Source organism: Ictalurus furcatus, chromosome 1, assembly GCF_023375685.1.
Source record: "Ictalurus furcatus strain D&B chromosome 1, Billie_1.0, whole genome shotgun sequence".
In the NCBI taxonomy this organism is placed as follows: Eukaryota; Metazoa; Chordata; class Actinopteri; order Siluriformes; family Ictaluridae; genus Ictalurus; species Ictalurus furcatus.
In genome coordinates this window covers 14,288,210-14,360,298 of record NC_071255.1, presented here as the reverse complement: position 1 = coordinate 14,360,298, position 72,089 = coordinate 14,288,210, and the positions used below count along the sequence as shown (strand labels likewise).

Genomic DNA, 72,089 nt, shown 5'->3' with positions numbered 1-72,089 from the left:
CTGCCAGTTCTTATCCCGTGCATTCACATCAGCAGAATGCTTCAACAGCACCTGCACCGCCTCCTGCAAAGGGGGAACATGGAGAAACACACAGCAGTGTGTCTTAACTGCAGGAAATACCGTGTGCACTATATACAGTGAAATGTGTAGAAAGTGTATTTTTCAGGAGAAAGCATTACCTCACTGCATGAAGCTACTGCTCGATGCAGAGGAGTCAACCACTTATTGTCTTTGGCATTTACTCTCGCCCCTATGGAAAGACAAGACCAGCATTCATCACAACAAACTCAAAGCAAACTTTTCATAATAATTAATGAGATATTAAGAGATGCGTTCTTTTCCTTCATCAGAGCAAAAGTACTTACCTGATAAAATCAGGAGCTCTATGATTTCAGCATCTCCTAGGTACGCAGCAGCATGAAGTGGAGTTCTTTTCTCATTATCCTACAGTATAAAGGAAGACACTGTGTGAACGTACTTTTTAAAGGAAAAAAAAAGAAAAGCAGGAATGCCCTAAATTTTTAAGCCAACAAAAATGATTAGAGAAATACATTTTGACTGCAACAGTAAAAAAAAAAACAACCCCTGTAACAATGCTGTTTGCTCGGGTTTTATCTTTTATAGAATTGATTTTTCAGATTGGTTTTGTGAAGAAATGTCCTATTAAACGAATGCAAGTCTCAATACTAAAATGGACTGTTGTTATTTTGTAGCTTTACAATATTCAGGGTTTTCAAGGAGTTTAAAAAACAAAACAAACAAACAAAAAAAAAGATGCCCCTCTTGGTCATTACTTTTCAGAATATATTCCATAGATAGTTTTGCCCAGGGGTTAATTTCAGTGCATCGTTAAGAAAAAAAGGATGGTTGACTAAAACCTTACCTGCACATTTACATCCTCTTTCTTGAATATGAGGGATCGCACTTCATCAGGGTCAACGTTGAAAATAGCTTTTAGCAGGGGAGGCTGAAAGATGAGAGAGTAATTTGCTAGTTAATAAAAAAAATATATCTCCTTAACGCATTCGTGGAAAGAGTATCTTAGAACATGGAAATATTTACTGTAAACATTATGATGCTCTTCAAACAAAACAAAAAAAATTAACAGAAAACATAAATCATATTGCTCCTTGACATGACTGAGCATTTTTTCTAGATGTTCAGCTGGTGAAATGTGAGCAGATTAGTGGGGAATGATTTATCCACCACTATTTTTCCTATTTGTCTGAGCGTAATTAAAAAAAAACCCTGGAGACGTTTAGAGCTGGGAAAGCCATTGGATTTGGATGCAAGATTATGAGAAAAGAATTTTGTCCTTTACAGGCATACTCCCTTGCATTTCCTGTCAAGAGACTAATATTAATGAATTACAATATGACCAGAGATATGAACTCCCAAGTTCAACTTGAAGTCAAAAAGGCCCGACTAGATTTCCCTCTTTCACCATGTTCCTCATGAGCAATACCAGGAAAAAAAAACATTCAGAGAAATATAAATGTTTTAGTTAGAGATGCACAGATACTAAATTTCTCAGCCGATACGATAACCGATTATTCAGAGTGATATCGGCCGATACCGATAGTTCTGCCTTTTATACCTTCTTTTAAATGAATAATAATAACTAATTCCACAATTCTCTTAGAAATGCAAATAAAAACTTTATTCTCTCCATTTCAGCAAGTTGTTTCACAGTAACTGGTCTCATAAACAGAAAACACATTACTCTAACATTAACACATGAACTAAATTCTGAAGATTAAAGTAAGATTTCTTAACTTAATTGAATGTTATTAATTCATATTAACATTGACTGAATTCTAAAAAACCTCCTGTTAGTCTCACATTCACTCACCACAAACAAAAGCATTTCTACTTCATCATTAACATCAAACTGGTAATATATAATATCAACTTTTTTGATGATATTAACTCATTAACAGGATACGAAATGTACTACTCTACGAATATATTTTTTCTGTGCAATACAGACTTTTTTGTCAACTCATCTTCATTTAAATCTTTCATCAGTGTACTGCCGCTTTAATTCAGCTCGAGTAGCACGAGCAGCGCGGCAAAAAAAATTAAATTAGACTTGTAGACTTTGCTGCAGCGTGCGGTGTAAACTTTTAGCAATACAGAGCTTACAAACTGCAGTTTTGTCGCTATTGTCAGACCAATTCAAAGTAATTCCCCACAAGAGACATCATCTTTACAAACACCACGTATTCCAGGTGTTTTCCTGCACTCTTTTGATTGACAGGATATAATCAGCCCTGATCATCGGATGTTTTTAAACTATCGGCCGATAGCGTGAAAAATTACCTTTAGCGGCTGATACATCGGTGAATCTCTAGTTTTATTAATTAACTTGGCCCTCTATTACACATACAGCTTATCAGATCTTATGTTAACATGAGTGCGTATAGAGTCAAGGAGGAGCATATAGTTGTGCTGATAAATAAATGTTAATAATAAAATAAACAAATTTGAGGGATCATAAAACTATATTGTATTTTTTATTTTCATTTAGTTCTGCCCTGAATAAGCAATTTCACATACCAGATGTTGACATATAGTCCACAAGACACAATAATAACTGAATTTACACAATGGTCCTGAGCAGTTAATCTGCCCACTGTTCTTCAGAAAGTCCTGCATGCTCTTTGCTTTTCCAGCATCTTTTGCATATTTGACCCCTTTCCATCAGTGACTATATGATTTTGAGATCCATCTTTTCACACTGAGGACAACTGAGGGACTCGTACACAACTATTACAAAAAGTGCAAACATTCACTGATACTCAAGAAGGCAACACGATACGTTAAGAGCCAGGCGTGTAAACTTTTTAACAGGATACTCAGTGTAAATTGTGTAAATCAGAAGCTACACGGGATATTTACTGTACATGTTTCCCAAAAGACAGTATAAGAATTTACGCCGATCATCCGGTCCAAACGTATGTATGTAAATTTATGAGCACAACTGTACACGCAGGCCTGAGAAAGAGAATTTAACTGCATTTTGTTCTAAAATCATTCTGATTCAGGTCCTAATCACAGGTATTATCTGAACAGCCAAAATGACCTGTTTACTCCAGACGACCATACATAGCGTTTCCCCACACCTAGATGATAGCTGGGCAAAGTGTTCAGTAAGGATGGGCGATTCAGAATTTAAATCACATCACGATATTTCATTTCTTTTTCTTTTTTTTTTTTTTTTACAGTAATATGATAGGACAATAGTCACATTCAACACACTATTTTTGGGCCAGGAGTCACATCATCATACAGCCTTGAGGGCCAAGCAAACGCAAAAATTGATCCAAAAAAGCCATACTTCATCCTGACCATCAAACACTAAACTATACTAAGCGAGTAGGCTATGTGGTGACACTTGGTGCACTCTTTCGGCTGTCCCGGACTGTTTATAACCCGACATTGACTGATTAGTGAGGATAGGCTCAGGAGTACACTGCTCACTTGGGAGTGAAAACATCAATCTACAAATGTTCCTTTGCACTTCCTGCTCCTGCATGAGAGAGATTTCTGAAGGCAACATGAACTGTCTTAGATAATATCCTGTATGATTTCTACTTGCACCAGTGCAAACACCGCTCTGCCTCTGCTCTGCAGTCAGTGTGCGACATGAACCTTACGAAATCTTACAGAGACAACACTTATTCTTTTCTGGACAAATCTTCGAAGAAATCTGGATCAATCATCAATCATTATATGGCCAAAAGTATATGCACACCCGACCATCTCACCCAGATGTGTCCATGTGCAACAACACAAAGTTGGTCCATCCTTTAAAGTTAAATTAACTTTTCTGAGAAGGCTTTTCACTAGATTTTGGAGTGTGGCTGTGGGGATTTACCCATTCACACACAAGAGAATCAGACACTGATGTCGAGGGAGAAGGTCTGGTGCACAGTCAGTGTTCCAATTCATCCCAAAGGTGTTCAGTGCGGCTGATGTCAAGACTCGGAGCACTCAATTTCTCCTACACAAACCTTGGCAAACCATGTCTTTATAAACCTCGCTTTGTGTGTCATGCTGGAACATGTTTGGTCCCATTAGTTCCAGTGAAGAGAAACTGCAAGTCTACAGGACACAATTGTGTGCTTCCGATTTTGTGGCACAATTTGGGGAAGAACCACATATGGGTGTGATGGTCACGTGTCAGACTTCTGGCCATATAGTGTACAATCAGGAACTGTATGGAACATTATATACTTCATTTTAATGACAGCATTCCATGTCTTGATGAGAACTAAATGCAGAAGTAGTAACTCTGATACGGGGGCAGAATGGTGGTGCAGCAGCATTAGCACCTTAGAGCTCCAGGTTCAATCGTGAGATAGGGTTACTGTGTGAGGAGTTTCACATGTTCTTCCTGTCTGTGACAGATTCCTCTATGCTCTCCGGTTTCCTCCCAAAACATGCGGAAGATAAACTGTCCCTGGGTCTGTATGAGTGTGTGAATGTGTGCATGTGATGGCATGGAATCCCATCTGGGCTGTGTTTCTGCCTCACGCCCAGTGTTCCTTGGAAGGGCTCTGGATCCGCCGTGATCCTGATCAGGATTACAGCGGTTACCAAACCTGAGTAACTAATACAGTTATGGATGTTAGAAAGAGCTGAGCATGTGAGGATAAAAGAGAAAGAGAGGGTAGAGTGATAGGTAACAGACTATTACAGCTGAGGTAACACAGTCTAATGTGCTTAGTTCTAATATTGGTCATATTTTTAGAGGTCGACCGATAACAGATTTTATAGATGCCGATAACTAAGTTGGGCAGTACCTGCCAACACCCGATTAATTAACCGATAGTTTTTCAAAACACTCAAATTACTGTTTACAAAAATAAACAGTACTGACTGTACCATGAAAAATGTCCTGTACTTTTTCAAATGAAATAAATATATAAACATTCATATATTAACTATTAATAAATATTAAAGAACATAAAAAATACACAGCTAAACCAAATTAAAAAGTAACACTGTAAATAACAAATAAAAATAGAGACAGCCAAAAACACTTCAAATAACAACAAAATTTTTCAGTTTTTATTTCGCCTCTAGAGGCCGCTCTCGTACTGTATGACAGCGGACTCTTCTCAGCCGCTCTCTTGACGGACGCAATCGGGAAAAACTATCCTTGCGTATTTCTCCCAATAACCGATAGCTCCAGAAATCGTCCTCTGATATTTATTAGTCATATTTATCCCCAACCACCACTCAAGTAGATTTCAAATCCATGAGAAAATCTAGCACAAGTTATAACACTGCATGTCAGCAAGAACATCTGATACAGACCAGAAAAAAACACCAGAGTAATTATGAGGCACTAACCTAAGTGGTACTGGTAGAAAGGACAATAGCTGATCCTGCCAACAACTTCTTGCTTATCACGGAAGCAGATTGTACAGTCAGCCCACTTCTGCAAACACTGACGCAGCACACGGATCACTCGAGCGCATGGATTAGCACGCTACTACGCTGTGATAATGTCAGCAAACAGCCCTGCTTCTCTGAGCACGGAACAATAATACGGCTTTGGAATCTGCTTAGCACACTGAATGAGCAAAATAAGAAAAAAATCCATCTCAATCCAGAACGGAGGGATACGAACAATAATCACTAACTGCAACAACTAACTTTTTCCCCCTCGTAATATACAGCAGTTATGTACTTAGTCAGATTTTTGATAACAGTATTTTAGACAAGCTTCCCTGATTGTGGCTTTGCTCTTTGTTTAATGTACACCACCACATTAACCAGTTCAAACATGCAAAAACGAATGCATTTGGACGGACGGCTAATAATTACCTCCAGGGTTGACATGTGGGAAGAGAACGCCGGATAAAACCAACAAACTAACGCTAATATTTAACAATAAACAAGCCTGCTTGCTCCACTGCAAACATGCGCTATGACAGCACTTATGCAAGAGCCTTTTTTCCCCCAGAGCTTAAAGCACTGTACAATGGCATCACTGAAGCCACACAGTATCAAGCATGTGAAGCAACAAAACATGTGCTTAAGCTCCAGTTTTAACCCCTGTGACGTGCACTGATACAGCGATCCCTTCACTTCTGCTCAGCCGTCAAGTCTCCATGTCGGTCTGAACGCTTAAGTAAGGTCAGCTGTTATCAAAATGTAAAAATCACAACCCCGTGGTGCTTGTTCAGTACATTCAGAATATTTTTTTGAGGATATCAGCGTGTTGTGATAAAAGCAAATAAACGCGGCTGGGAACACAGCAGCTGAAGCATCAGCACCCTGTGACTCTGAAGAAGTGGAAATACCAAGCTTTCTTTCACACAAACAAAACATCTTTTTTCTTCTCACAAGACACTTTCTTCTAAAGCGGGCTATTTAAAGACCTCTGCTGAACAGGATTTCCGCACACACACTCTAGACGACTTTAAGCAAATAGCCATTTTATGGCAAAAAAAAGTGACTAAAGCTGAATGACTGGAGCTAATCTCTGAAGGCAGATGACACGCTGGTCACTAAGATTAAACCTACTGTGGCTTGCTCTCAGAAACCTTCACTACTGGTACAAAAAAATAAAATAAAAAAAGGATTTCCATCATTTCTATAATTCTGCTATCCACTCTTAAGTGTGCATAGCCCTGACTAAGATGTCACTACAGGATAGCAGATCTCTGGAGGTTATGGGAAATGTTCAGGTTATGAGTAAGAGGAACAGGAGGATTTGTCACATCATGTCTTGATGTACTATCCTTGTGGCCTTTCCGTGTGACATTCCCATGTAATTACTTTCAGTATAAATAATGTTGTCAACACCCATGTATACATTTATTTCTTACTCAAAAGGTATTTAAATAGCTTTTCACTTAAAATGGAATGGTTTCCCCAAAACATGATTTAGGAGCTCTGCCTATTTTGGAAGTTTAAGAAAAAAAAAAAAACCTGTATGAAGCTCAATCACGAAGCTGCTTGAAGTAGAAAGTATGCTTCTCGTTTTATGGGGAAGCTAGGAACAGCGCACAGTACGCATGACGTAAATTTCGTCATCAGCAGAGTAATATAGATTATTAATTTTGGACTGTACTTTAATTCGGTGCTTGTTGTGCAAAAAAAGCACGGAATTAAACTACAGTCCTAAATGAATTATATATTCTGATGTGTGTGTGTGTGTATTGGGTTCTTTTCAGTCGTATATAATTGGAGAAACAGTTGTGTAAAGTTTTAGTCTGAAGTTTATATTTGTAACACTCAGTTTGTGGGTTTTATTTTAAATATATACGAGAAAATGGTACAGAAAGTTTGCAACCCCCCCAATCCAATTAATCGAAAAGATAATCAGCCAACTAATCGATTATGAAAATAATGGTTAGTTGCAGCCCTAATACAGAGACCTTCCTTACTGGCGCGTTCAATTCCTTTCAGGGCCAGTTGTTGTTAGGATCGGGATGAAGGTGTAGCCAAACTCTCCAGCGGAGATCAGCACGTGTATGAAAAGACTCCATTAGTGCAGGCTGACAGAGATAAGCTGAAACAAAGCACCGATTTGTTGCACACAGCCCAAACCCTCTTACATGCAGAAGAGATTTTCACTGCCCCTTCAAAATGCTCTGATCACGTTTCTGTCTCCTCGGAAGAGCTCCACTAGCTATGACTATCACCATAGTGAAGGCACTTCGGTGACTCTTCAGGCTGTCATTATACTCTGTCTGGTGTAAACACATAAGCGTGTATACACAAACACACACACACACACAGCACCAAGCTTTGATGATTGGAAACACCTAGTCATCTAGCTAGTCCATGTTTCTATCACGGTTACTAATCTATGCAGCTAAAAGCAAAGGAACAACCACAGCAAGGTGTTTGTCAAGATCTGTGCAAGCAGAAGGGATGGGTAATGATAAATAATGCCATACACACATACCATCCATTGTATGTCATGTAGCAGATACAGGTTAAGAGCTTTAAGTTAATGTTCACATCAAACATCAGAATGGGGAAAGATGTGATCTCAGTGACGTTGACGGTCACATGGTTGTTGGTGCCAGTGGATACAGGCGACCGAAACTGGACGGCTAAAAAACATCACCTGGTCTTTTTCCAATAGCTGTTCAGTTTGGGTGAGCCTGAGCCCACCGAACCTCAGAGATGTGTTCATGACTGACAGAAGTGGAACCTGATGTGATCATCTGCTGTTGTAGCTCATCTACCTCAAGGTTTGATGTGTTGTTTATTCTGAGATGCTTTTCTGCTCACCATGCTTGTAAACAGTAGTTACTTTTACACTGTTACTGTAGCTTTCCAGTCAGCTCAAAACAACAGTCTGTCCACTCTATTCTGCCCTTTCCCATCAACACGCATTACTCACTGGATGTTGTACTTCAGAATCCCAGGAGTTCCTGAAATACTCAAACCAGCTTTTCTGGCACCATCAACCATGCCACGGTCACAGTCAATGACATCACATGTAGAGCTGCAACAACTAATCGATAATAATCGATTATGAAATTGTTGTCAACGAATCTCATTATGGATTAGTTGGTCTGCGCGCGGCACAGGGGAGATTTATTCATTACGTTGCTTCTCTTCCGAAAACATGCTTCGGAGACTAAATACTAAAGTTGTGTCCCAAATGAAGTACTGTACAATTTCACTAAGCCCTCTGCACTACCGTCTAATGTGTGGATCTTAGAAAGGTAATATCATCTCAAATATAACACTAGAGGTTTTTTTTTTTTTTTTTTTACTAACCGGAAGTATAAGCCACTTCTAGGTGACGGCGCATGATGTCATACGCACGCTAGCATTAGCAGACACCCAGGTTCACGGTGTATATACAATATAAACTAAAATAAATAAATTATATACATATATAAAATTTATTCATTTATTTTAGTTTATATTGTATATAAGTATTTATGCATTATTTTTATGGATGCACAAAAAGCACTGAATTAAACTACACTCCTAAAGTGTGTGTGTGTGTCTTAGTGGTTAGCACGTTCACCTCACACCTCCAGGGTTGGGGGTTCGATTCCCGCCGTGGCCCTGTGTGTGCGGAGTTTGCATGTTCTCCCCGTGCTGCGGGGGTTTCCTCCGGGTACTCCGGTTTCCTCCCCCAGTCCAAAGACATGCATGGTAGGCTGATTGGCATTTCCAGGGCGTATGAATCACTGCGTCCGGGGGCCATCTTCAGTCATCTTGACTCAGTCTTGCCACTGGATCATGGTGATCACTGGGAAGTGAGGCTGAGGCCGATGCTGCGCAAGTCTTCCTCACTTTAATCCAATTCACGCGCAAGTCGAATTCCAGTTTGTGTTCTCCATGATGGAGGCAGAAACCGAAATCGACGGACGAACTCCAGTGTATGTGTGTACTGGGATCTTTTCTGTTTTGGACAAACAGTTGTGTGAAGTTTTAGTCTGAAGTTTATATTTGTAACACTCAGTTTGTGGATTTTATTTTAAATAAACAACAACAACAAAGTGTACTGAAAGTTGGCCCCGCCCCATCCGATTAATAGAAAAATAATTATATATATATATTAAAATAATAATCGGCAAACTAATCAATTATGAAAATAATCGTTAGTTGCATCCCTAATCACATGTATCGCCAATTCTGATCTTTGATGTGAACGTCAGCTGAAGCTTTTGAACGATATCTGCATGATGTTATGCACCACTGTCCTAATAAAGTGGAAGGTGGATGTACACCTATAAATTAAACCTATAAGAGACACTATAACATTCTGCCAACACTGACCTTTTTGACTTGGAATCTATTTTGTTTAAAGCACACCTATTATGGTTTTGAAACGTGCCTAATTTTGTTTTAAAGGTCTCATACAATAGATTTACATGCATCCAAGATCAAAAAACACTTTAATGTGCTCATAATTTAAATTGCCCCCCCGTGTCACAAACGACTCGTTCGATGATCCGTTCTAAACTCCTCCTTTCAGAGAGTGTACTCTGCTCTGATTGGTCAGATGTCCCAGTCTGTTGTGATTGGTCTACCACTATCAGCGTGTTTCAAAAAGGAAACGCCCACTACCATAATGACTTTCAGCTCTGTCTGTACGCGAGCAGTCGATGAAGAACAGAGGCGGGGCTTTTTGTTATAAACCTATGTAGGTTAGTACAGGAAGTAAAGTCTGGAATTACTAACGACTCGTTTCAGCTGTTCAGAATTGCTTCCTTCTTTTGGGAGTCAATCACTCCGTTTGTCGTGCACTTTGATTTTTTAAACTTTGCAGACTTTTTACGTTCACAAACAGCTCTAACACACTGCATGAAATATTTGAAAAACCATAATAGGTGCACTTTAAGTGTCCAATGCTGGAGTTAGTAAAATGTGTGATCACATTAGTAACATTAATATGTCAAAATGTTTTCTATAATGTAGTTTAATACAACTTATAAAGTTGGCCATATATGTACACACACCAAGCTGCCAGTTTGAAGATACACTAAGCTGTACCTACACTCAATGACCATTTTATCCAGTACATCTACAGTTACTGACTATAGCCCCTCTGCTGTCATGAACAATCTGTCAGACCCCACTATAGCATCCATCAATGAAAACCATGATGGATAGATAGCCAGATAGACAGATATACAAATAGATTGATAAATAGATTGATAGACAGATAGATAGATAGATAGATAGATTGATATATAGAGATAGATAGATAGACAAATAGATGGATAGATTGATTGATATATAGATAGATAGATATATAGATAGACAGACAGACAGACAGACAGACAGATAGACTGATATATAGATAGACAGACAGATCGATATATAGATAGATAGACAAATTGATTGATAGAGATAGATAGACAGACAGATAGACTGATATATAGACAGAGAGATAGATCGATATATAGATCGATAGATAGACAGACAGATAGATAAATAGATCTATATATAGATAGACAGACAGATAGATCTATATATAGATAGATAGACAAATTGATTGATATATAGATAGACAGACAGACAAATAGATCGATATATAGATAGACAAATAGATCAATATATAGATAGATAGATAGCCAGCCAGATAGATCGATATATGGACATAGATAGACAAATAGATTGCTATATAGATTGATAAATAGATAGCCAGATAGACAACTTTTTTTTTTAAAAAAAACCTTCTAATCTTCTTGGTCTTTGTAGGCATTAAAGAAAAGTATCGTCAAACTCCATTTAACATTTTTTGTTTATTTTACTACTGTTTTGCGGACAGTTTGGCAGCTAAATTATATCTCATGATACCCATCATGTCTCGCAGAAATGTTCTCAAATACCGTGATATGATATTTTTGTCATATCGCTCAGCCCTAGATACACTTAATTAATCCCAGAAGGATATTCACAGAAGAACACCACTGAGACATAGTTTTGCTGCTGGATTACGAGTGCATCAGGTGTTATAATGTCACTGCTAAGTCGAACTGGAGCAGGAAAACGAGCAAACGTGTGCTGGACTGAAATAAACGACCCCTGAAGCGATAACCAGTTGCCCACGGAGTATATGCTGTTGGCTGGATATGTTACTTCTCAACCACTTCGAGTTGTTACAGTGTCAAGGTAAGTCACACTGTATGACAGGATGGTTTCATCACAGCTGACTTTTTCAGAATATTCCTAAACAAATGCGTTTCTATCGATTGTTGTTCATTTTTGTACTGTACCTGATCACATTCCTTACACCCAGGTGTTCTCATTTCTTCGCTGTCCAGCCGGAACTCCCCAGAAAATGTTCGTAAGCCCCAATACACTGGACCCCACTTAAATCATACTACAGCATGAAACCGTGATATTTTCGGACTAGGTACTCATAATGTAGTGTGACGTGATGTGATGTGATGTACAAACCATAACACCCGTACAAGCAAGCAATGACACTGGGATTTTAACCACTTTAACATCACTTCTATGCCTGATACACTCATACCAGGAAAACACACACACACTTTTCATGCTAGTTAGGGTAGAAAGGGGGTTGAGAAGTTGTGCATAGCAACAGATGGGCTACAGTCAATAACTACTTACCTACAAAGTGTGCCTAGATGTTACCCAAGTGCACTTGAAGCTACCACTGAGTAATTAGATGGCTACACTACAGGAAGCTGGAAGTGTATGATGAAAATCAAAGTTGGAAAAAGATCGGAGTTGAAGTTTTGAAAACTTAACATCAAAGATCCAAATCAAGCCCACATTTATTTCACTCCCTGAGCTTTAGGACATGTTATAGAGCTCAACAGAACACTCAGGATAATGTTACTCTGACAGATCAGACCTTCAATACCGAATGAACCATAGTGAACCAACCGATAAAGTCACTTATATATGTCAGTCAAAATTATTTCATGTCCTAACTACTAAGTTAAATCACTTACTATACTTTTGGTAATATCAAGTTACCATCGTGGCCTGCGTACAAATAACCGAGGTAGCTGGACAGCTAGCAGAGCTGATGACGACCCAGTTATCCATGGAGCACGCTAACCTAGCCACATTAGCTCCTGAGCTCCCTCCTGCTCAATCACATCATACCAGGTTCTACAGCTACACCCGTTCAATAAACTTCCCTCAGACACGCAGGTCCGAGAACTGACAGGTCAAACCTACAGAAATGCCTCGTTTAACCGCGGAAGGAGTTCAACGCTATGTTTTAGCTAGCGGTGGATTGTAGGTAGCTAGCATAGCTGGCTAAGTATTTCACTCATCACTCACCTGGTCTCTAATTTTGAGAACCACCATTTTCCGACGGTCTCTAAGGCTCTCGGGCAAATAATAGCTTCTTTGTCCAACTCCTCGACGCTGATAGTTGCTATCGATGTAACTTTAAAACTTCCAACAGGTCAGACATTTCCTTTAGTTAGCTACTAAAGCACAGGGGTAAGAAAACTCCATAACATTACCGCCACTACGGCGCTGCAAAAACAGGAGAGGTGATTGGCTAGACAGACACTAGAGCCGCAGTAAGAGAGGATTTCATTGGTTAGACACAGCTCTACTTAGAAACTCAGGGCAGTCAGTAATGTGGAGGCATTTACAATGTGGATTCATTTAGGAAACCGAGGACCTGAATCATGCTAACACACACACACACACACACACACACACACACACACACACACACACTACGGTGGGAAAATTAATTTAGGCTATTTTTTTTTAAAATTCAAATTAAATTTTTCATTACATTTTTTAAAAAGAGTTGAGAAGAGTTACTTAAAAATATTTCCATTACACATTAAATGCTTACAGTTTGAATCAATGTTATGATCTGACAAATTCTCATTATATATGCTTTTTTAAAGGAATGAATTTAAATTTGTGCTTATTTTCATAATTATCTTTAGTACATGTAGATAGTTATCTTTAGTCTTTCTTTTTACCACTCTCTTTGTGAATTGCATTCCAACCACCCCTGCTGAAAAACAAAAACAAAACAAACCTTCAGAGAATCTCTAACGATTTTAATGGCTATAATGGGAGTTGTATTGGTTTTAATGGAAACTGTAATGGTCCCTGTGGGTCTGTACTGGTAATTTGATGCCTTCCATTGGTGGTATGTTATGTCTAGTGGATACCATTAAGGACCAGTTATGATAATGGATTTAATGGTTAACTGATGGTTAGTAATGGTATTTGTAGTGGAAACTATTAGAATTTCTGTCATGTTTTCTATTGTTTATTTCAGGAAGGACCTCATTTCATCATCATCATCATCATCATCAACAACAACAACAACAACAAAAAGCAAATTCAGACACACAAACACACACTTATTCAACAACTACACATACCATCAAAAAAGTCTCATACATTTTCAGGGAGAAAAAGATACTAAGCTGTATCGTTCCTTGTGGTGGTACCCTCTTGTTTAGTATATCCTGTATATATGTTGTAACTAGAAATAAAGATAGAAATGTACCGTTAAAACTTTAGTCCAAATATAATTGTGGTCCAATGATATTTTTTATATTGTCTATTATATTTAATTATATCTTATATATTTTAATGGTACACTATTTCCATGTTTCCACGTCAATAATACATCTTAAAGGTACAAAAGATAAGGCTACCACCCCAGGACAGGAAAGATACACTTTAGTAAGCTTTTTTTTCCATTCTACTTTTGAGATTATAGAAGACACGAGGAATCTTCAGAGTAAAATACACACTAAACACCAGGTGGCGCTGAAAGATCATCAATAAGATTTTATTTTCGGCTGCTGCTGATTCAGTACTAAAACTGAGCACTCAAGGCAGTTTTCCGTTGTTGAGGAGTAGTTGGAAGTTTGACATAATTTGATACACCAATGATTTGGGATCAAGTCAGTATGAAATTGTAGTGGGAATAAAATCCAGTTTTTATTATTATCATTATTATCATTATTTATCATATACAATCATATCATATACATCATATCATATACCAATCTTTTCTAAAGTTCAGTGTGAATGGATTAAGTAAAAAACAAATGACTAAAATCCATTAATCTATCCATCTTCTCTACGGTTCATCCTACACAGGGTCGTGGGGAGCCTGGCGCCTATCCTAGGGGAGAGGCTAGGGGACACCCTGGACGGGGTGGCGACCCATCACAGGGCACAATCACACACTTTCACACACTACGGACAATTTTGACATGAGAAAATTTCTGCATACTAAGTACGGACAATTTAGAAATGCCAATCAGCTTTCAATGCATGTTTTTGGACAATGGGAGGAAACTGGGTGAAACCCAGTGGCACAGGTAGAAAATTTCTGCATACTAAGTAATAATTCTATATTTCCCAGCCTACCTTATTCCCCTGCTTTTTAAGATTTCATACAAAAACCAACATTTACTTCACATAAAATCCATCCATGCATCATTTCACCACAGTTATTGGTGGTTTCGTGAGTCCACTGTATTTCTTTCGTTTTCCTCACTCCACTTATTGCATATTTATACTGTCCCAATTGACCTGAACCATGCTTGACAATATTAAAAATGATGAAATTATAAACATATGTGCATGATTTGAACTAACATTTTGCTTATTTTCTTACATTAGTACATCTTATGCATAAATGCACAATAAATATTTGCAATATATTAGTCAAAAACAATTGTATAAACGTATGAGGAAAAAAAAAATAGCCATTGTATATTTAATTTTTCCTGCCTCAAGATTTTTGGGGTCAACTTCCAGTCTGATTCTGACCACATTCCCTTATATGATGGGCAAGTCCAATTTTTTTGTTTTTGCAATACACTGAAGACATTTGGGTTCGAGGTCAAAAGCTTAATATGAGACGATAGATCCGAATTTCAGATTTCATTTCCTGATATTGACATTTAGATGTGTTAAACAAGTTAGAACATGACACCTTTTCTTTGAACCACAATATCAGGAAATGAAAGCTGAAATTCTGATCCTATTGTCTCATATTTATCTTTTGATCTCAAATCCAAATATCTCCCGTGTATAGCAAAAACACAAGAACTGATCTTGCTGTTCCAAACCTTTCAGAGGAGACTGTGTCATGTTATTTCTAACAAGCAGTACCACTATAAAGGCTTAATCACATAAGCTTTGACAGGCCAGAAAATAAATGCTGGTAAACAGTTAAACCGTCATAATTTCCCTGATGTTGCCTGAATTCACCCAACAATTTATTAAATAAAATGTTAGACATCTGACAAAGAGGGCCAAATGACTAAAAACCTATTCAGCATTCTAGTTCTTGTTTTGTATTTGTGCTGATCATTATGGCAGAGCTAATGATGACTCAGACATGTGACTAGCACATCTTATTATTCACCTTCTGTCCAAGTGGTATATTACATTACCAGAATTCCACAAATGCTGATTAGTTTTTATCACTGATGCATCTTAGCAGGGAAAACATTGTTGCTGTGGAAACTACAGCAATAAAATCATGAGTGATATATTGTAGTTTTTATTAACACTCACAGATTGAGTCTGTTAAATCTAACTACTACTGTCATAGGAATATGACACTTTATATATGAAGTTAATAGTGAAGTTAATAGTGATCTAAAAGATCTATCCATCCATTTTCCATACAGCTTATCCTACACAGGGTTGCGGCAGAGCCTGGACCCTATCCCAGGGAACTCCGGACACAAGGTGGGGGACACTCTGGACAGGGTGCCAACCCATGCTAACCACTAAGCCAATACTAATACACAAACTGCAAATTTACACGAAACATAACATCCGTAATGGCTGTTTGATAGTGGGAAAGGATAGCGTTCTCTATTGCTCGGTAGAAGCAATCCTCGCTCCTGTGCCAGGGTTTAATGATTTATGTATGTATTCAATAACAGTTTGGATGCTAGGATGTGCTGGTTTCCTTCTGGTGTTGTTTTATTTTAACTAGAAACAACTATGAGATAGCCATATCTAAAAAAGGAAATGAGTTACGGTACTGATTGCCAGTCTGATTTCTCTCTCTCTCTCTCTCTCACACACACACACACACACACACACACACACACACACATACACACACACACACACACACACACACACACACACACACACACACACATAAACACACAAACACACAAATTGTCTTTCACTGGCAGAATTATTCATGCAGCCACTTAATACTATGCCTAAACCAATGTTAACCGAAAGAAAAAGTAGTTTTTCTCATGGAGAGGAAACCTGGTGTGTGCATTGGGACCGGGATCCCACAAGACAAAACATGCAAGTGAGAGGTTTTTACTTTCATGCTTGTATTGAAAAGCTCAAGTATGAAGCTCCAGTTGCCAGGTTTCAGTAAAGTTTCCCAGCACAGCTACAACTTGAAAATATTTGAAACTAGCCCAAAAAGTTAGCCGTTTTTCTTCTTTTTCTCAGTCTTTGTGTGAGAAACAAGTTAACAGTGGTGTGCATGCATTTCTGATTTATTTTTAGAGCTGCCCCTCCATATGTAGAACACATGCTATGCACAGATCATTATATCTGCATCAACATACTGCAGTGTTCAAGTATTATAAGTTTAATTCATTAAAAAAATATATGAACTTGTACATTCATCAAGTTAATTCATCAAGAAAATATTCCCAGAAAATCATACAGGCATTATAATGCAACTTAATGAACCAGCTTTATACCATGAAAACGAAAAATGATTCCTTTTTCCAATAGCCTTGTTTTATTTCAGTTATTTCCATTGTTTCTGGGGCATAGTGGTAAGTCACATAAAAAAACACAAAGGAAAAAAAAGAAACCCCCCCGCCCACACACACACAAAAACATAATAGTTGATCCACTCTGTAACCATTATCCTGTAATTACACAGATATAACACACTGTATCATTATTATCTATTGTTTTGCTTTTATTAGTCTACACATACACACTGAAAATGACTAAAATGTCCCATTGAGACTAAATACCTTTAATTATGACAAGTGTTTAGCCTTTTTTCAACTGGGATGTATTGTCAAATTGGAGCTGTATGATTTATTTAATGACTGAACACAAAAGAATAAGAAAAAAACCCCACTTAATTACTGGACACTCTTTCTGGATAAAAATCCTCACTGATAATTTCCAACTTGCATATTATGTTTTGTCTAATTATTCTTCATTCTTACAAAACGTTGCAAAAAAAACAAAAACAAAAAAAAACCTTGCAAAAACCTACCAACCCTTTCAAACAGGATTAGATTAGACTGGAATGTTGACTTCCTTTTCCCACTGATAAATCGGAATTTTAGTGGCAAAGTGTATCAACAAACCTTTATGCTTCAAGAAAACTGTGAGAAGAACTGAAATACTGAAAAAGTCATTTTTCTTTCAGCACTGTAAGCTTATACCTCAGAACTCTGGGAGTAAATATTTAAATCAATATAAAGTATGAAGATGAATACATTTTGCAATTGTAAAAAAAATAATCATATTTATTTTTTTGCTATATAAACTCTTAGAAAAATGCCTTCTCAGGTCTTTGGGTGGTTTCCAGTCCTAGATTTTAAAAGCTGGAAACCATTTCTGAAAGGGAAATCTGTGCTGAAGGATTCTACATAGAACCTTGAAGTCTTACCATATAGAAAACTTTTTTTTTCTAAGAATGTAATAATGATGTAATACCGTCTAATGTTGCTTTATAGAGTAACGCTCTAATTCCAAATTCATAATGTATTTCTTTAGGTAAGGCAAATGCATATATTGGGATGCATACAACAATCAGCCATAACATTAAAACCACCTGCTTAATGTTGTGTAGGTCCCCCTTGTGCAGCCAAAACAGCTCTGACACATCGAGGCATGGTCTTGTTTGTCCAGCACATCCAGCAAATGCTCGATCGGATTGAGATCTGGGGAATTTGGAGGCCGAGTCAAACTCTTGAACTCTTTGTCATGTTCCTGAAACCATTCCTGAACAATGTTTGCAGTGTGACAGGGCGCATTATTCTGCTGAAAGAGGCCACTGCCATTAAGGAATACCGTTGTCATGAAAGGGTGTACTTGGTCTTCCCATTCCCATTGTGCATCCTGGTGCCATCTCTTCCCCACGTAAGCAATGCACACACACCTGGCTGTCCACATGATGTAAAAGAAAACATGATTCATCAGACCAGGCTACCTTCATCCATTACTCCATGTTCCAGTTCTGATGCTCATGAGTCCATTGTAGGTGCTTTCGGCAGTGTATAGGCGTCAGCATGGGTTCTCTGACTGGTCTGCGGCTATGAAACCCAATACGCAGCAAGCTGTGATGCGCTGTGTGTTCTGACACGTTTCTATTATAGCCAGCATTTTTTTCAGCAATTTGTGCTACAGTAGCTCTTCTGTGGGATCAGACCAGACGGGTTAGCCTTCGCTTCCCACACGCATCAGTGAGCCTTGGGCACCAATGACCCTGTCACAGTTCACCAGTTGTTCTTCCTTGGACCACTTTTGGTAGGTAACCTACTAACGACTACATACCAGGAACACCCCACAAGACCTGCAGTTTTGAAGATGCTCAGACCCAGTCGTCTAGCCATCACAATTTGGCCCTTGTCAAAGTGGCTCAGATCCTTACACTTACACATTTTTCCTGCTTCCAACACATCAACTTCGAGAACTGACTGTACACTTGCTGCCTAATATATCTCACACCTTGACACGTGCCATTGTAATGAGGTGATCAGTGTTATTCCCCTCACCTGTAAGTGGTTTTAATGATACGGCTGATAGGTGTATACATTGAATAATGAAAGCAAAATATGTTTATTTTTGCTAGTTAAAGGCATTACTCACTATATCAGTAACTATTATCAGTAACATTACTCACTATTGCCAGGAAATGCACATAAATGAGGGGAGAACATGTGAAACTCTGCACAAACAGTAACCTGAGCTCAGATCTAATCAGTTAAGGACCTGGAGCTGTGACGCAGCAAAACTACCTTCTATGCCACCGTGCCTGCCTTACTACATCACATTTGCCAGAAATCAATAAGAGCATGTTTATTTGTCTATTTCTTTGATGCCAAGCAGTCAAACAAGGAAAAGTCTACTGAAAATGTATGGCCATGCTACACAATTATAGATAACAACAAACTAGAAACTTTTTTAAAAGACATTTTCCTGATATCATTTCATGTTGAAAACCCATGCAACAACACAAATGAAACTGTTCTGACATTTTTGGCTCCCCAGCTCATAACTCCCTATTTATCTCCTGATAAAGATCAGTTCAGACACTTAAACACAGGCCTGTTTTGAACTGTACTCGTGTTGGGTTGGGTGCTGTTAGACCCAGACACACAAGGGTCACCAAGGGTGTTGTACTGCCGTATATTTACACTGTACACACACACACTCGTTTAGGTAACTCTCCAGTAAATGGGTAGCTGTTCATCAAGGTGATTAATTCTTGTTCTCTTCTTCGACATGTCAGCACAAAATTTTGCCCTTTTCACAAATATGCGTTTAGCCAGTTTGTTCCAAGAATCTGTATTTTCAAGGATATTCGTGTTTACTATGAGATTTACCAGGTCAGTCAGGCCTGAGTGAAAGACGTGGGTGGGAACAAGGAACAATGCTGGGAAATGTTATATTGCACAAGTTTTCACTGAGCTATTGTGCTTAGTGATATGGTAACCTGTCTGATTTCACACACACACACACACACACACACACACACACACACACGAGCAGTGGCAGGTTATCAATAAGTTAGCATGTTTTATGTTTATGTTTATTTATGTATTATTGAGAACCATGCATATTGTACAAGAGAACATATAACCAATCATGACAGGTGTGTGTGTGTGTGTGTATATATATATATATATATATATATAGAGAGAGAGAGAGAGAGAGAGAAAGAGAGAGAAAGAGAGATTTGCATAGTTTCTACTGGTTTCAAGATTTTGTCCTTTTTATTTATTTATTTTTACTTTTAGATATTAAGTTTGTGTTGTGGGCGAACTTGTGATGAGAATTCCGGTTCTTTTCCTTGAGTCAGAGCACTCGGCTCAGCTCACCAGCCGACTCTTTCGACTCTCTAACGGCTCACTGCCATTTTCTTGTAAACCAGCCGAAGTTGTTGCCGATGGTTGTTTACCATCTAATTGACACAATAACATTACACTTTACATTGTGCTTGCTGTAAAACATATTGAATATGCACTACACTGCGAGGCGGTGCATATCTGCATTCACATATACAGTACAGTACATTGAGCGTCCTTTTGCTGCAGTGCTGTTTTGTCTGGACTAAACAATGTGTCATTTAAATTCCCAGTAAAAGGATTTAGACATGCCAGTCGGCTCCTCTAAAGAGTCGGATCAAAGAATCGACTCATTCGCGAGCGCCTGATGTCGCAGTCTCAAGACCGACAGGGGAATTATCTGCAGCGACTTCGTTACCAAAAGTTTGTTGGCAAGCAGCTTATAACTGCAGTAATATTTAACAATTACTTGGCTAATGTATAGATAGTCGTTTGTGATTAATTTCTGAAGCAAAAATGCTAGTGTGCGTTTCTCGGGTGCACTTACCTATCTAACTAAACGTTAGTTACAGCTGAGTAGTTAGCTAGTGCAGGGCTTGTGTAGTGTTAGCGAGCTAGGAAGGTGTTTCAGGCACTTTTGAGACGGCTGTTTGAAATCATGCAAAGCGATGTGTACGTGTAGAGCCAAACAAGTCTACGTGCAACGAGTGACATCGTGTTGTAGCCAGACTTACCCATGTGTCCTCAGCATATGAGTTAACTCTGTAATATGAGTTGTTTGGATGAACTGTTAGTCACTTGTATATGTAGCTAGCTAAGCGTAGCGACACTCCAGCTAACCAAAGCTGCTCTCAGCGCTGGGGGTTTGTTTTGAAACTACTGCAGGGCAAGAGTCCGTCAAGGACTAAAACAATGGAAACCACCAGCTCAAAAAACATTTATGCAAGTCGCAGACGGAGGAAACCCGTCCTGAAAAGGTAAACAAATACTTAACTCTTCTGAAGAAGTCAATGTAATAGCATGATATCATGGTTAGTGTGGTGCACTGACACACAATCTCACTCTGGTTAAGTTTCTAGCTTTCCTGTCAGCAGGACCGTATTAGTAATATTTACACACGCTATTATAATATTTAACAACGAATATTAATAGATATGAATTATAGAATATAAATTATACGTCGTTACGAGCTTATCACTACACTACAATATCAATAACGGATCCTCAACGCTTCTTTGTAAGCTACGTCTTGATAGCTAGCTGTTAATTAAGCAATTATATATATATATATATATATATATATATATATATATATATATATATATATATAACCAAGCATTAACGTTTTGCCATGTAGGAAAATAACCAAACTTTTAGTAGCCATCAGGCTTAACAATAAAATATTTTTTTAGCTTTGACCGTGCATTTAATAACATTGACTAGTAATTAAAGTAAGAAAGTATTATTTTCAGCTGTGTTGCATCCCTCTTAACCACCGGACTGACTGTGTGACACAGTATTTGATATAATTGGCGTTATCATATGGCCATTGTCGCCTGTCTTCTTCTCGCCTCAGGTCCAGTTTGGAGCTGTGGGTGTAAAGGAGAACTTGTGACTATGGTCTGAGCTACAGGTTGTCGAAAATCGGCGACAGACCCATGCTATCTCCTTTCGTGTCTTCACGGCTGTGCTGAGGGTATTTCATACCTTTTGGAGCCGTTTGTGGTTACTTATTGGCTTGCTCGCCTTGTTATCTGTGACTTCTGTGCAGTCTGCGAGTTCACTACTATCTGTTCTGTTGCTCAGTACGGCACACACCCCACAGTCCTGTGCGCTCCCACCACTGAGAGCTGGCAATGTTATGCGTACAGGCCTTGAAGTTCCCCCGCATTTCCCTCTATACATTTTGAGCTGCCTTTCCTCTGTTCTTCAGCTGAGTTCCACAGTCACCTGCCTAGTGGACCTATGGTTAGCTGTTGAGAGGTTTAGAGGTTGAGTCATCTCCCTCAGTATACCGCTGCTGGCAGTTGTTAAGCGTGCTACGTTCTGGACAGCTGTGCCACTGTTCTATCAGTACATTTACATGGACAACAATAATCCGATTTAACCTGATTAAGACAATACTCTGATTAAGAAACTACCATGTAAACAGCGATTATTGATGACCTTAATCCGATTAAAGTCATACTCGAAGTAAACACAAATCGAATTAAGACATGTGGAGTATTCCTGTTTTCGTCGTATTATTGAAGTGTATTACAGACATGTAAACACCTTAATCACATTATTAACGTCGTGTGGGAGTTTTCACCGCATTTTGCGACAGGACACGTACACACACACACGGCAGTGCTCAACCGTTTGATGGCAAACAAGAGAGCATGGCTGCGTCCGAAACAGTGTACTTATCTACTATATAGTAGGAGATATACATGTATTTCGGCTACTATATAGTAGGCAAGTATGCGGTTTTGGAAGCAGCTCAAGGCTTCAAGCAGTCGTCTATTTGCACGTACAGCATGACAAATAATTAACTACACTTGAAGCTTAAAAATGAAACACCCAAAACGGTATACGCTACCATAACGAAGACTAACTGTATGTCGATACGTGAAATTCTGGAGGGAACGTCGGACGGCGTGGCGTGGGGATGTAATGACATTAATCGATCTATGTGCTATAACATGTCAAACAGGAACATGAAAGGAATATCTTAAAAGCGACTCATGTAAGCACCTTAATCACAATATTGTCTTATTCAGAATAAGGTCAATAACTAGATTACTGCTGTCCATGTAAACGTAGTCAATCTTCCACACGCTTTGCCGTTTAGCCATCTGATCGGCCTGTGGCTACAAAGCACTAATGCTGCATTCAGCTATAGATACTGTGACTTGTAAGTCCCAACTTCTCAACAGGAAAAACCGAAGACCTCTCAGTTCAGAATTCCTAAGCCACCCCGCAGTATATACACAAGTATTTGCTTTAGATCAATCAACATACAGACGCATTCACTTGTTAGGAGGTAAATATTCAAAATCCCTTATCACAAGTATCTGGCTAGCTTGTTGCACCAATTCGCTGTGGGCAAACTGGCATTGAGAAATCCTACACCGAGTGTGGGAGTTTTCACCGCATTTTGCGACAGGACACGTACACACACTTTGTTTGACAGAAATGCAACACAGTTGAGATCTTGTGTAAATAGTGTCTAGTATATAACCTACACATACATGAGTTTGATGATGCAGTGCTACTGAGTATATAAAGCTCATTTTATTTCCTCTCACTCCTTTTCCTGCAGTGTGAAGGAGTCTCCAGTGGAACCCGCAAAGTCAAATCCCTCTAAAAGGCACCGTGATCGACTGAATGGAGAACTGGACCGGCTGGCCAGCCTGCTGCCTTTTCATCAGGACATTGTTGCTAAACTGGACAAATTAACCGTTCTCAGGCTGAGCGTTGGCTGTCTGAGAGCCAAGAGTCACTTCAATAGTAAGTTTTAAGATGAACACACCTGACAGTAGTAGACATTCATTTTGTTCCTGTCCCAAGTCCGTGCACATTTTCTCATTTTCACTTCCCTAAGAAAAGAGTAACGAGGTATTAGTGAATTAATGGTCTTAATTTTAGGCACTATGAGCTAAAATTGGACATGATACAAGAAAGACAATATAAGGGGATTTGGAACTGTTACCAGAGCGTCATGTTTCCTGTCACCAGGGAATATTGCGTTTTCCACATCCTAGATGGTTTTAGGGTAAGGAAGTAGTTAAGCTCTAGTTCATGTTTTTGGACAACACTTCTTTAATTTGAGGTGGTTTTCACACTGGGCACGTTTGCCACCAACTCCAAGTGTGATTGTTCCGACGCCCCCCCCCGGCAGCGTTGGTCTGGTTTCAGACTCACTCGAGTCAGTCGAAGCCCGGTGCATTTGTTTTCATCTTAGGTCATCACAAACGTGCATGTAGGACACAATGCGATTAAGCACATATATATATAAAATTATTTTGGTGTAGGCTTGCTATGCTAGTCAATGTTCCCGGTGTTACCGGTGTTTCAGCCGCACACCAATTACATCACTTTCCCACCACGGCACCACCCCCACCGTTGTTTCGCCTTTTTTTGTAATAAAAACCATTTAGTTCAGTTAGAGAACGGACGCTACAATTAAAAACTGAACACGTCTGCTCAATTCAGCATGAGCCGAATGAGTCAGAGTTGCAGCACGGATCATCAGGAGTCAGATTTCATTTATCACGAGTGAGAGTGAGGCAAGATGACTGACAACACGATGGTGGAAGATTTGTTTTCAAAACTTCTATGTTTAATATAAGCAAGTTTTCATTAAGAATAATAATGAACCCACCATTGAAGAAGTTGCTGCACCGAATTTCCACTAATTTGAAAGCGAAAGTGAAATGGGCATTCACAAGAAAGGGGGAACCCCCCCCCCCCCATGCCACCCATCCACCATCGGCTCTAACACTCCCCCTAACCCCCCCACCCACCCGATCAGTGATACCGGTATTACCAGTGTTGTCACAGGCCAATTAACTGGTGGGAAGATTTCCTCACTGTCACATCAATATTTTGGTACTGCGGTTCAGTTCCTGGTCCACATGACCGCTTTCACATGACAAATTTTTCATGCAAACTCTGCTCTGTTTCAAACTAAACTGCCATTATGAAAGCCCCTGAGTTCATACGACTTGTCCATTGGTCCTGCTGTAAGGTCGAGTACAATAGCATGAATTAAATCTCTGTCTTCTGGGAAGCGTTAACAGTCAACAGGTTACGTAAAACAAGGCAAAATTTTTTAACTTTATTTATGTAGCACTTAACTCACAAACAGTTTTGCCCTTGTACTAGACTTTTGAAAAGCTGAACTGTTATGTTAAAGTTGAGAACACCTTATAGGCAGTTAATTCACAATATATTCCTGGGTTTTATACTACAGCACTAAGAAAATCTTCTGTTTCCAGCTGTGAGGATTTTGATAATGCCCAAACTGAACCCAAAGCACGCTTCTCACGTAATTCTCCACATCCTTCCAAAAAAAAGGATCCGTCCTGGATATGAATCTCTCATTGTTTCTTTAAAAGATAGCTTATAAGAATTTGACTGTTTTTCATACTGCAAGTATCTACCCATAATGTACAAACATGACTCATGTCAAAATGGTAATTAATCCATCATAAGCTACCGATAAAGGAAGCGCTGTGTTTATCAGTGTGTTTCCTGTGTTAGGTCTCAGCAGTACCTCATTGAAAAGGGAAGAAGTGAAACTCTCTCAAATAACAGGATGTCACCTGGGAGTGTGAGATCCTGCGGAAAGTAGAAAATAAATGTACAGTCAGATGAGTCTGTAACCTGTCAAAGTCTATGCTTTGCTACGCCAACTGAGGTTTATTTCAAAAACCATAATTATGGCATGTGCTTCAGTTAGTGCAGTAGTGCATGTTTGTGTTGCACTTTAGTAAATTAAGCTGTTATATGTATTTTAAGATAGTGTGTGGAGTTTCAGGGGTGTACAACTAATAAATTCATTAGCTAGTCCACCAGGCAAATCAAAACTCCAGTGGACTTGCCCAGTCCCATGATTTGGTTGCCCGCATGTCCATATACATAGGCTAAAAGTATTAAAGCAATTTAACTCAAACGCATGATGTGTTAATGATATCCTTTTTTCCCCATAGTCTGAAATACATGAGTTATTGAATTTCTGGGAGGCGCTTCTTTATGTAGTCATAGGCTGTGTCTGAAATCACATACTGTGACAGTGCCTACTGCATAAGATTCAGTACCCACTGCTCGGCTGTTGATACAATACGTATTGATCAGGACAAATGGTAGACGTGAATAAAATCCGTACGTACTACGCTGTGCTGATTCTTGCAGCTCTTCCGCGCCAGTCCCATTGCATTATGGGACAGCGCAGTGTTCACAGTGTCCAATGGTTCCATACTGCAGAATCGAGGTGAAAGCAGTAGGTCATCCGGATATTTCTCGCCTACTGTTTTGTCAATACTGAGAATTCCGATATACCACTCCTTCAGCGTACTGCTTTTCGCCTACTGTGTGGTCGGGTGGTAGGGATTTTCAAATGCAGCCATAGTCTCTATTTTCTCCTTATAACGTCTCTGATGAAACAGTTCATGTATGTGTCTTCACCAAAGCAGAAAGTGTTTTAACTAATATTTTGGCTATGTGCTGTGGTGTTCTCTCATTTCACGTAAAGATGACATTTGAGTCTAACTTGAGGTTTGCTTGATGAAGTTTGACATTTGAAATTTCAGGTGGCTGCATCGTCCACTGCTGTTTCCACATTATGATTCTGGAAATATTGTCTATCATTCAAGCTAATTAATATGCCTAGTAAAAAAATAGTGCCTACCCACAGCCAGCCCATGTCCTAGGTTTGCAGAGTACGGGATTTGGAAAAACCAGTACTGCACACCATAGCATTGGGGTGGGGGGATGGGGTTGGGGTTTTGTCCTATTGAGAAATACAGGAACCAATTGGAGCATGTTGCGTTTCAACTAACATATCAAATGAAAAGTTTGATCTGCAAAATGCAAAAGGGTGTAGAGTTTTTTTTGGTTGTTTGACAAGTGAAGTAAATAAAACGCTCCTGACAGTTATGTCAACAGTTATATCAGTTATATCATTGTGAGGTATATCAGTCAAAACTTGTATTGATCTTCTTTGGCAGCATGGCTGTTAGTACATACATAATTTTTATTCGAAACATGACCAGTGTACCTACTGTGTGTAAGACATGGTAGTGGTGAGCAGTATGGCCAAATGTTTCACAATATAGTTTAAAATGATCATGGTTTTGGTATATGTGACAGTTATGATGTAACATCCTTTTAGTTTCACAAGTAACACTTTGACAGAAGTAATCATTTTTATTAAAACTAAACAATAAATAGGTAAACTTTTTAAAACCATAAACTCGGATTGAGTAAAAAACTGATATCTGCTTCTTAATTTGTGGTTATATCAATAAATAGTGCATTCTACTTTTTTGTGTCACCCACTGCAATGTTCAAGTGGCAGTGGCTATATAATTCCCAAGAAGCTTCTTGCAGAGTGGCATGTCATGGTAGAAGCTGGGTGTCCAGAACATTTGTAGGCCATGGTGATGGTGTCCACCACCCAGTGGGCCAGCCTCTGCTTAGACAAGGAAGCCCTTTGCATCTTTCCAGCATTCTACCACAAGGTTACCCCAGAGAAATTGCAGCCACATATACCTATACCATATATCCCTAATTTCTCCATCTGGGGATTAATAAAGTCTTATCTTATCTTATCTTATCTTACCTGGAGAAAATTTGGAAATGCACAGACTCTAGCATGTGGGGTGTACTTAAGGATATACAAGACATGTCTTGGAGGCTTTTGCATTTGTGTGGTTCCTAGACTGCTGGGTTGCACTCTTCAGTTGTTAATTCATACTGACGCGCCAGACCCACAGGCAATGGTGGCCTGGCTGAGGGTACTAAAACTTTTTTGCTCATTTCGGACACCAGATCTGCTTTCAGACTAAGTTGCCAGGGTGGACTTTACACTTTGGCCTAATTGCTGAATTCAGCACAATCTGGGAAGCATCAGCAGTAGAAACAGAAACGCGTGTAGTAGATGGGTAGGCCAGCTGTGGGTCGTTTGTCGTCGTTCCACTCTGATGACTGATCTAACTGACCGACAGAATGTTGTTTGAGTGAACCATTCATTGGTTTGGTTCTTACACCAGGGGGCCCCACAGTCCCTGTGTCCCTGTGTCACCAAACTGCTCCCTACCTAGCATGCAAGGCAGGCATCTGCAATGAGAGCCTTGCTGATGGTGGACTCCCCTAAGCAGATCCATTTTGTTAGAAAAGCTTTGCATCTCCAGCAAACTAGAGCGAGGCTCCTTTTGCTTAGTCAAGGATATGTTTCCATTTCTAGTGTTTGGGGTTCAGTTTTAGGCTGATGACCCACTTCTGAAAAGCTTGCGAATCCAGCAAGCCCTGGGGAACTCCTATAAAAATAAGTGTTGCACAGTTCCACTGTTCCACTGATGTAATCCAGTCTTGAGGTTTCAAGGTTTGAACAACAACAAACAACTATGTGTTCAAACAAAAACCCCTTGTTTTGTAGTGCAGGGATTAGAGAGCGCAAAAGTTTTGTGTCAGCAGTAATTGTTTTGGCGTCTAATATCAACAAGGCCCTGAGTCCTGACAAGGTGGGAGCCAGCAGTGGAATTGCAGTGGAATTGTAGTGTAATGCTGACATCAGGACCCAATGATTTTGGCTGTAAAGCTTCCTATTGCAGTAGCATGCTCCATGGGACTATTTAGTAGTTTAGGGCCTGTCCCATGAGATGTGTGTGTGGAGGGGGGAGACTCAGATGTACGATAGACATCTGAGGATGTCACTCTTTGTGTAAGAATTGTGCAAGGCAGGTAAGAGCCCGTAGGCACTGAAACATGGACCTTGTGTTCTTTGGCCATGTTGGTTTTGTGCTTCAGAAACCTTCTGAGTTTTCTGGTGGCAAGCCCAAAGTGCTACCCCAGTACACAGGACAGATGATGTAGCGTTGATTTGCCTGATTTGTCCTGGGGAGAGCGACATCAGCAAGATAGGCAGAGAAAGCAAGCACCTTGCTGGTGCCTGTCTTCGGCTTTCAAAAGGATTCTGCAAAACATGGAACTTGGAGTATGGCTCTTTAGGCTATCTACTCAGTGTATAGTGGACAAAAATGCAAAATAGGGGGAATCTGGTCCAAAGCAAAGAAAATGTTTTTGTATGACTGGGAAGCTCCAGCCACAGTGCTGCTTATTAATGGCAACCCAGCTACAGTGGTGCTTGAAAGTTTGTTAGAATTTTCTACATTTATGCGTAAATATGATCTAAAACATCATAAAGTCTTCACAAAAGTCCTAATAATAGATGAAGAGAACCCAATTAAACAAGATTAAACAAAAATATTGTACTTGGCCATTTATTTATTGAGGAGAATGGTCCAATATTACATATCTGTGAGTGGCAAAAGTATGTGAACCTTTGCTTTCGGTATCTGGTGTGACCAACTTGTGCAGCAATAACTGCAACTAAACGTTTCTGGTAACTACTGATCAGTCCTGCACATCGGCTTGGAGGAATTTTAGCCCGTTCCTCAGTACAGAACAGCTTCAACTCTGGGATGTTGGTGGGTTTCTCACATGAACTGCTTGCTTCAGGTCTTTCCACAACATTTTTATTGGATTAAGTTCAGGACTTTGAATGGCCCATTCAAAAACATTAACTTTATTCTTCTTTAAACATTCTTTGGTAGAATAACTTCTGTGCTTAGGGTCGTTGTCTTGCTGCATAACCCACTTTCTCTTAAGATTCAGTTCATGAACAGATGCCATGATATTTTCCTTTAGACTTCGCTGCTATAATTCAAAATTCATTGTTCCATCAATGATGGCAAGTTGTCCTGGCCCAGATGCAGCAAAACAGGCCCAAACCATGATACGCCACTGCCACCATGTTTCACAGAAAGGATAAGGTTCTTATGCTGGAATGGAGTGTTTTGCTTTCTCCAAACTCTAACTCATATATAACTCTTCTCACTTAAACCAAACAGTTCTATTTTGCTCTCATCCATCCATAAAACAATAGCCATCTGGCTTGTCCACATGATCTTTAGCAGACTGCAGATGGGCAGCAGTGTTTTTTTTTGGAGAGCAGTGGCTTTCTCCTTTCTCCTGCCATGCACACCATTGATGTTCATTGTTCTCCTGATGGTGGACTCATGAACATTAACATTAGCCAATGTGTGAGAGAGGCCTTCAGTTGCTTAGGAGTTACCCTGGGTTCCTTTGTGACCTCATGGACTATTACACATCTTGCTCTTGGAGTGATCTTTGTTGGTCGACCGCTCCTGGTGAGGATAACAATGGTCTTGAATTTCTTCCAATTGTACACAATCTGTCTGATTGTGGATTGGTGGAGTCCAGACTCTTTAGAGGTGGTTTTGTAACCTGTAAACCTGTCCTTTTATAGCCTGATGAGCATCAACAACTCTTTTTCTGAGGTCCTCAGAAATCCCCTTTGTTTGTGCCATGATACACTTTCACAAACATGTGTTACGAAGATCAGACTTTGATATATCCCTGTTCTTTAAATAAAACCGGGTGCTCATTCGTACCTGATCATCATTGCATTGATTTAAAACACCTAACTCTAATTTCACTTTCAAATTAACTGTTAATCCTAGAGGTTCACATACTTTTGCCACTCACAGATAAGTAATAATGGATCATGTTCCTCAATAAATAAACATCCAAGTATAACATTTTAGTATCATTTGTTTAACTGGGTTCTCTTTGTTTACTTTTAGGATTTGTGTGAAAATCTGATGATGTTTTAGGTCATATTTATGTAGATATATAGAAAATTCTTCAGGGTTCACAAACTTTCAAGCACCACTGTAAATTAGCAGACACCTGTGATACACAAACAACCTGTGATAAGGCAAAGGAAAACCACTCAACCACACCAGTGCCACATAGCCACAGGCCTACTAGTTGGCAGCTAACTTTGCAGACTCAGCAATAAACAGCACGTGGTATGGCTTTTCAAAAAACATGCAGCCATTCGGCAGGAGAGACTCAAAGGAAAATGCATCACAAGAAATAAGTAACCAAAAAGAGGTGCTGCAGTTCCTCAGGTCTGACAGAGTCTGAGCAGCTCCCTATTGAGTCAGGCTGAAGCCAGAGGTGACTGGCAAATGGCATGAGAAAATGGCCCAGCAGGATTACCCATTGATGCCTGAGTTTCCTTCATGGGCCCTGAGAGCCACTGATTATTGTTGTGTGTTGTATATGCACCATTATGCTTGGTCTCATGAGGGTTGGCCTAGAGCGCTTGCGTGAGTAATCTTGAACAGACTCCGTGAACTCTTGACATTGCAGAAGAGAATTACGAAAGAGTTTGATGTTCACTGTCTCCAGCTCCAAACTTTGACCCGTTTCACTGAACACCAGGGACCCTGCCAAGTCTTGATGTGAGCCAGTGGTGGAGCGAGAGGAATTCTTCAGGGTCCTGCTCGAAACCTATTGCATGCGAACGGTGCAGAGAAGCCTGCTGAGATATGATCTTAATGTTTTACTAGCACACATTTCCTCTTTTATACCAGTCTGTTTACTAAAGATCCCAAAAGCACTTTGTCATATCAAACAGCAAACTGGGGTCTTGTTACATATAGCGTTGTCTTCTCTGTAAATGAATGTTGTTATTATTATTATTATTATTATTATTATTATTGTGTTTTTGCTAAATTTCAGGCTGCCCTGTTTTTCACAGATCATATAAAGCTTGAGAACGTGTCATTACACTGCAGTGATCTGCCGTTCTTTTGGGTTTAAGGCAGCAACGAATCATTTTTTAAAGATTGAACAATCTGTCAACCAATTTTTGGATAAATTACTAATCTAACAATTACTCCCTGTTCCAATTATAGCAACTTATTTTAAATGAAATAATGATAAAATACACTTGAAATTGAAACATTGCAATGGATTGTGTTTATCTTTGTTTCTTTATGTAAATGGTACTAAATCAGTGGCCTACACTTATATGTTGTCTTTCCATTAGAAGCAGTCTAAAAATAACAGGCCTCATTAAACTATTAGCTGTTTTACTATCAAATATTTTACATAAATACTAAACCCTCATAAATTCATCAAGTCGTTGTCATTAAGTAATAATAACATTGATCAATGTAGTCAATTTGATTTACCAATCAGGAGCTTTTACAGTGAGGGGAAAAAAGTATTTGATTAAATTGCATTAAAAAGTATAGATTAAAATGCAAATCAATTTATAACATTTTTGACATGCGTTTTTCTGGATTTTCTTGTTGTTATTCTGTCTCTCACTGTTCAAATAAACCTACCATTAAAATTATAGACTGATCATTTCTTTGTCAGTGGGCAAACGTACAAAATCAGCAGGGGATCAAATACTTCTTTCCCTCACTGTAGGTGGTTTCCTTTTACATGTCTGACGTTCATTGATGTGCTGATATAAAAGGCATCTCAGCTTTGCATTACAGTTGTGCGTTTGAGTGAAAAACGTCCCCATTTCTAATATTTCAGGTGTTGCCAGTGCTGTTATACTGAACATCAGCACGGCTGTGATTACTTCAATCACCGCTCTGCTGATATTTAGTATAACAGCACCCGTGCTTGCGTGATATTGCTTAAATATCATGCATTTTTGAGCTCAGCGTGTAACCCTTTTTGTTCCGTATTTATTTGGACTGCGTGAGAATTAATCGTTATGTTGTAAGTGAAATCAGTTGGTCTGTTTCTTGAGTCTATTAAAAAGACAAAAACATATATCTTAACAGTGTTTAGTTATATATACTCATCAAAAAAAGAAACGTCCTCTCACATTCAACTGCTTTTATTTCCTGCAAATTTCTTAACATGTGTAAATATTTGATATGTCAATATTAAAAGTAACAGTCAGTATGTGGTGTGTCCTCCAGCTGCTTTAAGTACTACAGTGCATCTCATCCTTATGGACTGCACCAGATTTGTCAGATCTTGACGTGAGATGTTACTCCACTCTCCCACCAAGGCATTTGCAAGTTCTTGATCACGTCTGGGGGGGGAAGCATGGTTACACGTTGTTTTCCACTGCAAGGACGATCAGCTGTCTTTCCTGTCTCCCTGTAGCACTGTCTTAGGCGTCTTACATTACAGACATTGCAGTTTATTGCTCTGGCTACATCTGCAGTCCTCATACTTCCCTGCAGCAGGTCTATGGCATGTTCACGCAGGTGAGCAGGAACCCTAGGCACCTTTCTTCTGGTGTTTTTCAGAGTCTGTAGAAAGGTCACTTTAGTGTTCTTATTACTGTAACTGTGACCTTAATTGCCTACTGCCTGTAGCAGACGGACTGACAGTGTCTCACTATTTGCACTATTTAGATTTTTTTCAGTATTTAAAAAGGAGTGAGCTTTGTTAACAGAATTCTGACCTGGAGCACAAAAAACGCTAAAAGATGTGGTTGAAGACAGGAAATCGATTTCCACAATGAAAAAAAAACCTTTATACAAAGTTCATGTGCATTTAATTATATTACATCAGGGACGTCTCAACATTTATTAACCAAGGAAAATAAGCCAGATCTATGCTTGACAAGCGTGAGTTTTCACAATTCCTCATGACTATGAATAATTTTCCAAGTCTAACTATCGAAATTCTAAGTAACTGGAGACAAAACTTTTTTGTACTCCACGTAGATCATAAAACATTGAAATCTTTCGAGAAATGTAAACGTTTTGTGATTTATATTCAGAAAAACCACAGCTCCCAGTTTACTTGTATTTGTTTATAGGGCAGTCTTGCCCGGATCAGCATGGCGGGCACGTTGACGTCCTTGCTTATGTGCGCAGGCGTGTAGTGTTTCTTTACAAAGTGACATCGCCAACTACTGCCCCAGCATGCATAATACAGTGTTTTTAGTCGTTTCACTCGCAGATGCGTGTGAATGGGGATCGTTTTGACAACGTTGTTGTCTGTACACAAAACTTTTCAAAAACGCAAAAGAAAAACTTTTCCGTTTTTATTGCATCATTGTTGTATAAATGTCCCCTTAAGGTGTGTGCAATAATTATTTATGGTTCATTGAACAAGCATGAAAAACATTGTTTAAACCCTTTCCGATAGAGATCTGTAAAGCTTATTTGAATTTTTTGCAAAATGATCTTTAAAGAAGCGTATATTTCTTTATATCTGTGATAACTGGAGAGACTGAAAACAGACCATTTAAATATGTAGAACACTACATGTTTAAAAGAAACAACAGAAGAGGTGCTTCACAGATCAAGGGTTCACAGTTCATTCCTGAGCTTGGTTTATTGTCTGAGTTTTGCATGTATGTGTGGGTTTCCTCCGAGCTCGCTGATCGGTGGATCGGATAGGAAATTTCCCGCTAGGTGTGAATGAGTGCTTGAATACGTGTGTGCACATGGTGTCCTACACATCCAGTGTATAATCTCCTGCTAGCTTTGAGACTATGGAGTGGCTGAAGATCCAAGTATGACCTAAATGTTCAGTACACAGCTAATTTACTTTATTTGGAATAACATGTGTTTTGAAAGTGTGTAATTCAAATTCAGTCCTGTAGTTCAGTTCTATGCACGCTATGAGTGACAGTCAATTTTTAAATGTTTTAAAAAAGCATTTGAAGCCATACCCAAATGAGAAAATTGGGTAAAATCAGGTAGTGCTTCTGTATCATTAGTTCACTGATTGTTTGGAATTTTGTAGCGATCTAAACTGTTAATTGGACTATTTAGTCATGCTTTTGCTTCCTTAGAAAGTTTATCCATATAAAGCTGTTTATGTTTGGAGCTCTCTCCTTCAGCTTGTCATGCAACTAAACCAAAATAAACTGTTCCCATTATCTGCTCCATCTAAAGTTTGAATGCAAACAAGGAGCCCAGGCCAACAGTATGGTGGAGTAATCTCACACTACACTGTGACCTTGATTTCCAAGGTCTTATTTTGCATGTAAAATATGCAGTGGCTCCTAGACAGCAGCTGAGAACGTCCAAGCACTGACTTCTACAAACACACTCCCCTTGGTTACGTTTCATCTTCATCATCATCTTTTTCTTCTCTATTAAAAAGCAGAGTGGTGGCATGGACTGAAGAGCCTAGAAACATTGGGTACTGCCATGTCTGGTTGGAAAGTGCATTAGTGTCCACTGTGGACAGTACATATACCTCCTTGATCTAATTGGTTAGATGTTGGTGACCATCATGTTTGTAACCTTGGCAGTAAATTGTTGGCCAAAGTTTGGCTTTGAGATGTGGTGTTCTCTCATTGCATCACAAGTAAAAAAAAAAAAAAAAATTCTGTCTAGCTAGTGTTTATTTTGTCTTGATATGTTTAACTGCAAGTTGACTGAATGCGCTGCAAACATTTTTGAGTGTTTCTTGCTCAGTTTTGTGCATGTGCCTGATTGTGAAAATATCTCATTTATCTCTCATTTGTGCAAACTAACCAAGCTAACTATGGAAAATAGTTCCTACGGACAGGCAAACTGTCCCTCAGCTGAATGAAGTGCATTGCATTTAAACACACAGTACATCATTTTTTTGTTTCACAGAAGTTGGTGGGTTTTATTTCACTGTTGTTTTATAAGAGAAGAAAAATTCTGGTACTGCTATGTCAGAAGTCTACTGAACCCAGGGACACTACAGTTAACACTGTAATTTTTCCCCATTTGTTGAAAGCCCCAAAGCCCCCCCCCCCCCCCCCCCCCCCCAAGTGTTCTATTTACAGCTGCTGCATATCAGCAAAACTTCACCAAATATTACAAAAAATCTTTTGACTTAAAATTAGAGAAGCACTTTTACATTTAGTGAAGACTTGAATTTTAAGACCTGAATTTTTGCAGCCTGAATTTGTGAGGTTGAAAAATAATGTGTTGAATTACTACCTAACGAATAATGAAGATGGTATTTTAACAATGGAATATTTTGGAACTGTATTTCTGGAAGGTTGAATATGTGTGTATTGAATTTTGAATACTGGTGTTTTGTTTTCAATCAAAATATACAAACCCAATGAATTGCAGAGGAGACTATTTCAAGCAATGCTATTGCTGTGTTTTTTGTTTATTTTTTTATTTTTAAATTTGTGTTAAATTGCTGGCAGAGAAATTCAAGTAGTGTTATTGCGATATGTTTTTATTCAGCTTATGTAATTCAGCATTTTGCCTTGAGGACATTTGGCACTGTTATACTTCCATACCGATTGTTATGAATTTATTCCCCTGTGAAACAGGAAGCCATCGTTGAACAATTTCCTGTTCCTAGTCACCTAGGTGTACTAAAAAATTTAGACTATCATTGGGAATATTCTTCAAATATATGTTTTGTTTAACAAAGGTTAAACAATAAAGACAGTTTTACACAGCCTTATTTATGCTCATATTTACCAAAGTTGCCAATATTAGTGGAAGGCACTGTATTATGAGACCTGGACATGTTTAGGACTGTTTTTATTTGAAACCATCAGCAAGTTAAAAGAGTTTTTTTTTGCCATTTAATTGAATACAATAATAGCCACACTCAACATCAAGTAGCCAAGCTAAGTAATTATAGTCAAAATCTGTCCCTGCAGAGACCCATGCTGCATTTGTGGTGCCTTATGGTAATTTGCAAGCTGTAATGATGTAATTTCCCACCTCGGCACGTTCGATGTGTGAAGTGGAAAAAAAACTATATTTGTTTGCTCTGTCAGAGCATGTAAACCTCATATAAAAATTACTTTAACTGAAGTTTTACAGCTATGGGTGAGAAGACTACCCTAAGTTGACAGTTGACAATTTCAAGTTGGGGGGGCATTTTCCATGGTTGTACTGGTTGTGGGGGGAATTACATCTTAGCAGCCTACTGCTGTGTTCGAAGCTATCACTTACATCACGGTATGTATTGTTTCAGTAGAAACTTGGATTGATATGGTCTTTTTAAATGTTGTGTTGCCATTTGGGCTATTGAGTTCCCTTTCCATGACAGGCACACTTTCTGTGTTAAATGTTTGGGGGCAGAGCATGCTAGGCAAGTGCTTGAGGCAAGTCTGCATACACTGTGAGAAACTCACCCTGAAAAAACTCAGAGGCTTGGCTGGCTCTCTTCTCGAGTGAAGGGAGCTGGGCATCTGTGCCTCATGAGTTGGGACCAGCTCCCTTCTCGAGTGAAGGGAGCTGGGCATCTGTGCCTCATGAGTTGGGACCGGCCGCTGTCGAGGCAGACTGCCGGCTCAAATCATTTTGGTTTTAGATGGCTCTGGAGGAAGCGAAAGAGACAGGCGAGTCCCTTGTGATTGCTTTTTCCTCCGGTTCTGAGTCTCCAGTCCCAGTGGGCGCTCACAGTGCGATTTCTCCCCTGGGACTGGTAAATCAGCTTGCTGTCTCCACCTCTGAGGAGATGGGGGAGAAAGCACAACCCATGTGGCTCTCTGAATCCTATAAAGAGCTGCTAGAGTTTGTGACTAGGGCTGTCGGGAAATTGAAGCTAGAATAGCCAGCTGAGGAGGAGTCAGCATAATTTCACACGTATTCAGACACCGTTTCCCCCAAGGGGCATTCCCAAAGCATCAAGCGTGACACAACGGCTCGTGTCCCTTCTCAGGGAACAGGGCTACATACGCAACCCAGCAGTTTGTCACTATTTCAGTGTTGAAAGGCCATAGCATATTTCTTCATTTAAACGAACTCCTACCACAAAAACAGTTTTTTCTTAGACCCCCATTAATGGATTCTCCCTTCTATCATACTGCAGATTCCAAGGTAAATTGTAATTGGTCATTGTTCAAATTAACCAAGTTTATTTAACTGAGTAATTATGACAGTTTTATTCATAAGCAATTTTTATAGTGAAAGTAACATTTTCCAGTTTCAGGGTTTGTAACTGTTTTTGATGATTCCTCTTCTGTATACCACTATGTGAGTGAGTTAGAGCTTCTGTAGATGTTGAACTTTATGCCTTTAACACCACACCATAGGTAAATAAAGCATCAACCAAGTTGCTATGTAACCTTCACTATATGGTATTCTATCATTAAGCAGAAAGGGGACTGTTACATACGAAACCAAAAAGTGTTTTTATTTTTATGTTTTATTTTGGGAACAAATAGGCAAGCACAATGTACAGGGTGTCCCAAAAGTCTCCATACATAGGGGACTACGTCAATTGTGCCTTCGTCAGTGGATGATCGTGGACGGCCGTTTCTAGGTTGGTCCGCAAGACTTCCGGTCTTTTTGAATTTCTTAATAAGTTTGGCAACGTTGTCGTGTGTGATGTGCTTGCCATGTTTCCTGTGAAATCCATCGTAACCTTGCAACAGCTTCTCGATCCAGCCATGAGAATAATTTCAATATGTTCTTCTTTTGTCAAAGGCATTCTTAAAGGCTATCTGCAAAAAAAAAACAAAAAACAAAAAAAAAAACTAAATATGAAAGACATTTTGCTAAAACATTTTAATTTCCCCTATGTATGGAGAATTATTGGCAGCTTTCATGAATGAGCAAATATTAATATTTAACATGACTAGAACCTGCAGTTGAGTAATGTTTAGAGCTTAACCATTTGAGCACACTGCATTTACTATTTGATAAGGCACAATTAATAATTGACAAGAGCTTTATTCTGTAATGTCTGAGAACAGTTGTACAGGGATCTTGTACCATGCCTTCAGGCAGAACAGACATGGTAGTTCATAGTTCATTACAATAGTGATTTACAGACATCATTGTGTAGAAATCTGTATCCCATTTGAAAACAGAATACATTGTCCAATGTTTCAAATGATAAATAGAATATAACACATTTTCAGCATTTATGTCTTTAACAAACTTCATTATGTATTTTCTCATTATCTTAGATACAGAGGCACTCATCTTATCACTTTTGTTCTGTTTTCTAGCTGTCCTGAAAACCAGCAGCTCTAATCAGTCAGCAAACAACGGCGCAAAAGCACATGTTCAGGAGTTGCCAGAAGGTGAACTACTGTTACAGGTAATCTGTGTCTCTGCTGTAACTAATATAATTTTATGGCGCTTTACTGCCAAAAAAAGAGAATGGAGACTAACAAGAGCATTACACTTTAATCGTTATATACTTCTATTATATGCTTTCAAATGTCAAAAGTGTCTTTTGATAAATTTGCCTGCCAGATAAAGGAAATATGGTATATGTAGTGTTATTTGCTCTAACTTAATTACTCTCATTTGTACATTGTTAATTTTGTTAATGTACCTTGATATCTGTCACTGTACCTGTTACAGTATATCTTAAAACAGCCGTCCATGCTCAACCTCTTTTCTTCTTGCAGGTCATCAATGGATTTTTATTGGTGGTCACCTGTAATGGTGCAGTTTTTTATGTCTCTTCAACTGTTCAGGACTATCTCGGGTTCCATCAGGTTGGTCTTAATTATGCTCCAAAGCTCAAAAGTTCTCTACTTAGTTCAGCACGTATTTTTGCTATCATGCCAGTTAACTGCTGGAGATAAGTTATTTGTGCACTTGTTATAGTGGGTTGTGTGTATTTTTTGCTTTTCACAGTCAGATATCATCCATCAGAGTGTTTATGAGCTTATTCACACAGAAGACAGGGCTGAGTTTCACCGGCAACTCCATTGGGCTCTCAACCCCAGTAACTCTCCAGACACTGGGCAACTAGTAGAAGGTAAAACTAAGATTAATAGGGTTTATCACTTAATAGTGAGAAAGTAGCAGGCAGGCCAATGCCAAGCTGAGACCCTTTTTATACAGTGGGGGAAAAAAAGGACAAGGGAAACAGATCCATTGCATTCTCATGGGTTCTTCTCCAGGGGTTCTTTTTGCAGTTGCGGAGTCTTTAACTCACAAGAAGAATACCTAGTATTGACCTGTTTACTGTTAAAATATTCGGTCTAATCTTTTCTTGAACTCTACTATTTATCTACACATTTTTACCATTAGATTCCAGTTTATGTATAGTCTTACTTGTTTGTGAGTTCTTGAGGATTGGATTAAACCCATTCAATTCACATGACCAGTCAAATGGGCTAATAACTCTCACATAAATATAATAACTTTGTTAAATGTGTTTCATTTCACAGATGTTGCAAATAAAATAAATTACTTTGTAGACCCCTTAGGGTCCCTGAACCCCACTGTGTAAACTATGACCGTAGTGCTTTACGTAAGGGTGTGTGGCGTTAAGTTAATGTAGGTCGTGTATGCAGTTGATAGGTGTTTATATCTGCTATGAATTGTTCACATGCTAATTTTATTTTGATTGATCCTTTTGTGATGCCTCAGAGATGTAGTTACACTGAGGCAAGTGAGTTGCATCCTTCCAGATCACTGCTTGAAATACAATGCTAGTCCACATATTTTTGGGAGATGGCTGATTTTTCCAACCCGCAAATACTGTTGTGTTTAATATTTATACAGATAATGGCTATATGCAGATGGTGTGTATTCTGAAGAACAAATATGCTTCCTGCATTGAGTTGTATACAATATATTATAAATTACACACAGCCTGATTTTAAATAGCATGAAATTGCCATATTTTAGTGATTAGCAGTGATTTGAATATCTATCTGTCTATATATATATATATATATATATATATATATATATATATATATATATATATATATATATATATATATATAATCTCAATTGCTGCTTAAATATCAAGAGCATGATGCTTTGTTTCCTGCAGCTACTCAAGATGCACAGTTACCACATACATATTACAACCCCGAGCAGTTACCACCAGAGAACTCTGCCTTTCTGGAACGAAATTTTGTGTGCAGGTTACGATGTCTACTGAATAACTCCTCTGGCTTTCTGGTAAGTTGGAAAAGGTCAGAATTGAAAAGGAAAAAAGGTACTGCAAATATACAAATGAAGAGCAGTTTAAACCAGTGGGGAAATAGCAATTTCTTTCCTCTGAATCATTCTTTGTCTTCCAAAATCGCAAATATGTGAGAAATGAAACAGGCATCCTTGGAATTAAATAGCTTCCACAAAACTATGAAGTTATAATTCACCATTTAACGCTCTAATTCTTTCTTCATTGGGAAGAAGATTCTCCAACCTCTGAGCCACTGAAGGTCTGATGTTTAAATGTATGCTTCAGCAACACATATAGTATATACAGACAAATTAAAGCAATTTCATTTGTCCCTCTAATGGATGAGGGGACCCAAAACATGCCACAGCAAAATGCTTCTTCCAGCATCACAGAGGCATTGTTTTTTTTATTTGCTTTAATTTGTTACACGGAATGGCTGTGTAAGTGAATCGATGCAATGTTTGGTGCTGTTAAAACAGAGCTTCCTAACTGCGACATGTGCAACACAAATGTGCTCTAACAAATGCCAGAAATTTTATTTAGCATACTCTGAGCTTGTTCTGCATTCTTCCTGATGAATACCCACTGAGGGTTCTGACAAATCACAGACATTCACACAATATGTTTTTGTGCAATATTACAGCCCGGTCCTAATTTTAACCATATTACATAGAAATTTCATCACACATGTGGTATGAAATTGAAAACAGTTTTTCCAAAAAGCTCTTTTAAGTAATAAATTCAATGCAACAATAACACTCACTGCCAGTCCATTGTATGCCAGTCCATACTCACTGGCCAAATGACATATTTTGTTGATTTTTGAAGCCAAAAATAAAAGTAAACACAAACTGTTAATGAACAGTTACTTTATGTTTGATGAACTTTAAAATTGCAATAGCAAAAAAAATAGTTGGGACACCCTTCTAAGTGAGTACTCAATAACACCCCTTTGACAGATATCAAACCTTTCAGACACATTTTCTAACCCTAACCCTATCCCTAGAGTTTCTCTTTTTTGTTTAATGCATTTTCAACCACTGTTACTTGCAGAATGTGTTGAGTTCTGAGATATTATTGGGCCACTTACATATTTTCATTGATTTCCAAGTAAGGGTTTGTGAAGGCCATTCCAAAAGTTTCAGCTTGCATTTCTTGAAGTAGTTCATGGTGGTTTTTGAGGTATGATTTAGATCCTTGTCCTGTTGTGGAAGTCAGCCTCTTTTCAGCTTCAGTTTCTTGATTGACTGTGTCACATTTGCTTCCAGAATTTGCGGATATTTACTGTAATCCATTCTTCCATCTGTGTAAAATGTTTTGTGCCATTGGCTGTCACACAACCCCAAAGCATAATAGATCCACCCTCATGCTTAACAGGTGGCAAGATGTTTTTTTCATAAGGTGCTTTTTTTCTCCACACATACCTTTCATGATTGTTGCTAAATAGTTACATTTTTAGGTCAGTCCATAGCACTTGATTTTAAAATGCCTCTGGCTTATCTAGATGTTGTTTTGCATATATCATCACTTTTGTGATGAGGTCGCAGGTACCATTTTCTTCTGATGACTCTTCATGCAGATCAGGTTTGTGCAAACAATGCTGCACAGTAGAATGGTGCACCACCACTCCTGTGTCAGCTAAACCTTCCTGCAGGTCGACAGTTTAATTTGGGGATTTTGCTTTGCCTTTCTGCCATCATATGGGCAGTTCTAACTGAAAGTTTTCTTGGTCTTGACTTCCACAGTTCTTGACATTTGACAGTGGAAATTGTGAGTTGGAAGCACTGATATCTTTTTGTAGCATTGCTCTGTTTTGTATGCATCAATCATCAGTCCTCAGTCAGCTGCTTCGAAGAGCCCATGGTTTTTGAAGAGTCAAATAATTTAGTACGCTTTGGAAATGTAATTCCTAATGACATTTCTTGACCTTCCTAACGATTTCTTGACTTTCCTTGCGAGTACTAATGAGTCAATTATGGCCTAATGAGTTAAATGAGGAAGGGTGTCCAAACTGTTGCACATGCCTCAATTACTATTTTGTTTTAATGTATTTTTTTAGGTTGATTAAATATAAAGTATCTGTGCATAAAGGAGCATTCCAAGCATAAAACTAGCTAATTTTATTTAGTTTATAAATGAGTCCTTGATTTTGATGTCCTTGTAGTTGTAATCATAAAACATTATATCTTGAACATCAGCACTTTAAGCACAGTTACTGGGTCTTCCACTGAATAATATGCTGAAGAAAACAGACTTTCCGTCTGTGTTGAGTATAAAATGGAGTCCAGAGGATAATTTAATGCCTGGTCAATCTTACAAAAGGAGCCAAAATGAGGTAGGACAAGTAGTTAATGTCTACTACTGAATGCTAGTCCTCATCCATGTAACTACTAGTAAGATGGATTGTAAGTTTGCGAACACAAAGGTAGATAATCTTGAAACTTGAAGGATCTGTAGAGATTCTGTATGGAGGAATGGTCTCAGATCCCTTGCCATGTATTCTCCAACCTCCTCAGGCATTATAGGAGAAGACTCAGAGCTGTTATCTTGGCAAAGGGAGGTAGCATGAAGTATTGACTAAAAGGGTGCCAATAATTGTTTAATTTAACACTTATTTAATAAAGTTTTTTTTTTTGATAAACCTGTGTTTTGTTTGCAATTGTTTGATATCCATGAGAGCAGAGTATTTTTGTGATTTTATTTTTTCACCAAAAGATTAAACAATAAAGGCAATTTTTCACAGCCTTCTTTGCTCATATTTACCAAGGGTGCCAATATTAGTGGAGAGCACTGTAAACACCTGCGTAAGATAAAGGAGAACTTTGCTCTTGTAAATAGTGACATATCTCTTTTGACTCAAGTTGCCAGCTCTGAAGGCCGCTCTAAATAGTTACTGCTTTATATATTTTATATACTTTATGCTCAATAAATACAATTTGATATTCAATTAAAAGGTGGTAAGGCTTAATGATGGCTAAAAAACATCAATGTCTTTTAAAGGCAGTACATTTGAATTGATGGTACCCAGGATTAACATGAAAATGTCAGCATTAACTTGATTATTCCTGAATGCACTTTTGCAATTGACATTTGGTTTTAGAGTCATGGCCAGGAAAGCAACCCTTTATAGTGTAGATAATGACGCAAGCGGTTAAGTAAAGTAAAGTGGAATTTAGTTTGTAAGTCTTCTAATACTGCACATATTTTGGGTTCAATGAGAGGTCAGAGAGTACTTCACTAATTATGAACTTGTATTTTCCTTGTAAGCTTTTCTGGTTCTTAAGCTTTAGCCTATTAATTATCATCCTCTTCTACTGCCGGTCATATGTGGATAAAAGTTTAAGCTGAGTCATAAATTCTCTGAACCGCCTTTACCAAACCATACTTTTAATGTAGTACCACAGAGGAAGATAATAACTATGACTGCCTGTTGTAGCTTTAAAACGTTTCAGTATAACTGTGATATTAGAGTTCCACTTTAAGGGATACAGATTACAGCTCTTTAAATGACTGCTAAAGCTTCTGCAGCACAAAAGTATTCAAACATTTTTTTTGCCAATATTTCTATACTTAAATGTAAATTTTAAGCTCTTGAGATTTATTTCCAGTATATTGCCACATCAAAGGTTTTAGATTGGAAAGCCCATCAGTTTTCCGTGATGGTTTACTTTAATGTGTAGCTACAGGTTTTAAATTAGCAGCTGTGTTGATCTTTGCCTCTAATCACTACTGTATGCTCTTTTGCTGGCTAACATGGCTGACGTGCTGTCTGTCGGCCTTGTTATCTGCAGGCCATGAACTTTCAGGGCCGTTTAAAGTTCTTGCATGGACAGAATGAAAAGTCTCCAGAAGGCAAACCCATTCCACCTCAGCTGGCCTTATTTGCCCTGGCCTGTCCACTCCAGCCACCCTCCATTCTGGAGATCCGTGCCAAAAACTTTTTCTTCAGGACCAAACACAAACTGGACTTTACCCCAACTGCATGCGATGCCAAGTGAGTGACACACTTCATTTATGACTTATGACTTTATGACTGTTTTTAGTGGATATATTTGATTCCTTTTTGCTTGATCTTTTTCTGTGCTTTAATGAATGAATGAATGAATGAATTTAATTTATTTTATTTATTTCTGTATTTATTATTATTATTATTTTTTACATTTTTATTATTTTGAATGTGTAAGAGGAGTTTTTGCAGTTAGATTTTTTTTCCACCTTTATTAAGTTATTCATCACATTTAATCTATTATTCACTGACTTTAAACTTTTCTATTTATAGAGAAAATGTGAGCCACCACATGATAAAAATGTCATTTATCACTTCAGTCCTATCAGGTGCTTTTAGTACTGGCTGCTTGCAGCGTTCTACTATCTACAGCAGTACAGTAGTCATACTATCTATAACACCCTGACTCATCCAGTTGATGATTCTTTTGCCCTTGGACTTGTGTTTTTTTTTTTTTTAAGTATCTTCTACTAGGCCAGTTAATTGTTTCTGTTTGTCTCTGCACAGAGGGAAGATTGTGCTGGGCTATACAGAGGCAGAGCTGTGCTACCGTGGCTCAGGCTACCAGTTTATTCATGCCGCAGACATGCTACACTGTGCTGAGAACCACATGCGCAGTAAGTTCCTTGGCTACTGTTACAGACATTCAGTCATGCACCTCATATGATATCAATCAAGGGCATGAAGGTCACTTGTCCTGTGCTGTGTTTTGAATTTTATTACTTAGAGTAGCATATAGAGTAGCATTATTTTGTACTGTATATCAAAACCTGTGTGAATTCTTTAATTGTCCTGATATATTTAAATATAAAGAGTAATAACAGGTTAATACTATGTACAACCTCCCTTCGCTTCTCCTCTGCAGTGATAAAGACAGGTGAGACTGGGTTGACTGTATTTAGGCTGCTTACCAAACAGAGTGCCTGGGTTTGGGTGCAGGCTAATGCCAGACTCATCTACAAAAACGGCCGGCCTGATTTTATCATTGCCTCTCAAAGAGTTCTCATGCAAGTCCCATTCCTCTTTTTTATTCCAGTGTAAAGATATTTTATACCCAAGAGGCAATATATTCAAATGCACTTATACACACATATAGTAACATATTGTCCTCTTGCAGGGATGAAGAAGGAGAAGAGACCTTGAAGAAACGTAGCCTCATGCTTCCCTTCAGCCTCACCACAGGAGAGGCTGTACTGTATGACATGAACCTGTCCAAGTCCTTTAGCGGCACTCCCTCCGCAGAATCTATTGCATCTGTTACTCCAGGAGACGGTAACCAACAGAAACTCCCTGGTGGACTAGATCCCAACTCTCTCCTGGGCTCCATGATGAAACAAGATGAGTCTATCTATGTATGCCCTTCAGGTTCAGATGAGCTAATGAGAGCTCGGGACCCCGAGGAAGAGGAGGAGGAGCTTGGTGGGATCTTTTCTAGTAACTGGCAAAAGAACATTCTTTCTCTCCCTGAGACATCGCTCTTTAAACCAGATCCTGCCATCAGCTCTGGAGGGGAAGAGAGCAACTGTGAGCTCACGAGCTTCATGGGCAGTCTGGGGATCACTCCAGAAGACTTGGATCTTCTACAACAAGAAGAGCTGTTCCTTAACGTAGAGCTGGATGGTCGATATGGCTTCAAAGACTTTACTGATGATGTTCTCTCCTATGTTCAAGAGTCTCTTAGGAAGAAGGTGGACTTTGCACTTCCCAGCAGCGTTCAGGCCAATCCGGAGGAGAGGTGTCTCCCTAGTATTGCACCTCAGTCACATCCTCCATCACAGCCATCACTGAGCCCATGGTCACAGGGTCAGCAGCTTTTTTTACCTAGTCCTTTAATGTCACAGTCCCAGCAACACCACTCTTCTTTTCTTTCCAAGCCTTCAGAGCCAAAGATGCAGCCGTTTATACTAAAGCAATCCCATTCACAACCTCAGCAATCCTCTTCTATGCAAAATCATCAGGGGTCTCTTCAAGCACAGTCTCATCTGTACAAACAGCCAAGCTTAACACCACATGGACTTCAGTTGAATCCACAAGAGCAGTCACCTCATCCAGTGAACCACAAGCATGTATACCAACCTGAGCATTCATGCTTCTTTTATCCTGAGAAGGAGGTGTATCATAGACTGAAGCACACTGAGGTGAATGGCAGTGGCAGTGTTTCTCTTACAGAGGGCAGCTCCATTAACCAGCAGCTTCCAGCTGTCTTACAGTCTGGATTGCAGCAACCTGGAAGCTTTTACCTGGAATCCAACCATTTGCATCAGGGACTTCCTTATATGAGCCAATTAAATACTGTGTCCATGAACTGCAGCCAGGAACTTCCTCCCTCCTACACTCCTACTGGGCACTCACATGTGGGTGAGTATCTGGAGGAGCTGCTAACCTGCTTGGATACTGTGGGTCAGGAGAAGCATGGGCGGCCTGGAGAGCTCCAGGGAGGAAGTCATCCTCTCTGTGCACAGTCTAATCTCGATCATAGAATGCTCCAGCAGCCATACATGGGCCAGGTAAGACTATCGTGTATTTTACTAATATGTTTTTGATAATTGTATGTTTGTTTGCAACACCGCTTGTGCATGAATGTAGGAATATGTTAGCAAAATTTGGATTGGTACCCAGGATTGTGTACTTTTTTCTCATATCCATGTTATTATTTTGAAAGATTTGGACCCCAGAATCTGTATGAGAGATTGACTGGTTATATGATGTTAAATGAAGTTTAATGTTTATATGAGTTGCTTTTAGAATACTCCTTTCATGTTCCCGTTTTACATGTTATAGAACATAGATCGATTAACGATACACGTCATTACGTCACCACGCCACGCCGTCCGACGTTCCCTCCAGAGTTTCACGTATCGACATACACTTCGTCTTCGTTATGGTACCATATTCAGTTTTGGGTGTTTTATTTTTAATTTTACGAAGGCTTCAAGTGCAGTTAATTATTTGTCATGCGGTACGTGCAAATAGACGACTGCTTGAAGCCATGGGCTGCGTCCCAAACCACCGTGTGTGTACTTGTCCTGTCACAAAATGTGGAGAAAACTCCCACAAGACGTTAACAGTGTGATTAAGGTGTTTACGTGTCTATAATGCACGTTGATTATGCGACTAAAAGAGGAATACTCCACATGTCTTAATTCGATTTGTGTTTACTTCGAGTATGACTTTAGCCGGATTAAGGTCATCAATAATCGCTGTTTACATGGTAGTTTCTTAATCCGGTTAATATCGGAATATTGTTGTCCATGTAAACGTACTGAGTGTCGTAACAAATCTGTATAAAATTCAAATGTCCAAGTGCTGCAAAAGAAAAGCACTCCCCCTATAGCATCAGGACATTGTGAGCTCAATTTCTGATTATGATACAGCTGTTTGTGGCCAGGAGCCAAGGGAGCAAAAACGCTCTCTGAGTGGAAGGGATGGCGTCCTTTCTCTCCTGTCAATCACAGTGACTCTAGACAATCATATATCGCTCTTTCCTCCAAGTGGGTCACGCTGTCACATGTCTTCGAAGAAGCTCACGTTAGCCTTCACTCTTCCCGGTTGGTAGTTGTAGTATGATGGCTGGTAGTATGATGGGAATTTGTTGCGGTTACCCGAATGGTGGCTTAATGACCTCAAGGGAGGAAGTTCGGTTGCCCTTGCGAATTGAAATGCCTGACCAATCATGCCTGACGAGGTTGGGCTCCTCAGGAGTCCAATAGTGTTGATTGTTCTAAAAGTATTTGCTATTACAGAGTTCAAAACAAGTCTCCTGTTGCTTATTTTAGAATGGTGCACTCGGAGATCTCCAGGGAAGCTTCGAAGAGGATGGTATCGGCGGCCTCGCAGCACAGCCTCCTCAGCAGCATTCTTGCGACAGCAGGCCCCACCCAGACCTGTCCATGGGATACATGTGAACATACAGCACGAGGAGCTCACAGCCTAGCAGTGCTCACGCTAGGAGACGTGAGGATTAGAAGCTCAGTCAGGACTTTACACAGAGCAATAATAAAGAAAAAGAATAGAACTAGAGGGAGTAGGAGTGGGAAATGGGAAGAGTGTGTAAGAGGTGCTGAGCAACAGCAGACAAGGCAATGTAAGAAAATACCTGAGTGAATATGTGAAATATTATCCTTTGTGTCCGATTAACTGAGCTGTGATTTAACCCCAGTCAGATCCATCCAATGAATAAAGGTATCCCTGTGTGTGTGTGTGTGTGTGTGTGTGTGTGTGTGTGTGTGTGTGTGTGTGTGTGTGTAATAATCCTAAGCGTTCTTCTGAGTGAACATGTCTCTCTCGTTCGCTTTTCATTTGAATCATTGTCAAGTTGATTTCTGTCGTCACATCTGTATACAGTGGTCCGATCTGTTCCTCCAGGACCACTATAGAAACGAAACAACACAACACAACAGAGTGTGGTACATAGGCTTACATAAAGTCCAAAATATGCACTGTGTGTGCGCGCGTGTGTGTGAGACAATGCACTTATGGTACAAAAGGCTAAAGCACATCATTTTCCATTATACTATGGAAACTAATTAGATTTTTAATATGGAATATGATTTAATGTTATTAATTTACTTCTCATGTGGACTGCTGTGTTTCAAAGTTGTTGTTTTTTTTTTGTTTTGTTTTTGTGAGATAGTCGAGGCCAAATATTTGTTAAAAATATTTTTTAAATTGTGAGTTTTTATTCCTGTAAACTATGATTTTTTTTTGCAAAGCAAGCGACAATTACACTTCTGCAGTATTTTGCATTGTACAGTTAGTGGCAGAATTACGCTGCTTCACCTAAATCATGAACACGAATAACGGAAGTGAATTTGAGAATATTTACCAAGGTATATTTGTGGTATTTCCTCAGCACTGTCGATATGAATATGCATCGGCAGTTGGATATAAGATAATATAATTATCATCTGAGAATCCTATATATTTGACAATCATCTTAGCAGTTTGTTTTATACAGTAATTTAACACTTTGTAATCTGTTGCACTTTGGATAAACCTGTTGTTAAAACATGCTAACACATGTAGCACTTCTGTACAGGCATCTGTGAGCTTAGCCAGTGACTTGTATGTGCAGTAGGTATGAGAGGAAACATAACGTTCTTAGCACATTCATCTTCAGTAAGTGCTTTATCCTGTCCCAGGAACACTTGGTCCATCACAGGACAGCATGTACGCGTATAGAGTAGCGACTCCACTGACATATTTTGTCAGAGGGGGGAAGAAACTCCGGAGGACATGGAGAACATGCAAAACATCTCAAAGACATTAACCCGAGCTCAGGATCGAACTGGGGACCCTGGAGCTGTGAAGCAGCATCAACTACCTGCTGCGCCACCGTACCACCCCTCTATATGTCCAGAAACATGAACACCGAATTGAATCTTTGGCATTCTTTTAATTAACAGGCAGTATTTGTACTGCATTTCTTCGGATGACCATTGTATTAATGTGTTATTGTATTAATTAAATAATGCAAATGAATTAAACCATAAAAATATTGGTATAAATTACTTATGGATTCAGAAACCTTATTTTTCAACCATATCTCCATGATCGCTAAATGTAATATTGATTCAATTCTTTAAATTCATTATTGGAAGATATCGGTATATATGTCAGTTTATTGTTTTTATTTTGTTCAATTTAATCATCACCAAAAATGTTCTCAGGATGTGTGTACACAATGTTGCATGTTGGATTTTTCCTCCTGAAACACAGGAATTATGTAGGGCCACACAAACCTCAGGGGAAGATGATGAGGAATAGTTCACTGAAAAAACAAAGAATAGTGTGAGTGCATGATTGAGTACAATGAATCTCTTACTTTCCCAAAACACCCAACAATTTGTCCTCATTCAGTAGTTCTTGATTTAAAGGTCTTTTGAACCATCTGCCGCTATGGCATATAACAAAAATGGTTATTTGTTACATAATGTTGCATTATTTTTACTTGTACCTCAGCACTTCCATACGACTGAGATTAAAATCTTTTGACCTTTTTTAAATGTATTTTATTATTATTATTATTATTATTATTATTATTATTATTATTATTATTTACAATAGCATACCTGTATTCCACAAATAATTCAATTAAAAAAATAGAAGGATGTACAGGGTGTGGTATAATCTTTAAATTTCTCCTATTTAATGAAATATTTCACATGAATATTAATTTGGATTCATTATAAATACTAATCTCTGGGCTACAATTGTTTGGAGGGTTGCTCATGTTTCAACTTCATAAAACATCTTTTGTACAGTAGCAGTGAAGTTTTATTGATTTGATCCTGGTTGATATTCTCCACTCCAAAAATCCTTCACAGAACCGCATTATCGCCAGCTGACAAGATCATATAACAGAAGATTGAGCTCTTATTGTGTGCAGCCATGCCATTATTCATGCATTTGGCACGTTTTGGATTTCACATGATCCTGCAAACCATTGCTCTTCCTGTTATCACTGCAACACCTGTTTGTTAGGACAAGAAAGAGCATTATCTGGGTTTTTTTTTTTCCTCCCGGGTAGACATTACAACAAAACCACTACAAGTATGCGCATAAACACTTGGCCATACAATAGATATATTCAACGACAGGCAAATCATGCAGTAGATGAACAGACTGGTGTTGATAATTGATATAGTAACCTACACCTCTGCTTTCCTGATATATTAAAGAGGTGTTTGCTGTGAGCTGGTCTTGAGGGGAAACTAAAATGAACTGCTGGCTAGAATGAGATCAGTGACTGTGTCTCTGCAGACACTAGGGCTTTTGTTCATACTTCATTCTGAGACATGCTTCATCCTCAACACCCTCTTACACACAGTCTAGCCTTTCCCCTATGACTTCTGAACCAAAGTTTCCAGTCAGTAAACGGCTCTTTTTCTCAGCTTCTGAGACCTCCACGTGTCAGCTGTAATTTGATTAAGTTTCTCATGTGAATCTGTCATATTTTCACTCCAAAGCGATGAATGAAGGATGTGGTTATTGCAGTCAAAAGACTGTCTGGCTGTGTGGTTACACTGTCTATCACGATTTGTGATTATAAAGCCAACATTTCCTCAAAAATAACCGCAAGTTAAAGTGCAGTGGCGCCCTCTAATGGCTGCAGATATGCTCACTAAATAAGAGCAGGTTAGAGTAGTTTTTCCACTTAAACACAACTCCTAAACTAGTTGGGTTGCTTTATGCTATGCAAAAAAGATGTAAGCATTGTGCTTGCTCTATGTAAGTGACTAGACTTATTAAAGAACCGCATAATGACAAGCTTGACGTAGATAAGTGCCTTCATATTTCCATGTTGTTGTTCTTGTTGTTGTTGTTTTTTAAGACCATGTCTTTTTCCCTGGGGTAATGATTAGGTAATGCAGTCGAAGGAAGCCACACATCCTTATCCACATGCCAGAAACTACTGCTCGAAAACAGACAATGGTCTTGTATAAATGGTGTGAGTACAGCAGATTTTCCTGTGGGAAAACACACACGAGAGAAACAGAAAGAAAATGGATACGTGAGTGTGGTTTTTCTCAAGGGAGCGACTAAATAATGCATCATTACTTCACGATGGACACTGTTTACATAAGCACACTTATTGTGTTCTTACATATGAAATATAAATACTTGTGAGGATTATATGTACGTGTAATGTTACACATGAGGGTACATTCAAAAATTGCTACTAATCATCTTGCTCACAGGGTGGCTACACAGGTCAGGAGAAACAAATGTGAGATGAAGCTCCTTGCCTTAGCTGAATGTGACTATGGGGTTTAAATGTGGTGATTACTGGGAATACCCGAGTGAAGAAACCAGACTGACTTACCACCAAGCTAAGAGGAACCACAGGAAACACAAACCACACTAAAACCGGCTGCTCTAGACTAGAGTCAGCACTCAGACTGGGTATCTAGTGTTACACAAGTTCAACTCATGTCAGCCTGAAACCATGACTAACTGCACGCTGGTGGTATTTCAGTCTTAATAAATGGATTCTTAAGAAATAAGGGGATTTAAGTTTGAAGTCTTCTTCATTAACAGGCTTCATTATGGTCTTACTGAAAGAAGACTCACAAAACCATATGAACTTTCCCGTCATTAACCTTTTAAAACTTCAGGGTCTGTCAGTGTGTTTAGATTTACATACAGTACATCATGCTCGTCATTACATACATTTATTCTTTGTTCACTGTAGTTGCTGAATAATTAGACGGAGTTAATAATATGATGTAAGATGAATGATAAGATCTGAGCAGCGGAGGAGCATGTTTGGTTAATCTGCACTACCTATTAATAAAAGCCCATTAGATTTCAGTTGAGCTTTTCTATCATTTGCCACTACATAAACTCCCAACTGTAATATTTATCTGAATTTTAGAGAACACAGAGTTCAGTGATAACTCTTATCTGAATGCACTGAGAAAAGGTTCAGAGTGTTGTTAAACATGGTATGATCTCATGTTACAGTTACAGTGACATCGAGGCAGTTATAGGGATGGAGAATGCCTGCCATGGATTGTATGGAAGCTCGGAAAATAGAAATAAGAGACAGACAGCAGGTGGAAAGAGACGATTGATAGAAACACCACTGACTACAACTTATTAGAAACCTATGTCTATATTTACGTCTTTCGCTGCTGATCAGTATTTGACTTTTTTCTTTTCTTTTTTTATTTTTTAGAAAGATTTTTAGTCAGACGACTGGACTGGATTTATAATTCATTAGAAAAGTTTCATCAGAATACGTTCCATTATTCTGATAAATTGTGAGAAGTTCCATGATGCTGTAGATATGAATCACACGCAGAGTTTAAATGATGGGAATTTTTTTTTTTACAACTCAACAGAGTGATGAAACCAGTCGAGTGGTAAAATGTAGGCCTATTTTAGATTATAACATAATTCCAGTGAATAATAGGAGACTGTCGATGTGTAGAACCTGAAGAATATCTGTATTATCTTTCTCTCTCAGTGGTGGTTCATTTTCACCTGCGCAAGGCAACTATCAGGTATCTGCCCTACACTTGACACCTGCTTGCTGCCTGAAGTGTTGTGTAGAGAAATGTTTTTAAACCACTTACAAGCTACAGCCTCCCACTTCAGCATGGGAGATTCCCAGGCCGTCATTATGAGAAATTGCAAACAGCTGGCAAGAAGACATCATAGACACATACTCTCTCTCTCTTTCTCTTTCTCTCTCTCTCTCTCTCTCTCTCTCTCTCTCTCGCTCTCTCTCTCTCTCTCTCGCTCTCTCTCCCCGACTGACCACAAACCACGATGTCCCTCTCAGTGAATCTGAACAGAACAGTATCAGAACCAGAACACTAATGACACGTTCCACGAGTGATTCAGAAGCCACCTTCGGTTAAAACACTGCACATGTGGAGCAAAACACAGGGCCACTATCGTTCAGGCAGCACAGATGGAAGAACGTGTCTAGCAGGCTGGTCCTGACATGGTACGAAGGCATTCATAAGTAGTCCAACAGGAGCTACGGAGGCGCTCGAGACAGATAGGAATGCCTTTGAAGTGACACATGAAATTGTGAATACTCCCAGCAGCTGTGGATTTATGACAATGACAAATCTGCATAACATCAGAGCTAATGCTGTGCCCATCCACCTTCTGGAGAGATAAAAGAGTCCTTGTCCTCCTTCTCTCCCAGTAGCCATCAGTGGCTGGACAAAGAACAGTGGGAAATGGCTGGTATTCTCCAGGCTCTTGTTCTCTTTTAAAGAAATCCTGACTGGCAGTTTATAATATTGTACAGAACTGTGCATTTCACTGATTTCAGTGAAATTTTCTCTATTCTCGTTAATAAATAAAAGTTCCATGTATGTAACATGTAAGTATGCCTGTGTCCATGTTTCAGACAGAAGGTGGCAGTATTCCTCTTCACTGTGTACTGGGAGATTATATGAGCAACAGGTTTGTGTGTGTGTGTGTGTGTGTGTGTGTGTGCGCGCGTGTGTCTGAGAGTGAGAGAGATTGAGAGAGAGAGAGAGGGTGAGAGAGAAATAGAGAGAGAGAGAGAGAGAGAGTGAGAGAGTGAGAGAGAGAGACCGCATTGGATTATTAGAAATTCTTGCCATGGAAACCCATTGTCCACTCTTCAAACCTACATACAATATAGTGTGTAATAAAATAGGCTTCATGCACATGTGATTGACATAATATATATATATATATATATATATATATATATATATATATATATATATATATATATATACATATAGCTATTTCATAACTCCTTAAAATGATTTAAAAATAAGGAAATTTACAGCTTTTCATTTTGTTTGCTTATTTGTGTGTGTGTGTGTGTGTGTGTGTGTGTGTGTGTGTGTGTGTGTGTTTTAATATGGTCCTAACTATTCCTCTAGCACTCTTGGTATTGGAACTCAAAGATTTCTTGGTACTAGCATAGAACCAGCACTAACCCGTCACCATCACCACCACCACCACTACAACGAGCTGCACCTCCTTCCTTTCTGCACAGTGCACAGCAAGGCCGTGGGGAAATGTTTAGCCTCAGCCCGAGAGTCTGCTCCAGACACAATGCAGAGCCAGTATAAACACTACTGCAGCATTCCTCCACCTGCACAAACCAGCACACCCTCCCTCCCACTCCTACAGCATGTCCTCAGCACAATAAACTATGCCATTCATTACACCACACTCGTGCTCTTTTTAACAGCGAGACAAAAATGATGCATGATTGAGGACGGAACATAATGTGTGCTTACGAGATTTATTTCATTTATGCTTGTTCTTGTGGACCCACTGAGACAGCAAACTAAACTAGGGAGTAGGAGTAAGCTTTGAGACTGAGGGACAGGAATGCAAAAGCTTCATGAGAGAAATGCAGCTAGCAATCACATGGACACAAAACGCTCTTGATTAGAGATAAAGACATGAAGTACAGACCTGAGTCAACACGCGCCAGACATTAATGGGGCGCATGCACTGAGCCAAGAGATCAGTCCTGTACCAAAGCCAATAATCACAAAAGCACACAAAGAACATCAGTAATGGTAGTAAAATATTAGTTATTTGCTTATTTTTGCTTAAAAAAAAAACATGCAGGAATGGAATGTTGCAGAAATTACTATACAGTATTGCTGTTTAGTTTTCAGCACTTTAATACAATTTCATGTCTTGAAGGGTTCAGTTTTAAGTTGATGTTATCTCTAGCCTGGTATTTCCACTACAAATACCATTATAAACCATCAGCTAACCATTAAAACCATTACTATTACTGGTCCTTAATGGTATCCACTAGACATAATGTGCCACCAATAGAAGGCAACAAATTACCACTTGAGACCCACAGAGACCATTACAGTTTCCATTAAAACTAATACAGCTCCCATTATAACCATTAAAACCATTACAAATATTATGAGGGTTTGTATTATTTTTTTATTTTTGTTTTTTTTTCAACAGAAAAGCCTAAAATGTTTTCACAACACAGAATATTTCAAGCTGAACTCGCTAGCCGGCTAACTGTAGGTCAACTCTCTTGTGTTTGATTAAGAATTTTTAGTGACAAACATGAACTGAGCTCATGTGTAATGTGAGTCAGTATTATTGTTATTATTGTTATTATTATTATTATGTTATTATTTTTATATGGTAAATCCTAGCTAATCTGTAGCTTACTAGCTGTTAGCTTAAGAAAAAGAATAGTATTGTTCAAGTGTTTTAGACTCTAAGAATGTACTTAAAGTATTTAAAGTTAAACTCTCCTGACATTATTATACTTTGATCTGAGTAATTAGCTAAGAGAAGGCAGTAACTGCAACAAGTGAGGGAAAGTCATGTAAATCATGAAAAAATATGTAATAAATAAATAAATAAATAAAAAAGTCTAAATGTCAGCTAGCTTGGGTTTCAAACTTTCAGTGTCCATAACAATCCTGCCGTCTTGTACTTTCTTATATTTTTTATTTTCTATTTTATTGTTATTCATTTGCCAGCGCAAAATGAATTAGAGGGAACAACCAACATCTATTTTTGACAACTAACCACTATTATGTAACCACTGCTCATGTGATGGATAATAGTATCCTTAATTGTCATATGCTCTTTGTTTGGTGCAACGAAACCCATCTTCTACTAGCTAGGGGAAGAACATGTACACTACCGGTCAAACATTTAGACACACTCATTCCTTATTATTCCCCCCCACACACATTTTAAAATAATAAAGTCATCAAAACTCTGGAGTAACACAAATGGAACTATGGGAATTATGTTGTGATAAAAAAAATAAACCTAAATAAATCAAAATAATTTAGTATTTTAACATCTTCAAAGTAGACCCACTTTTTCCTAGAATTTCCAGAAATGTATTCCTCGCATTTTCTCAACTGATTTCTTGAGGAATCTTCCTGAGATGCTTTTTAAACAGTATTAAAGGAGTTCCCACCGATACTGGACTCTTATTGGCTGCTTTTCGGAATATTTCACTCAAGTCATTCATTTAAAAAATATATTTTTTTGTAAATAAAATGTTAGTGTTCTAATGAAAGAATTGAATATGTTGGCATGATTATATATTTGTCTACAACGCCGATTTAAAACATTTAATCATACACCTTCAGATCAAAAGGTTTTTAAGTTCATGAGGAACATTTCAGTCAACTTTTGTAGTGTAAGTCAGAGATGTACAAAATGATGAAAGAAGAAAATATGACACAAACTTTATTAATGTTAGTGATGAACAAATCAAGGGTGTTTTAAACTGCTATTTTTGTGTTGTACATATGAGACATCATGGTGAAGAAATCTTCTACAGAAGATGATCTAGACAGAGAAAATATCCTTCATGCTGTTCTGTTACCCAACAGAGCAATAACCTACAGATATGCTTTTTATTACCAAGGTTCAGACATGATTGTCAAACCAATCCCCAATAAACAATACAAAGTCATCATGAATGGAATCCAGATATATCACCTATGTACTGTCATTAAATCAATACACAGTACAAACTCTAGTAATCTTAGTAGGTAATACTCTGGCCTTCATAACTAAATTGTTTCTTTTTATGATGTATATATGAATTATGAACAAATGAATAACTACACTATATGGCCCAACGTTTGTGGATGCCTGACCACACCCATATGTGGTTTTCCCCCCAAACTGTTGCCACAAAGTTGGAAGCACATAGTTGCATAGGGTGTCTTTGTATGCCGTAGCATTAAAATTTCCCTTCACTGGAACTAAGAGGTCTAAATATGTTCTAGCATGACAGTGTCTCTGTGCATAAAGCGAGCTCCATGAAGACATGGTTTGCCAAAGTTTGTGTGGACGAACTCAAGTGACCTGCCCCGAGCCCTGACCTCAACCCCACTGAACACCTTTGGGATGAATTTAAACAGTGACTGCACTCCAACCCTCATTCAACATCAGTGCCTGACCTCACTAATGCTCTAGTTGATGAATGAGCACAAAACTCCACAGCCATGCTCCAAAATCTAGTGGAAAGCCTTCCCAGAAGACTGGAAGTTTTTATAACAGCAAAGGAGGACTAATTCTGGAATGGGATGTTCAATAAGCACATACGAGTGTGATGGTCAGGTGTACACACACATTTGGCCATACAGTGTATTTCTCTGAGGAAACAGCTGAAGAAAATAATTCAATTTGACTAGCATTAGAAATCCTAGTAGTCCTTGGTAAATACTCTCTGAATTTCCTCACATTAGCATGGTGGGCTGTGACACTCTAAGTGTGAGTTAGTGAATGTGTAGTGAGTGAGAGGCAGATTATGACTCACGCTCCACATGGCTAGTCTGTTTCAGATCTGTCAACTCACCATATAGCTGAAGAGAAAGGGAATTACTAAGTTTTCACATGCTAAAAACAAACAAAAAAAAAAACTGGGCCACCATATCCCCAATTGGATAGTCACTTCCTCTGGAATCTACTGTGTGACTTACTGAGTGGCTAAGTTGTGACAGAGCATGTGTGGTTTGAAAGCATGACCTTTGAGTTCTTCTTGCTGAAGTGAGAAGTGAACCATTTCAGTCAAAGTGACACTGACTCAGTATAGTGCTGCCATGAAGATGAAGGATGGTAAGTAATGCACAGGATTTTGACTTTTTGACTTTAACATCATTTTTATGTATATATAAACAAGATCTTACCTGTCAGTGATTGATACTGTGAATTGAGGAATACATACTGTAAGAGAAAACTGAGATTACTGTGTAGATAACGCAGACAGACAGACAGACACTCAGAGAAATAGATAGAAAGAAGTCAAAGAGAGTACAAGAAGTAATCCACAGCAATATGTTCATATAAAATTATGTATTATGTAAATAATATAATATATGAGCAAACGATTAAATGCAGTCAATACAATTATAAGGTTATAAAATAATAAACAAACAAATAAATAAATAACTAATGAAATATGGAGAGTATACATCAGTGGTTCTGAAAGTGGTGTCCAGGGACCCCCAGGGGTCTGTCTCTGTGAAACTAGGGAGTCTGTGATTTTTGTATTTATTTGCAGTGGTGGAAATTAGAAAGTTATTATGTTTATTTTTGAGTTCTTATAATTATTGCTCACATGAATGGGTTTACTACAAACCCCAATAGCTCAGAAACAAATATGACTATAAATAATGTCCTAATGTTGACCTAATGTGTTCTGTCAATAGAACGGTCAGGAATCATAAGCTCTATGGCATCGCCAAAATATTATTGTAAATAACGTATTTAATGATGTTCATGAAATATATCTGTATTCAGGGGGTCTGTGGAATTCATTTTCCAGTTTAAGGGTTGTACAAAAAGTTTGAGAACCTACATGATATTAAAACTGGTTCCATGGGTCTATTGTGTGTGTTTAGGTAAAGGAGAACAGAAATATTTGGCCCACATACCTCTACGAAGGACACACTCCGATGTAGCTGTGATACAGGGGAAACACATCTACCCTCCCTCTCTGCCAGCTGAGGCACACTGGAGCCAAGGTAAGAGTCCCGCACAGCACAACTGAAATAGTTATATTATACTGCTAATGCTAAGATATGCTTCAGATTGTTACTGATTTTGCATCCATAATGATCCATAATGTGTGAAAACATATTATATTAAAATGAGAGTGACATGTCATTACATGTCAAGACATTATCAGTGGGTTTTGGTGGTTAAAGTTAGAGTTAAATTGATTAATTCATTAATTTATTTTTTGTTTGTTAATTTTGCTTCAGCGTTCCATTTCTGTCAGGTTTTTATGCATGATAGGCCTCAACTGTTGCGACATTTAGATTTCTAAACATTCTGTGCAGAAGACTGTATTAATAATATCTACTTCCTTTTTCTTCGGGTGTTTGAAAGAGTGCAGAGTTTTAAAGTCATTTGTGTTCCTTTTTTGAGGGAAACTTGGGCAAGGAAGTGTGATAGTCTAAAAGGGGAAATGCTGACATTTCTGAGCAAGCCTTTCCAAATGGTATTTTTATGAGGTGGCTTTAGGGAGCTTCCTGTTTTTGACTCTGAAAAGAGGATTCCTTTGGTAGTTTGTCTAAAACCTGTGCTGATTTCTCAGAAATGAGGAGAGAGTGATGTGATGAGTCACTGTTGCTTAAACTAAGACATATGATTGAGCAGTATATGACATTTGACCAGAAATGTTTGGGAAATCAGCTGTTTCACTATTACTGAGCATTTGCTATTCTTTCTTCCTTGTTCTCCTTTTTAAACACATTGTTCTGGTTAAGAATAAAAAAAAAACCCTAAACAAAACAATATTTATTCTAAGACCATTTTCAAATCAGTGACTTGGCTTTTCTACAGAAAGGAGGCTAATACTTTTTATAGGAGCTTAGGAAAACTTGTGACCCTGTGGTCTAATTTTAGCTCCAACCCATTTGGAGATCAGGCAGGTTGAGATGGAGGGAACATTATTGTGTTGCTTATTGAGGGCCATCCTAGATGTGACGCAGAACTGTTGTCTCTAAGCAACCACTTCAGATGCTTCGGAGCCACCTGAATTTCAATAGCAGTGTGTTGATACTGCAGCTATCTTCAATCCCTGAAATGAATCAGGCAAAAGAAGAACAACAACAAAAACACCCACAACAGTGTATTGTATTGACAGTGTCACAGTCTTAATGTAGAGAGATACATATTCAACACAGTGGGAAAATGACACAATTAGTATATATTAAGAAGATACACTTTTCAGCCATAGGCACGGTACTATGCCATTTACTGCTCATAGGTGAACTGGGAAGTATAAATGCCTCAAAGGACTTTCTTTGAAAGCATCATTTGTAAAAGGCTTCTCAGTGAATCACTGCACAAGATACTCAAAGTGTAATTTTGCTATAAGCATTCCTTAATGTTAAGTGTACTGTACAAGAAACATGTAAGTAGTATTTAAATGATTTTTTTAAGTGAAATCACCATATACACTTACGTTTTTTTAAATACTAAGTTTAACTTTTTCTGTAAGCTTTCAAGTTGCATGATTGTCATTTATTTCAGCATAAATAATGTTTTTTTTTTAAAAAAAATAAAAAAATAAAACCAATATAAAACACAAACATATAAGTATAAAGTAGTATAAACAATTGTAAATTAACTAAAACATTTTTCCACCATAAAGAGAATCCTTTAGATTTGATCAGATTTGATCATCGCTCAATAAATGTTATTGCTTGTATTGTAAGTTAGAAGACAACCCCGGCTGTACCACACAGACTCCGTTAATGCCCTAAATATGTCAACTTTCTGTTCTGACTATTTTCCCTTTTATTTCCTCACACATTTTGGTTTGTTCTTTGGAATTACTTTAAAATATAGCATTTCTCATCACTTCAATTAGGACTTCCTGTTTCCCATGCTTAATGTAGCACAGCTAATTAAATTCTAAAGAATATACAGTGCATAGAAAAAATCTACACACTCCTGCTAAAGTTGCACATTTTCATTGTATCTCATTGTAACCGAGTTAAATCATATGAGATTCCACTTTTAACGTGAAAAACAGACATTTTAGGGAAAATAAAAAACAAGAAAAAACTTAGAGGAAACTTGTTTGCACAAGTGTGCACATACTTTGTTAATACAGCACTCAGTCTTTTTGGGTAAGAGTCTATCAACTGTGCATATCTTGATTTAGCAATTTTTGCTTCAGATCTATTGAATAGTGAAGGGCTCTCTTGTGCACAGACCGCTTTAAGTCATTCCACAGGTTTTCGATAGGATTTAGATCTGGTCTCTGACTGGGACAGTCCAAAACGTTGATCTTCTTCTGAAGCCATTCCTTTGTTGACTTGTGCCCCATTTTCTTCACTTGTTGATGTTGGCAAGATTTACCTTTGTTTGATTTTTTTTTTTTTTTTAATCACAAAAACTGGCAATTTTAACAGGGGTGTGTATACTTTATATCCACTACCCATTAGTAGCTTGAATTAGTAATTAGCTAACTACTAATAGTAGATTAATTTCTGTTAACAGTCGAATGCTGCCAATTGTACTGTAACAAAACCTTAGTCGCTGCAGAAAATACCAAATGTTTTGATTTGCTGAAGAGAATCATTTAAGGGATTCTTAAGCCAATTCCATTTGGTAATCATATTTTATGAATTTTATGCAAACAGACCATTAAATTCTTGGAACTGTAACTGTAAGTATAACTGCGTAACTGAGGGCTAAATATTTCAGTGATCTGTGACCTCAATCTCCTGACAGTGGCATTATGATTAAGTTATTTTGCTATAATTAAGCATGACCTATGACTCAAGAGCTGATTTGGTCATATGAGTTTTTGGCTTAGCCAAATGGCTATGTTTTGCCCTAGGTCACATTTACAAGACACTTTTTTGTGCCATCATTTCTGTGCCAGGAGGTACAGCTATTAAGCATTTGATGGTAGAAACAGACACAGAAGGTGTGACTCCCTGAGTTTCATCGTCTTTAGGGCCAAGGTCATCATGCTCAATGACCGGACAAACGTTTGTTCTGGCCTTTCATCTACAGTGCACCTGCCCTGCTCCTCTGTTAAGCTGTCCCAGTGAGTTATAGTGTAGGATGAGGACAGAGAGGCATGAAATGACCAGACCAAACATGCAGAGGAATTACACCCACATTAGTTATGCTCTGTGGAATCCAGTGAGACCAAGTGAGATTACAACTGCAGGATACGCACTCAATTAGGAATCATTCTTATAATGTTATTTTAACTTATATTGTTGTCTGTTAGTGTTTTTTTTTTTTTTTTTTTTTTTTTTAAAGCAAACCTCCATCACATCTACATGTTTCATTTGGATTCAGATTATCTTATTTTACAGGACTATTACATGCGGAGCCACTTCATTATTTTTCAGAATTCTCTGTTGTCAAATCAAAAACTTTCAAACAGTTCTATACAGAAACCTTTCTAATCCCAAATACTACAGTCAGTAAAGTGTTTGGGTGAGAGTTGCCAGGTCAGGATTTTTCCTTCACAATTGGAATGCTTTTAATTTGTTGCTACTGGATTATTTTTTTTTGTCAGCAGGTTGAGAGTTGGATGTTAGATTAATAATATCAGTCAATATAAGTAAGCTAGAAAGGTTTTTAATGCAAAGTGAGTGGTGGTTATCATTAAAGTGTGGTGAATTATCAGATTATTTCTAATATATGTTATAATATGGGAACATGTTAGTGCCTTGGCAAAAGCACTGTGTAAAAAAACATGGCTTTAATACATCTTCATAAAAAATACAACTACTGTATGGTACTTTTTAAATGTCACAATATTGTGCCAGTTGTGGTCACAATATTGAAGTTTACACATTGATTACTTTTTTTGTCATGCAGACCTGACAAACTTGGTTTGGTGTTCATAATTGAAACAGAATGCAAAACCACCCAGCGTGCATCCCTTGCTCTCTCACACAGCATCCGCAGGCTGATTACAGGCCTGATAAATGCTGCTGCCATGTCTCTCTCTCTCTCTCTCGCTCTCTCTCTCTCTCTCTCTGATCAGCAAGTACTATTTAAGTCATGGACATGGCACCATTGCCTTGGCCACAGATGCATTTAGTACACGCTTGAGGCTTTGCGTTCTTACACTGTTTATTAGGAAATAGCATGATAATCAGTGTCAGACTCTGTTTGCTTGGGTCATCTACCTTTTCTTTTGCAGTTTGAAGACAGAGAGGAGTTTATGGTACTGTAATGGACGTTACTGTAGATTAGATTTGGTGTGAAAGTAGAAGATGAACATAAACACAGTGCACTGCTAGTGTACGTTTGTGCATGTGTATATTGAGCAACTTAATAAATGGTCATTTGATACCTGAGAGAATTCAAGATGCACGTTTCCCATCATTAAGAGGTTAGCTGGAGTTACAAAGCCAGTTTGTGTTTTATCGGAACCTAGAAAGTAGGTTAATGTAAACTGAATAGTACTTTAGGTCATCTCAGTAGTTCCTATTTTAGTTACTTTAAACACTTTAAGTATATCAAGGCTCGCTTAACAAGCTAACGAATGTCACAACAACCCGAGTCTTTGTAACAGATCTGCTGGCTTTTCTCAACACTTCACTGCCAAGAGCTTAGCTGAGACCTTCGTCTACAGACTGTTACTCTGGCAGGCCAAATGGCATAAAGGACGAAGGGAGGGTTAGATAGCTGATAAACAAGTGTGCACTAGTGACTTGTGGTACGACTTCACTGCAGGAGAATGAGGCACAGAATGTTTTTTCAACATCTCAGTGACTTGACCTATGATCTATGGTCTGCTCTTCAGAGAGATCTGGAGCAGCGATTAAAGCAAATGACCAGGAACTCCCACAAGAGGGCCGCTTGCTCAGCGTGGTATGTCTCTGTGTTTAGGGGCCAAGTGGAAGAGGCGGAATAAATGGGGGAGGATATGTAACCGAAGGTTATGTGTGTGTGTGTGTGTGTGTGTGTGTGTGTGTGTGTGTGTATGTATGTGTGTGTGTGTGTGTGTGTGTGTGTGTTACACTGTTTGAGTGTGTGTGGTGCACATGGATATGTGCTCGTGTGTACTATTTGTCATGACCATTAGTCCTTTCATGGACGCAGTGGTGATGAAGGAACAGAATAGATTACCTCATCCTCTGAGGACATCAGCTGGAATTCCTAGATCATTTTCCAGTGACATAATTCTTTCTCTGTGCTGTTCTGGATCTCCTCATGGTCAAGCACAAAGAAACATAAGACTCCTCCTTAAAGACATCCTTTATACTTTTGGGTTGTTCTTTGTCTACCTGTGACATTGTTGAAGCTATGAGGAAAGCCACAGTTTGAGACATGGACTGATTAGAGAGAAGTGACTAATTAAGAAATAGTAAATAAATACAGGATTCATAGTTGTGAGGCAGGGGAACTGGTGATCTATAGGTTCTATAGTCACGAAGTCATTCTTTCACATAACAGAACTTTTAATGATTGCTGATTGAAGATTAGCTCTCTACACTCACCTAGAGCCAAAACCAGCCCTGGGCAAGAATATGATTGATATATATATATATATGAGGATAAGAATAAGAAATATATTATATATTGCAGTGGGCCATTCTTTAATTTCACTTATGGTACAGTGATGAAAACTGGTCTAAGAACAGTTGTTTTCCTCTTTACATTTGGTAAGCAATTCTACTAGAGTCATTTTATTCATTGAGAATTTAATTAAATATTATATTACATCAGGAGATTTCATATCAGTCAAAGGAACTATTATTAAATCAAATATTTTGTTAGATTAGGATTTTTTAATTAAAACAGTTACTATTACAGAGAAAATCACATTCCAAGACAGTAACTTATCAAATTATGATGAGGTCCAGGATAAAAAGAGATTAAGTTAGACATTTCATACAGGACAGCATTACGGGGAAATTAACCTGAAACATATCAGATATCATCATGAGGCCTCTGTGTGCTTGTGTGTGTGTGTGTGTGTGTGTGTGTGTGTGTGTGTGAGAGTGTGTGTTTGAGCATGTTTTTCGTAGTTTTTATGTCACATTTGACTGGTGCCTACAATGAAACAAAAGCTGCAAGTTATATCAAAACAACAACAACAACAACAAAACAATTTCTTTTTGGTTACTAAGGTTTAGATTAGGTTTAGATTTGTGCGTAGCAAAGCATTAATTAACTACATTCATAATTATATTATGTCAATGTCTCACAGGTAAAGTTAGACATTAGTAAGACGTGTTTAATTTCTTTATGGATTACTGAATAATTCATAATAGTTCCTAAATAATATGCTTTAAGGTCAACAACTGAATAATAACCCCAGATTTTAATGGGCTGATGGTAGTGGTAGGTATAGGTGTAATATTATTTAGTTATGTTAACTGAAAAGTCAATGGAAATATGTCAGATAATATACAGTATATAAATTATAATTATACAAGTGTGTGTGTGTGTGTGTGTGTGTGTGTGTGTGTGTATGTATGTGTGTATGTGTGTGTGTGTGTGTGTGTGTCTACAGTGGGTGTATGGTTGCCAGTTGATGGATGTTGAGATTATCCTGTGATAAGACTACAGATTTAGTTAGGGAGCTAGCTTGGCACTGAACTATTGAAAAGAGATCTTATTTAATCAGCGCTGCAAGTTGACTCCAGGCCACATGAGCGAGGTCTGAGCTGAATGAGGCTCATATGAACTGAATTATATTCATATGCTAATCTCTACTTTTATTCTCCGATCATATTTATAGCCTCCTGTATGAAGCTGTGAAAATGAATGCCAGCAACTGAAAGACTCCTGTTCATGGTACTGTAACTGCCCTGATGAACTGATTATTATCTATACAAAAATCAGTATGTGCTAGATGCTGGTCCGGTAAGTGTCTGAATTGACATTCCAAAACATCCACAGCTGGCTCGCTTGACTGCATGCCATCATGTACTTCCATCAGCACAGTGACTCCAGATAGACTCCAAGAGAGAGAGTCAGTGGTTTTGATCTAAGGAGAACTGGAAACAGCACAGAGCCCTCTAGAAAAGTGAAAATATTCTGTTTCTGTCTTAAAATGTCACCAAAGAGGGTGTAATAAGTTATGATGAATTCAGGGTTTTAAGCGGCAGATCAATATGCTCCAGTGGTGGCGCAGATTGATCTTTAAAGAATTCTGTGAGATGGCCCAATCACCACAGTGACACGCATCACTTGGTACTATTTTTAGAGGCTAATCAATACACACACACACACGCGCACACACACACACACACACACACACACACACACACACACACACACACACAAAGGAAGATAGTCTTTCTGGTTACATATACAAGGACAGTTCAATTAAATCCTCACAGCATTCTGATCAGTAGCCCAGACCCTTTTATCACTTCCACCACTTTCCAACTTGCCTGTAACATCCTACAGGAAACAGTGACTAAAGGTAAAATGGAAAGAAAGACAATGCATAGGTTTGGCTACAATGTGATTACCAGACATTTGTGTTTTTAGAATGATTTGGTTGACAATCTAATGGATGCATGACACTGACTTAGATTCAGACTCAAAGCAAGAGGATATATTCAGCTCAGGTACACCGGACATCCCAGGTGCAGTGAGAAGTTTCCTTTGTGTTATGTAATTGTCCTACATGTCCAAAACATCTTTGCAAATATTCCCACTGATCATTAATGCAGCGTTTGAAAAAAGTGCTGTCTGTGCATTATTTGATCCGACCTGCAAAGTGCTTTCCAACTCACCCCAAACATCTTGCAGGAAATACCGACAGGGGCCAGACAGTGTAACCTAATAAAGCTCCAGTGCTAAATCATTAGAGCGGAAAGCCACTCCCATAATGTAGCCAGATGGAGGCACTAATTGGGTTTAGACGTGCGGTTTGCAGCACTGGTGCCTTTGTGCTTTTACGAAGCTGGCTGAGTGGCCGATGGAGAGCGATGCTGAGCTGAAATGGCAGAATTACACTGTGGGGTACGACCTGGTTTGCTCTTGCCTGTTGGATTGCCACTTGGTTTGAGAGAGGGGGGGGAATAAAGAGAGAGTAATCTTATTTTGGAAAGGGGATTATTTAACACATGCAGGTTAAGGGAGATGGAGAACTGATGCAAGTGTGATGAGATGCATGAGGAATTGCTAACCTGTGTGTCTTCAGGTATCATGGGAAAACGTTTTAATGATGACACCGTATGAATGGCTGCATCATAAGCCGTGCTAATGCTAGAATAAAGAGCTGGGATGCACCTGTAACCATGTACCCATACGGCACCGTGTCCCCTTGTTATCACTATCTGTGCTGTCAGCTGCACAGCTGTCATCAGCACCCCAATGACAAATGATGAAATTCTACAGAAACAATACACTCGTTTACTGACGTACACATAGCTAGATGATTTGATGTATTCCCACCTACACATGGACAGAACAACAGACTCACGTACATTGCAAAGACCCTCATGAAAAGGTTTTTATGCTAATTATTTCTGTCTCTGAAGACTTCGGGGTAAAATTAGAGCCGAAGAGACGGCTAGAGCGACTCTGTAATGTGAAGAAAAACAAGTGAGCAGACCTTGATGCTGACACATTCTCTCCCACACAGCTTGGTCATCCACAACGGAGAGAAATTCTCGCTCGCCAATCTGATCTAATTGGCCAAAGAGCAATATTTTAGCACCCTGAGGATGTCTAATGCAACATGGCCTTTCGATGGGTTGATATTAGGACATTTTATGAAAACAAAATGTGCTGAGCTTTTATCGAGTGAATATACTTGGTATTTGGTTTCCTAAGAAAAATATCTCTAATGCGCTGAAAGTGTGCGTGTGTTGCCAAGTAATTGTGCACCAAAGAGCATCAGACTGGCAGTACTGCTCCCATAGCATGGCCTGAGTGCTGAATGTGTGAGAATAACATCCTGATTTATAGCAGACATTTAGAACAGAGATTTCATTTGATTTTCGGGTGATGAGACACGAGACGCACTGCAGTGTCCTTTTCCGGATGCATATCTCTCACTCCCTCATTATAACCCTACAATTGTCTTGTATGTAAATTTGGAAAGGAAGGGGGGGGGGTTTCTCTTGGGGGCTGTGATGAGTTAACCTGAGGGAACGAAAGCAGCACCAGCTGGCACACTGACGCTCACACTTAAATTGTTTAATAGGACTACAGTGAACAAAAGGCCACCTCTGACGCAGGAAAGCTATAACAGGCTCTTCAACCCCTTTACAGCCCATCAAGGCTGCTTGTTACTCACAAACACACACACACACATACACACACACACACTCACACACACATACACATGTACTCATGCATGCACACACACTATGCAATTTCCTAGCGTTTGGAAAGTAACCAAGATTTGGAAGGACAATATAAATACAAAAGTTAATCAAGATGAAGAACAGTGACATTGACAGTGAGTTGCAGAATCAGTGCTGTAGCCAAGTCAATTCCTCAGGTGAAAATAGCCCACAGATGCCTGTAAATCCGGAAATGAAAGGTCACCACCTTTTGTCACGTCTGATTAGCTGATGTGCATTTGATGGTGTGCTATTTTTGCCAGTGTGTGTCAGTGATATTTAAATAAACATATGATTTAATAATTATTATGAATTATTCAAGAAATGCAGTGACAATAATAGAAAAGGTATGTCATTACGAGAGTAAGGAATGTCATTCTGGACTTGCTGACTGTGCCTGGGGGTTAATCATGGTGAGATACTTTCTGTTTTACACAGACCTTTAATCCTCATTGCGATCGTGCTATCATGCAATATACATACGAATAAGTTATTTTTAATATGCAGTACAGTATGTGCATAAGGATGCTATGCGTATGTAAAATGTTAATCACTCCTTAAATATTCATACTTATGATTTGACATTAGCGTAAAGGTTACTTCTCTTCTAGTTCTGTTCCAGCGCATTTTGTCTAGACAGCTGTGACGACAGCATGCTCAGGAATTTTTCAGACTCAAACATGTATTTGTATTGCTATTTAACCATATCACATCTCTTTTATGTGCATGTTTTCCCATATGGAAAATTTTTCTCTTCATATATAACCTTTTAAACTATGCCAGAGTTAAATGATAAAACAGAATACAAACGTCCATAAAAAACACACACACACACACACACACACACACACACACACACACACACACACACATACAAAATACTTTCCTTCTCAAATTAATGGAGCCTGGTGGAGTTATTGCTGTGTAGAAAGCACAGAGTGAGCTCCACACTTTATGAGCTAGTGTTCTAGTGTTTGGACAGATGGAGGCTTTGGGCACTCAATTAGTGAGAATCGCTAGAATCGTGATCCTGAATCCGCCTGCACTGACGCTACTGATGCTCCAACATGCTAACAGGTGCTGGAGACATTAGCGCTGAATAATCATTAACCACGATCAAGCTGGCCTTAGTCACATAAGGGATGTGTCTGTGTTTGGTTTACGAATGATGATTATACTACAGAATGCAATATATTTCAACATGAAAACAGGATACTATATTACTACTTACAACATCCTGTATGTTGAATCTTTTAATTGAGCATCTGTATGATTTATCCTTACATATTATGTGCAACTTTAGTGGACTGCTCATTTCTTGTTTTGAAAAGCCTTGTCAGAATTCCTCACTGTTATTCATCAACATAATTCACCATTGTCGGTATAACCCATAGACATCATTTATAAGCTGGGGATAATACTTTCTGGCAGGAAATGATGACTTAATAAAAATATCAATGTTGTCCTGTGCATGGTGTTTCCTTCCTCAGTAGTGTAGTGTTGACTTATTACAATTCCCACTATGCTTCACTGTGTCCTTAGAACAGGTCATTGAAACCTATTGTGTTGTTTTGGTGTGTATGTGTTTCATAATTTCATTGTTTTGTGAATTCATAACATTTGTAACAACTGAACAGCTCAGTAAAATGCAGAATTTATAGGAGCTTAGTACAGCTGTATAATACCAAAGTGTGGCTCAACAGCAGCAGCAAAAGAGCCGCAGAACAATATTAAGGCTGCCTTAGAGAAACTGAAGCGGTATCTTCCACTTATCAAAGCTGACTGAATGCCTGACCCATACCCCAGGGACTTGAAGCCAATTGAAGCTACCACCTGCTGGCTGTGATAGCAGAAGCACTAAGATTAAGGTTACGATGCTAAAGGTGTGTGTGGAAGCGTTTTGAATTTCACAGTGAGTACTAATCGTCTTTTATCTCCAACACTCACACAAAACAAGAATGGTCCTACAGTGAATCATGGACTTGGAAGATGTAGATATAAAGATCCACATATAAGATGTGGTGACATTTTTCTTTGCTCGCCATCAGCCTGGCAAAGTGTCGTCAAATTTCACGCATTATTTGTCAGAATTGCGTTTACATTGGGGACTGGAGTTTAAATATGCCACGCTGTGGCTGAATCCAAAATTTCTACCAAAGGTCTCTACAGTATGTTAATAAACCTAAAAACCTATCTGCTCTTGTACATGAGCACATGTGGAAGTGACCTCTAGCTGTTTGTGTGTTTTTTGGGAACACAATAATGGGGTTAGCCCACTGGGTAAAGGAAGTGATCGCAGGTCAATAGACATCTTCTTCCATTAAATGCCATTGTATGCACATTATGGCTACATCCTAGGCAGCACAAATAGAAATGTCATTTGCAGATTTGCAGATTTTGGTGAGTTTTTCTGAGTGACTGGCCCTCAATAGAGAGCAATATCAAAATATTGAGTCTCTTATCCTCAAGAGTACGCAATATCAGAACACTGAGTTCTTCTCATCCACAATATCAAGACCTTGAGCAATTCTTACTTTCAGTGGAGAAACATTTGATCAAATTTGTGCTCACTGTTACTCTCATCTTCAATACAGATCAGTATTAGCATATTAGTGGTGGCTCAGGGGCTGATCAGAAGGTCATAAGTTCAAGCTCCAGCCTGCAAACCCTGTCAGCTCCAGTAATTCAAATCATTTCACTGCACTGTATTTGTACTTGTGAAAACACAGTCTTGCTTTCTATCATCCTCAATATGATGGCAGTATCAACTTTTTGAGTGATGGTAGTATAGTATCAGCACTTCTTTTGAGATACGGCCTTCACTAGTTCTACAGGAAAACACACTAGCAGTCCAGAACAAAAAAAAAGTAGAATGGAAGGTTATGAACT

At 38.6% G+C, this 72,089-nt stretch overlaps 2 protein-coding genes across 2 annotated transcripts in view; one reads left to right on the top strand and one right to left on the bottom strand.

Moving 5' to 3' along the window:
- The window catches only part of ankrd28b (ankyrin repeat domain 28b), a 31,775-nt gene extending 18,829 nt beyond the window's left edge, over nt 1-12,946 (bottom strand). The window contains exons 1-5 of the mRNA XM_053627712.1: nt 12,763-12,946; nt 884-967; nt 366-444; nt 180-250; nt 1-63 (exon numbers count right to left, since the gene is read on the bottom strand). The exon at nt 1-63 is cut by the window's left edge and continues 138 nt beyond it. Of these exons, the coding sequence (XP_053483687.1) occupies nt 1-63; nt 180-250; nt 366-444; nt 884-967; nt 12,763-12,789 (324 nt within the window). The 5' untranslated portion in view covers nt 12,790-12,946. The remainder of the gene's footprint in view (nt 64-179; nt 251-365; nt 445-883; nt 968-12,762) is intronic.
- Nucleotides 12,947-20,865: 7,919 nt separating this feature from the next.
- ahr1a (aryl hydrocarbon receptor 1a) lies at nt 20,866-50,438 on the top strand. Its single transcript, XM_053627700.1, has 11 exons — nt 20,866-21,487; nt 23,815-24,002; nt 38,995-39,086; nt 39,403-39,492; nt 39,635-39,758; nt 40,788-40,918; nt 44,714-44,916; nt 45,436-45,545; nt 45,794-45,935; nt 46,046-47,435; nt 48,705-50,438. The coding sequence occupies exons 1-11, from the start codon at nt 21,423-21,425 to the stop codon at nt 48,831-48,833; spliced, it is 2,664 nt and encodes an 887-aa protein (XP_053483675.1). The 5' UTR covers nt 20,866-21,422; the 3' UTR covers nt 48,834-50,438.
- The last annotated feature ends 21,651 nt before the right edge of the window (nt 50,439-72,089 follow it).

Coding starts and splice junctions, on each gene's coding strand:
- ahr1a (XM_053627700.1), top strand. CDS start 21,423: ATGGAAACCACCAGCTCAAAAAACATTTATGCAAGTCGCAGACGGAGG. Junction 39,087..39,402: donor AAGGTGAACTACTGTTACAG/GTAATCTGTGTC, acceptor TTCTTCTTGCAG/GTCATCAATGGATTTTTATT. Junction 45,546..45,793: donor TGCTGAGAACCACATGCGCA/GTAAGTTCCTTG, acceptor TCTCCTCTGCAG/TGATAAAGACAGGTGAGACT.